The sequence below is a fragment of the Petaurus breviceps genome, unplaced genomic scaffold (assembly GCF_028583685.1).
Source record: "Petaurus breviceps papuanus isolate PSGF00001 unplaced genomic scaffold, PetGlider_PUasm1.0 90633, whole genome shotgun sequence".
NCBI classification, from domain to species: domain Eukaryota; kingdom Metazoa; phylum Chordata; class Mammalia; order Diprotodontia; family Petauridae; genus Petaurus; species Petaurus breviceps.
This window is the reverse complement of record NW_027187293.1, coordinates 9,328,013-9,400,101: the sequence shown is the minus strand read 5'-3', so window position 1 is coordinate 9,400,101 and position 72,089 is coordinate 9,328,013. Positions and strand designations below refer to the sequence as shown.

General features: G+C 38.8%; 1 long non-coding RNA gene across 1 annotated transcript; it reads left to right on the top strand.

Annotated features, from left to right (window-relative positions):
* Window positions 1-31,801: 31,801 nt before the first annotated feature.
* On the top strand, window positions 31,802-60,780 carry LOC138143271 (uncharacterized). The gene is made up of 5 exons (XR_011163652.1): window positions 31,802-31,946; window positions 38,038-38,152; window positions 57,739-57,851; window positions 59,015-59,199; window positions 60,084-60,780. It is a non-coding gene; the product is annotated as an uncharacterized lncRNA (long non-coding RNA).
* Window positions 60,781-72,089: the final 11,309 nt, after the last annotated feature.

Sequence of the window (72,089 nt, the reverse complement as noted above, 5' to 3'; positions counted from 1 at the left end):
GTCCCGAAGTCTCACAATCCAGGTGTGCAGTGGCAACCACACTGTTATTACCAGGATGGCTGCTAGCATAGGTTCTTAGATCTGCTTTACTAGGAAAGACAGTTGTTTAAGGGGTCAATAATCTTTTTAATCACATTCATTAGTTCAGGGGAAAAATCATCACCCTGAACTTCAGAGAAAATACAAGCAGAGAGATAAAGACCACCAGAAAGGGCTCTGACTGCCTGAATCAACTATACACTTTACATACATCCCTGGATGGAGAGAGCCTTTACATTTGAGCAGTCAGGGAGCTCTGAACATACAGCCACTCAGAATCTCCATCAGGGAATCTCAAGATCCTTCTCATAAGCAAGTCCCTAAAGCAAAATACCAACTCAGAATACATATACCCTTCTTAGAGTCAGAGGTATCACAACCTTCCTGACTCAGTGCCTAATTAGAAATTAGCAAAAGGTGTGAAAACCTTCCTATATGCAAGCCTCTCCTAAGCAAACTTCCCTTAATGGGCTCCATGTGAGGCCAATTAATGGGCAGGGAAGATCTTAAATCCCATTAACATTACAAGGTGTCATCTTCAACTCCTCACTATTTCTCACCTCTTCCCCACTCCTCCCCAATATCCAATCTCATGTCAAGTTCTGTGAATTTTATCTTCATAATATTTCATGTAATTCCCCTTCTCTCCTCTGTCATTGCTTCTACCCTATTGTAGGCTCTCATCATCTCACCCCTGGACTAGTTCAATAGCCCACTAGTGAGTCTGCCTGCCTCAACTCTCTCCAATTCCAATCCATCCTCCATTTACCCATCAAAGTCATTTTCTTAAGGCATAGGTCCCTCCCCCACCTCCCCAATCAATAAACTTCAATTGTCTTCCTATTACCTTCAGGATGAAATACAAAATCCTCTGTTGGGTACCCAAAGCCCTTCATAAACTGTACCCCTCCTGCCTTTTCCAGTATTCTTACACCTTACTCCTACCATGTACTATTTTATCCAATGACACTAGTCTCTTTGCTCTTCTACAACACTCCATCTTTTCATCCTGGGCATTTTCTCTAATTATGGCCCATGCCTGCAGTGCTTCCCCTCTCTGTCTCTTGACTTACCTGGCTTCCTTTAAGTCCCAACTAAAATTCCATCTTCTACAGGAAGACTTTTCCTACCCTTCTTAATTCTAAGGGCCTTCCCTCTCCTGTGTACTTCCAATTTGTCATATATATATATATATATATATATATATAGCTTGCTTGTACATATTTGTTTGCTTATTGTCTCCCCAATTAGATCATAAGCTCCTTGAAGATAGGGAATATCTTTTACCTCTTTTTGTATCCTTAAGACTTAGTACCATGCCTGACATATATAAGTGCTTAATATGTTTATTGACTAACTGAAGTCTTTACTTTAATAGGAAGACCCAGGGGATGAAATTAAAATTAAAATCTGCTAAAGCTGTTTCTTGATTTCTTCAGTAAAGGCAGATACTGAAGTCATTATAAATAAGTTTATTAAGTATTCACTGTTTATGGTACCCTTTTGTGTGACCAATGTTTGGTGGGAAGGAGTTGGCAAGTATAACCTAAGGACTGTCTTCCTTAAAAAATGATCAGGGAAGGCTCAGATTCCTTAAGAGTCTGGCCCATTTGTATTAGCAATACAGATGCTCAGATTTTTAAGATCTGGACAATATGGTAGATTTTTAAAATCTCACCCACCCAGTTGGTATTCTAATAAATTTTGTCTTTGGCTGAAAAAAAATGAAGGAAGGAAGGAAAGAAAGAAGGAAAGAACAAAGGAAGGAAGGAGGGAAGGAAGGAAGGTGGGAAAGAAGGAAGGAAGGAAGGAAGGAAGGAAGGAAGGAAGGAAGGAAGGAAGAAAGGAAGGAAGGAAGGAAGGAAGGAAGGAAGGAAGAAAAGCATTTATTAAGTGCCCACTATGTGTCAGACATTATGCTAAGCACTTTAAAATTATTATCTCATTTGATTCTTACAACAACCCTGGAAGGTAGATGCTATTACCTTCCCTTTGTAGATGAGAAAACTGAGACCCAGAAGAAATGACTTGCCCAGGGTCACAAAATCAATAATTGCTAATACAGGGTTTGAAGGCTATTCTTCGAGACTCCCAAGTCCCTCACTCTAGTACCACTTAGCTGCCTCTTTAGGTCTCAGTTTCCTCCACTATAAAATTTGGAGGTGGGACTAGAGTCCTCTAAATCTATGATCTATGAACCTCAGGAACTCATTAAATATTGAATGAATAATAACCACAGTCATACCTTGTGTTTCTGCTTGTGATACTGCCTCTTACTCAGCCAGGTAAATGCTTGAACAGAGTAGGGTAAAAGGTTAATTGCCTCCTCCTCTTATCAGCGATAAGGCAACTTAGTGAAGCTAATACCAAGCAAAGAAAGAAGGGTCAAGAGTCAAGAGTAAAGAGAAAGCATTGTTATCTTTATAACAGGAGAAAACTCTCTTAATGCTGTAGGTGATAAAATCACTATCAGTGTGCTTTAGGGGAAAAGCTCTAACAGTTATTCAGTTTTGAAATGTTCTTCTTCCACATTTTAGGCTCTTATCTAGCAAATTGGCACTAATTGGGGAATTAGTACCATTATATGCACTTTGTGATACTTCGTGCCTTCATTCACTATTTTCCATTTAATCTGTTCAATAGAATGAAAGTCTCCAGAGAGCTGGGATTGTTCTTCCATTTGTCTTTGAACCCCCAGAGTCTAGGACAGTGGCTTGCAAGGAGACAATTAATGATTGTGGCATTGGATGGAGTGTCAAATTGTCATTCAAACACAATTTACCTTACTGATTTTATTATTTTCCTTTTGATAACTTTTTTGGAAAATATAAATTAGTCCTATTACAAATAAGAAATTAATAGCAAATATACCTTGCAATGTATATTAACTGGACTCATAGGTCTATAGTGTTGTGAGGTCTTCAAAGTGCTTTTCCGCATTTGAAATTAAGCAAAGTGACAAAAAATGCCCATACTCTTTGACCCAGATATTCCATTGCTAGGAATATGCCCCAGTGAGATCAATAACAACAACTGATAAAAGGTCCCACAGACACAGAAGTACTTAGAGCAGCATTTATTATAGAAGCAAAGAAGTGGAAACAGTAGATGCCCATCATCTGGGGAATGACTCACAGGGGTAGGGAATCTACAGCCTCAAGGCCCCATGTGGCCCTCTAGGTCCTCAACTGCAGCCTTTTGACTGAATCTAAACTTTACAGAGCAATTTGGATCCAGTCAAAGGGCCACATTTTATTTTTCTATGAAGTTTGGATTCAGTCAAGGGCCACATTTGAGGACCTAAAGGGCCACATGTGGCCTTGAGGCTGCAGGTTCCCCACCACTGGACTAATCATATAGTGGCACATGCATGCAATTTAATATTATTGTGCTGTAAGACAATTATGTCAATCTCAAATGTAAATGGATTCTTACAAGTCATAGATTGACTTCAAAAATCATGAATTAACATTATATATGTTGTATTCCACTTTTATTTTGATAAACATTTTCCTATTACATTTTAATCTGGTTCAGGCAGAGCTGGGGAGTTTTGCAGGAGGGATGGGACCTGAAGGCTATGCTGCAAGAAATGGTTGATATAATGAATATAGGATATCACAGAAAGATATATATGAATAGATGCAATGTGAAAAAGTACCAGGAAAACAATATTCACAATGGCTATAATAATGTAAATGACAAAAACAACAAAAGAACTGAAACTGAATGCTGCAAAATGAAAATATCCAAGATTGAGCTCAAAGAAGAGATATGAACTACCTTGCCACTTCCTTGAAAAGATGGAGAACCATGGGTGTGGAGCCCTACACATGTTAGACTTTTTTCAAATTGTTGTTTGGTTTTATTGAACTTTTTTCTCTTCCTCTTTTTTTATTCTTTGGTTAAGGGATGATTCTTTGGAGGGAATGAGGAAGGGGACATTAAGAAATGTTAAGTGATGTCAAAGCAAAAGGTAGCAATAAAAATTATTTTTATATGTTTTTAAGTTTATTATGTATTTATTCTTAACATTCCTTTTTTTAAAAAAAATTTGAGTTCCAAATTCTCTCCCTCCCTCAAACCCACAAAGGAAGCAAAAAATATGATATCAATTATACATGTGAAATTATGCAAAATGAATTACCATATTATCCATATTTCAAAAAAGAGCAAGAAAAAATAAAATGAGAAAATTGTATTTCAATTTGCACTCAGAGTTCACCAGGCCTCTTTCTGGGGGTGCATAGCATTTTTTCATCATGAGTCTTTTGAAGTTATCTTTGATCATTGCATTGAGCTAGGAAGCCAAGTCTTTCACAGTTGATCATCATTACAACATTGAGGTTACTGTATACCATGATCTTCCAGTTCTTCTCACTTCACTTTACATCAGTGCATATAGGTATCGCTGTGTTTTTCTGAAACCACCTCCCTCAACATATCCCATAGCACAATAATACTCCATCACAAGCATATGCAACAATTTGTTCAGCCATTCCCCAACTGATGAGTATCATCTCGATTTCCAATTCTTTGCCATCACAAAAAGAGTGATATACAAAAATATGTATATATAGGTCTTTTTCTTTTTCTTCTTTGATCTCTTTAGGATATAGACCTAGTAATGGTATTACTGGGTCAAAGGGAATGCACAGTTTTATAGCCCTTTTGGGCCTAGTAACAAATTGCTCTCCAGAATGGCTGGGACGATGTCCACCTAATGTTCATTAGTGTGCCTATTTTTCCCTCATCTCTTCCAGCATTTATAATTTCTGATTTTATAATACCTCAGAATTATTTTAATTTGCCTTTCTCCAATCGATAAGGAATTTAGAATGTTTTTTTCTTATGATTAGAGATAATTTTGATTTCTTCTTCTGGAAACCACCTATTCATATCCTTTAACCATTTATCAATTGGGAAATGGCTCTTATTTTTATAAATTAGACTCAATTCCATACATAGTATATATTTGAGAAATGAGGCCTTTATCAGAGAAACTTGCTATAAAATTTTTTTTGACATTACTTCATTGTCAAATGAAGTCCTTTGAAGTTATCAAGGTATGGTACATTTCAGCAAAATGTAGTTTCCCTGTTTTTCCCTTTTAATTGGGTCTATTTTTGCCTTTTCTTCATCTGAGATCACAGTTGCTACTCCTACTTTTTTTTATTTGTTCAGCTAAAGGAGGAATTTGGGCAAGGATTTATTCAGTGGTAATGCCCCATTTGGAAGTGAACTTAGTGTGATGCATGCTATGTCAAAACTGTATCAAGTTTGAGTCCACTCTTTCCAGGGACTGAGGAAGTTTGGGGTGTTTGTAAAATCTAATTGATATTAATTGGTTAAATGAAACTGGTAGGTAATCCCTGGTAGTAAAGAGGAGAAGGGGGGCAGTTAGGTGACACAGAGCATTGGCCCTGGAGTCAGAAAGACCAGAGTTCAAATGTGACCTCAGACATTTGACACCTACTAGCTGTGTGACCTTGAGCAAGTCACTTAACCCCAATTGCCTTGCATCCCCCTCCCCCCAAAAAAAAGTAAAGGGGGGAAAGGCAAAACACTGGAACTGGGGTTGGAGTTGATAATATTAAGAATTACCCCCTGACCTCTGGGGTGCCCTGGAACCCTAAAGCAGATATGTAACCAGCATTACTAGAGGAGAGTAAATCCAGATTCTTACCAGAAAAGGATCTGCAATTTTTTTTGTTAACTCCATCCTCCCTCCAGCCAGAGACAGTGATTGTTACAAAACATTTCAAAGTTAGATCTATCACTATTTTTTCTCTTCATTCCTCTCAGTTGTCTTCTCCCAGATTGTATTCCCAATAATTATACCAATTAGTAAATGTTTCTGATTAACACTGTATAAAGGCAAAGTAAATATTTCAAACAAATAAAGGTAAACAGACTTTCCTCGTGCCAAGAAGAAAAGGCTCCAGGCTTCCATGAAGATGTTAGATTGGCTCAGAAAACCTTGATCCTAGAATCAAAATAGAAGGCCCAGTTATTTGTAAACATAGTTGCATTTGCTTCTACGTTCCCATATCCATGTGGCTTCATACACCTTTCCTTTCTCCAGCTCCATGAGTCTTCTTTCTATTCATCCTGTGAGTAGCTGGGTTCCTCATTGAGTATGTCTCTTGTTCTCATTGACTTAACTTTTAAAGATCGCCTGGAGCATGGCCTACCATTTTCCATCCTATCATGTACCCAAGGAACAAATTAATAACTCTTAAAGGTATTATCTGGCATGGTCACATTTTTTACAGGTCAGAAATCCAACCCCCCTTTCTGTGATTCAATCTGTGAAAGACCAACTCCCTTAATGCTCCCCCTGAAATTAAATATTTGTTGTACTAGGAAATCAACTGTGTGCATTAAAGCATATTTATTCATAGTTTCATATTCTGTATGGCTTTCTAGTCACTACAGGTCTAAATTCAATAAGACATATTGCACACACATGTCACAACAGTAAATGAATATCCATATAAGTAAAATGTATAAAAATCAATACAGTATAACACCAGTAGGTTTGCATAACAGAACATGATTAAACAGCAGCATATATACAAAAAGCAAAAACATATATAACTAATAGGGTCTGTATCTATGTGGATGTATGTACAAATGTATCTATGGTATACCTCCTACTTATATACACATAGGTAACAATTACCACATACTTCAGTAAGCATATGCAAATTACATATAAGTTACATAGTTAGATATTACTATTATTATCATATAGCACAATGTGTAGCTTCTTTCCCAGTTTCCTCTGTAATATTTTAAGTCAGTCTTGTCACAGGTAGAATAGACCTAGGTATCCTATGACCTGCTGATTTAACTACCTTTACCTGAACTATTTAAGGATAAGGGCCTGTTACAGTTTTCATCAGAACTACAGTCCTGGATCTTGTAACCTGAATTTATGGAGGCTCTGTGATTTGTAAATGTACTTTGTAAGACTCTGTGACTGACATTCTAGGAAGCAAAGATGTTGCCTCTGGATTTAGTCCTTTTCTTCTATTTGGAGTTGTTTTTAAGTTACCCTAAGACTCCCTAACTTTAAATGACAGTTTGTGAGTCATTGCCTGGGAGGTAGTCTCTTTTTCTTAGAATCTTTGCTAAGGTGAGTGCCAATTTCTTTCTTTATTTTTTATTTTGTTTTGGAAGGCAGGGCAATTGGGGTTGTGACTTGCCCAAGGTCACATGGCTAGTAAGTATTAAGTGTCTGAGGCCAGATTTGAACTCAGGTCCTCCTGATTCCAGGGCCAGTACTCTATTTACTGTACCACCTAGCCACCCTGAGTGCCAATATTTTATGGAGCTATAGGCCTCAAGAAAGATTATATTTCTCAGATAGATTACCTGAGCTCTTTGTGTTCAAATTCCTCTGGAAACAAGTACTCATTGGAAGAAGTCCCCCCAGTATTCCATTCCCAATGAGATCATATATCTGTGGCACTGAATGATTGCTGGGAAGAAGAGGAAAAGTAGATGTATAGGGTTTGAGGGGAGGGAATCCAAGACCACAATATCATCCAAAAACTTAGGAGTGCTAACATGTTTCTGAGACCCTACAGAGCAAGAAAAGAATTCTATCAGGATCAGTCAGGTGGTAAAGATATGAAAGTAGGGGGTGGCTAGGTGGTGCAGTTAGTAAAGCGCCGGCCCTGGAGTCAGGAGGACCTGAGTTCGGTTCCAGCCTCAGACACTTAACACCCACACACACACACACACAAAACTAGCTGTGTAACCTTGGGCAAGTTACTTAACCCCAATTGCCCTCCAAAAGTGGGAGTATCAAAGTAGACATATAGATAGTTGCCAGCCCTTTTATCTCCCAAAGAGGAACTCTCACATACACCCCAACTGGTCAACTGGTAACAGTGAGCCAATGGAAATGGTCCATCATCCCAGAAATTCACATCATTCTGGGATCATAGATTTAGGGCTGAAAAGGAACTTAGTCTATCTAGTAATCTGTTAGATAGATTACTATCCACTATCTTCTATCTACTAGAATTTAGTAATCTAGCATATCCTCCCCCCACTTTATAAATGGGGAAAACAAAGCTTAAAGAGGCTAAAGAAAATTTCCAAGGTCACACAAGTAGTAAGTGACAGAACCTAGGTCATCGTACCCTAAATTCAGCAAACTTTCCACAAAATTAGGGATGAAAATGCTTTTCCATTCAATTCAGTTGTACTTACACATGTAAGAGGGCCGCCCTCCTCCCCCTACACATAGCATGGGACTAGTAGTCATGTAGCTACAAGGGAGGCAGAATAGACATCTCTAACTTCTTTGTCCCCATCCTTACTCTTCTCCAAGGGAAACTGTAATTCCTGCCGGAAAGGGATATAGGAGGTCAGAATCAACAGAAGCCTGGATACTCTCCTCAGAGGGAAGGAATAGGGAGCTAGAATTATATCTATATACTTCCTCAAATGTTATTAGTCTAAGAAATACAGTTTTTAGGTTCAATCTAATTTCTGGTCACCATTTCACCTATGGAGGGGGAGGATTCCAAGTTTTTTATATCCAAGCCTTGATCCCATTAAATACTAATTCTACAATGAACATACATAGCCATTATCAAAGAAACTAATTTATCCAAATTGGTAGCAAAATAGAAGTCAAAGAAAGGATGCACAGGAGAATAAGAACCAGACAATTGAGAATGAAGGAGCTCTTTCCCATTGGGAGCAATATTACTCAGCTCAATTAAGAAAGTCTCAGTTTTCACCCATCAGGAAGTTCCCCAAAGTCTGGGGATAACAACATGAAAGAGACTACCAGCTCCTTCCACAAGAGCCACCTGAAGTAAGTTTGGTTTCATTCATCTCCTCACTGGAAGCTACAAACCAGAAGTGTCCAAAGCAATCTCAGAGCCTAAAGCAATTCAATGACCTAAAAGCTGAAAAGGACTTCTAAGATAACCCAGGAGTTCTCCTCTCTCTCATTCTCACCTACACAAGATCATGGGATGTTGATCTCCACCAATAAGGAGAGAGTCCCATACCAATAGGCGTTGGGACAGGAGTAACAACACAGAGAAGAGTTGCCAATCCCCGTCATAGTTACTGCACAAGGCATTTGTATGTTGCATATATAGGTATAGAAACTATGTAAGAAAAGGATTATGTATAGGATTATGGATTTAGAGCTATTTTAGAAGCCATCTTGTCCAATTAACTTTTTTTCATATAAAAGGAATTTGAAGCCCAGAGTGAAGTAATTAATCCAAGGTCACACACATATTAAGTAGTAGTACTGGGATTTGAACTCACATCCTCTAAACTCAGCTAGTTTTCAACTCTTTCACTGCTTCCCTCTCACAGAATTTTTCTAGCTTTTGAATCCCAACCAGAAACTTGGCATCACTTCATATTTACTAAGTCCTTCTCGTGAAAGACTACAATTCTCACTAAGACATCATTTCTGACTCGACCTTTAGTTCTTGATTGGAGAAACAGCAACAGCAGTAGCAGCAGCAACAATAATGAATGTTTCTCTTGCATTGTATAGTTAGGTTTGCAATGTAAACACAAAGCTCAGAAAGAGACTTACTTCAGTGGTTTCCTGTTTTGTTCTCAGAAAAGTTTTTATTCATTTTCCTAAAGCCCCACCTATTTTTCTGATTATAGTAACAGTTATTAGGCACTTATTAATATGTTTGTTTAATTTTTTCTCCCTGTTTTCTGTTTGTGAAGATAAATGTGTGTGTATACAGTTATCCTTTCCACATCATGGGGAATAGAGGCGCCCCCATGATCTGGAAAATCCACATAAAATGTTTTGGGCTTCCCTTCATAGCAGAGATGAAGCATGAATTATTATGGTATTAAAAGATAAAATATGTTGATATTATACAATACTATAAATATATTTTATGCATTTCTGAGTTTCTAAACTTTTTCTGTGTCATCTGCTGGCCTTGGCATGTCATCTGTGGCTTCTGCAAAATTTCCCCCAAATTCTCATTTAATTTCTTATGCTGACCTGTGATATACTGAAACTGCAATGGGGCAAGTTGTGATATGGAAGGGATAACTGTATGTATGTATGTATATATATACACACACATATTTGTATGTATGTGGGCATAGATATGTATATGTTTTCTATATAGGTATATATGTATAAATACATGCATATATACATATATACAAAAGTATATAACCACAGCTGTTTTAAAAGAGGCCTAGGAGGTCACCTTCCTCACTGAGAACAAAAAGGAAACACGTGGGGCAGAGTTTGAAAGAAAGTTGGACCTAGGCTACACAGGAGAGGCTATCTTCTTTTCTCTCTTCCTGTGAATATAGTAAGGAGTGGCACCAACTGGTTGGTCAGGCTAAAGTCTATTGGGGGGAAAAAAAGGCCTATCTTTTGTCCTTTGTTATTGTTCTTTTGTAAGACCAGGCAAAAATAAATAGACCCTCCCAGCTCTGAAGTTCCTGAACAGTAATTGGGGTGAGTAAACCCTGACTTCCCATGGAAATGATCTCTTAAATTCTTCTCATGCAATGCAGCACGTAGGAAATCAATACCAAGAAACCACATGCAAAACAGATTTTCATACTATGGAATTGAGTTGTTAGAAAGAACCTGAAAGGTCATGTTGTCCAAACCTCCCATTTTATAGACAAGGAAACTTGATCCTAAAGAGTCTAAACTTCTTGTCCAGTATCACACAGATCGAATGGACCAGGACTAGAACACAAATACCAATTCCCAAATCCAGCACTCTTTGGTTATTCTTTGAGAGAGGGAGGAAAGATGTCATAAAAAGTGTTATTTTACTATAACCCAGCTGTCCCTTTGGAATAAACAAGATATGGTTGTAAACACAAGGATGATGTTGTATTAGTGTTAAAATAAACATTTAAAATTACTTGGTTTTTTCATTCTACTAAGTGGAGAGGGTGGAGGGCAGACAATGTCTGACAGTTCCTGGGAGAGTTCCTCCCAGATTCTCCATTTACAGACACAGGGCAGAAATCTTTTTATTTCCCATCTGTTGCACTCCCTTGGACTTCATCATGCTCCAGTGCTGGGCCCCTCCCCCATGCCTTATCTTTTTATGTATAGTCATACCCTTATTAGATTATAAGCTCCCTGAGGGTAGGGATTTTTTTTTCTTTCTTAAGAATCTCTAGAGATCACCAGCAGCTGTGGTGGTCCAGAATTATCAACACATAGATGCGAAGGACAAAGTGAGAGGTCAGTGCAGTATGGACTTTGGGACTATAACAGTAATGGAATTTAAAGATCCCCCTGTATTGGCTTGGTTTGGATTGATTGTGTTAAAACCCAGAGCTTATGAATCCCACTTGTGGGATGGACTTGTTGATGTGAAAAGAGAGTGCTGAACTGGGAGGAGCTGGTGACATAAATTTAGAGAGACACAAGCAAAGAGAGAGACAGAAGAACTTTTTGGAAGCAGCATCTTGGAGGCAGAGAAAGATGGAGAGGATTGCGGAGGGCCAGATTGAATTGCCCAGGATTGTTGAGAGCTGACACCCAGAGCTGCCAAGGACTGAGGAGACATGGCTGTTACACTGGTACTTTGTCTGTTTTGATGTTGTTTTGCCAGATTTGTCCACTGGTGAAAGACAGTGCTGTTTTTGCAGAGGTCCTGGAAACTTGCAGTTGGTTCAGAAGCCCTGAAAAAGGATTTTCTTGTTGTATGTTTACAGAAATCCTGGAAGAGGGTTTTGCTGATGTTTTCAGGGGTCCTAGGACTGTTCTGCAGCAGGGAATGGATTAATGAAGACACTGCCAATGTATCTTGTGGCCTTGCTAAGCTTTGTCTCCCCAGGAATAAAGATTGCTGAGAACTTGCCTGGGTCAAGATGAAGAAAAGACCTCTCTTTGGGTATTAAATGCTGTGCTTAAGTTTGTTGTAACTCTGGGGTAGATTCAATTGTGATCCAAGAGTGGGGAACTTTTGACTTTTTTGTGCTCTGTGATTGACCAAATGAATATACTTTACTTATGATTGGAAACTAATCTCCATTTGAGAAGAGGGGCTTTGTGGTTGACTAAATGAATGTACAGCCTAGGGGTGGAGTAGTACTTAGAAGAGGGTCTTTGGGATTGACTAAATGAATTATAGTGTCCAGGGGTGGAGTAGTACTTGGAGATTATTGAATTATACTTAGTGAATTCTGTATTTTGAATTATGCTATATTTTGATTTTCTCTGTTCTTAATTTTTCACTGAATAAAATGGAGAGCACCTATGCTGGTATTTTGAACCTTGGGAAGTTGCCTTTGCTTGGCATTATAGGGACCTAGTAGTTGGGAGTGCCTTGGCTTTTGCCCTTGGGGTGAGAAGCTGCTGAGGGCTGTGGTACAGCCCCCGCTGCCACGTGGCAGCTTCAGCTCCTGGCCTGCAGAGTGTAGGAGGACCAAGCAACCAGTCTGAGTGGTAATCACTCTTGCTTTAACCTGCTTGGATCTGGATTGTGGTCTAGGGTGGAGGTCCTGGGGTGTGTGTCCAGCTTGCCAGAGCATGTGGAGGCTTCAGCAAGGGCTCCCAACTAATACCTCCGGCAGCTGAGAAAACCCCAGTGTTTGAGACAGAAGCTCCCCTGTCTGGTAGCAGAGTCCTACTGTGGCAAAAAGCCCAAAAGTCAAGTGATTGAGTGGTGACATGTCCAGGCAAAAGAAACAAAGTAAACAGAAGAACCCAACATTAGACTCCTATTTTGGGGACAAAAAGGATCAAAGCATGGAACAGGAGGAAGACAGTGAAGTCAGAACTCCTGCACCAAAAACATCAAAGGAAAATACGAGCTGTTTACAGGCCATAGAGGACCTTAAGAAGCAAATAAGAGAAGTGGAGGAAAAATTGGGCAGAGAAATGAGAACAATGCAAGAAAATTATGAAATGAGAGTCAACAGCCTGACTGAGGAAAATAGCACCTTAAAAACAGACTAACTCAAATGGCAAAAGAGGCTCAAAGAGGCAATGAGGAGAAGAATGCCTTAAAAAGCTGAATTTGCCAGATGGAAAAAGAATCTCAAAATCCCAGTGAGGGGAATCATTGCTTCAGAATTAGATTGGAGCAAATGGAAGCTAATGACTTTATGAAAAATCAAGATGCTATTAAACAGATCCAAACAAATGAAAGAATAGAAGGCAATGTGAAATATCTCATGGGAAAAACCACTGACCTGGAAAATAGATCCAGAAGAGGTAATTTAAAAATTATTGGACTACCTGAAAGCCATGATCAAAGAAAGAACCTAGAAATTATCCTCCAAGAAATTCTCAAGGAAAACTGTCCTGTTGTTTTAGAACCAGAGGGCAAAATAGAGCTTGAACGAATCCACTGATCACCTCCAGAAAAAGATCCCCAAAAGAAAACTCCTAGGAATATTACAGCCAGGTTCCAAAATTCCCAGATCAAGGAGAGAATATTACAAGCAGCCAGGAAGAAACAATTTGAATATTGTGGAAACACAATCAGGATAACCCAGGATCTGGCAGCTTCTTGCTTGGAATATGATATTCCGGAGGGCAAAGGATCTGGGATTAATATCAAAAATCACCTACCCAGCAAAACTGAGTATGATGTTTCAGGGGAAAATATGGTCATTCAGTGGAATAGAGGACTTTCAAGCATTCTTGATGAAAAAACCAGAGTTGAATAGAAAATTTGACATTCAGATACAAGAAGCAATAGAAGCATGAGAAGGTAAACAGGGAAAAGAAACCATAAGGAACTTAGCAAATTTGAACTATTAACAGTCCTAAATGGAAAAATGATAATTGTAACTGGTGAAACTTTTCTCAGTATGAAAATAGTTGAAGGGAATATATGTGTGTGTGTGTGTGTGTGTCTATATTGGAGGGTATATAGGCATATGAATACATATGTGAATGTGTGTATATATGTTTACAGGTAGACATAGATAGAGGGCACAGGACCAATTTAATAGGAAGGGATGATACTTAAAAGGTGAAATTAAGAGGTGAGAGAGAAATATAATGAGAGGAGATGGGGAGAGACAGAATGGGGTAACCTATCTCATATAGAAGAGGCAAGGGAAAATGGTTACAATGGAGGGGAAGAATAGGAAGGCAAACGGGAATGGGTCAAACTTATTCTCATTGAATTTGGCTCAGGGAGGGAATGAAATAGGATATCTCACCCTACAGGAGAGTAGGGGGGAAGGGGATGAGAGGGGGGGGATGATGGAATGGAGGGCAGGCTGTGGGGGAGGGAAGTTGGAAGCACCCACTTTTAAAAAGGGACAGGATCAAAGTGGAGAATAGAACTAGTGGGAAGTGGGATAGGAGGGAGGGAAATATAGTCAGTCTTTTACAATATATCAACTATGTTAATGTTTCGCATTAGCTACACATGTACAACCTATACTGAACTGCTTATCTTTCCAGTAAGAGCAGGTGACAAGGGAGGAAGGGAATGAATTTGGAATTCAAAGTTTTAATATCAAATGTTTAAATATATATACATATACATATATATATATATATACTATTAATAATCCCATTTTATATGCAATTGGGAAATAACATACACAGGCAATGGGGCATAGACATCCACCATACCCTACTGGAAAAGTCAAAGGGGGTATGAGAGAAGATATGGGAGAGAGCAGATTGAATGAGGGTATATCCTGTGGGACTGCTATTTTGGGCCAGTGGGTAGGGGAAAAATGGGGTGAAAATGTGTAACTCAAAATCTGGCAGAAATGAATGATGTAAATCAGAAGTTAATAAAGCATTTGAAAAATGGGAAAAAAAGAATCTCTAGCATTTAGCACAGTGCCTGGTACATGAGAAGCACTTAATAAATATTAACTATTTTCTTGGCTGAGCACCAAACTATTCTATATTCATAATATATCTATGAAGCATTTTCTATTACAAAATTTCTTTTTTAACATGACTACAATCTACTTAGCATCTGATTTTTACACACTTCTCCCATCCACTCATTAAATGAAGTGAGTATTGGGGGAGGTGGAGGTCTTTGGGGATGAGAGCAGGGATGCATATATACTATATTAAATGATGGTATACTATGGCTAAGTGCATAGAGAGCTCGTCTTAGCATCAAGGATACCTGAGTTCAAATCCTAACTCTGACATGTAATGGCTGTATAACCTTGGGTAAGTCACTTAACCTCATCTCATATCATTCATATGACTTCTATCACTATCTCCTCCATCTTTGTCTCACTTGAAGAAATGGTCTTATACCTTACCAAGGCTAATCTTTCCTCTACATACACAAGAATTCCATTCCATCATATTTCTTCCAATAGATTGTCCTTTCTGTCATCCCTACTTTTATAATTTATTTTCAATCTCTCCCTGCCTAATAGCTCCTCCCCATTACCTAAAAATATGCCCATGACTCCTCCATCCTCAAAAATCCCTAACTTGATCCTTCCAGTTCCATTATCTTACAATATCTTCTGCCCTTTGTGGCTAAACACTTAAAAAAAGGTGATTTATAATAGGTTCCTCCATTTTTTTTCACTCTCTTCTTACCCCCTTACAATCCAACTTCTGACCTCATCATTTCATTAAAACTACTTTCTCCAAAGTTATTAATGGTCTAATTGCCAAATCCAATAGCCTTTTCTAGATCTTCATTTTCAACTTCTCTGCAGCTTTTAACACTGTTCACCATCTTCTTCTTCTTGATACTTTCTTCCTTTTCTCTTTCCTTTTCAGAACATCACTCTCTTGTAGTTCTTCTTCTACCTGTCATACCACTCCCCAGGTTCCTTTGCGGAACCTTCATCCAGACCATGTTCTTTAAGTGTAGATGTTCTATGGAGTTTTGTCTTGGGGCTCTCTTCTCCCTCTATACTACTTCATTTCATGATCTTCAGATCCTACAGATTTAATTGCCATCTCTATGCTGACCGCTCCCAAATCCATTATCCTAGTCTTACCTCCTTGCTGACATCCAGTCTTCCATCTCCAACTGCCTTTCAGACTTCTAGAATTGGATGTCCAAAAGACATCTTAAAATCAACATGTCTAAAACTGAACTTGATATTTTTCTCCCTGAACTCTTTCCCCCCTCTTAACTTCTGTAATAATGTTAAGGGCAACACCTTCCTCCCAGCACCTCAGCCTCACCACTTGGACATCACCCTCAACCACTCACTATCACCTACCACCTCCTACCCCCATCACATCCAATCTGTTGTCAAATTCTGTCAATTTTACCTTCATAACATCTAATTCCCCTCTCTCCTCTGACAGTGCCATCACTCTAATGCCTTATTTCTGGACTATTGCAAATAGCCTACTGGTGGGTCTGCCTGCCTCAAGTGTCTCCCTACTCCAATCCATCCTCCATTTAGTCACCAAAGTCATTTCCCTAAGTTGCGCATTACATCATATCATTTTCCCCACCCCTTTCCCTACCCCAGCTCTCCTCCAATCAATTAATTCTTATGTCTCCCTATTGCCTTCAGGACCACATGCAAAATTCTATTTGGTGTTCAAAGTTTTTCGTAACCTAGCCCCTGCTCTTACCTTTTCAGTCTTCTCATACCTTACTTCCCACTGTACTCTTTGATCTAGTGACACTGGCCTCCTTGTTGAACCACAAACAAGGCACTCAATCTCTTAGCTCTGGCCATTTTCTCTGGCTATATCCCATGCCTTGAACGCTCTTCCTTCTCATTTCTACCTTTTGGTTTCCCTGGCTTCCTTTAAGTCCCCACTAAAATACATCCCCTAGTTTTCTATTTCATTCTCTATATGCTCCTTCTTTTGCAGTGCCTTCACCTTCATACCCTTCCCCCAACTATAATTCCTTCTAGAGGCCCAGCTAGGCTACTTCATACTTTACAACAGCTTCTAGAAGACAAGTAGTAAAGGAGTTTTATCACCCATGCCTCTTATACTTGCAGTATTCTTTTGCTATTTTTTTTTGCTTACTCAAATCTTTCCCATATTTCAAGGCTGAAGTTAGAAATCACTATGAAATCTTTTCTTATTCCCCCACTTGGAAATGGTTTCCTACAAACTCTCATAGGACATTGATTTACCCAAAGGGGTAGGAGGAAAGGAACAAGTAATTAAATGCCTACTATGTGTCAGGCACTATGCTAAACATTTTATAAATATTATCCCCAAACAAGGTTTTATCTTGTATTAAAGTTGTTTGCATAAAATCTAATTTTTTCTATTAGATTTCACCCTCTTTAAGTTCAGCAATTGTCTCACCTATCTTTGTATTTCTCAGCATACATTTCAGTGTGTTGCACATAGGCATTTAAAGGATTGCATTGAAAAGTTGGATTACGTGTTCTCCAAAGTCCTTTCCAGATCTATCATTCTTTGATTATGTATTTAATCCAACTCCCAGCATCCCAGTTGGGCATTTGTCATTCCAGATAGATGAATTCATATTTTCAGTTTTTAAAACTTTCCAAAAATGAAATTCTATGATGTCCCTCAGTAGTTTATTTCAGTGTATGAAAATGTTTGTGTTGAAATAATAGTTAAGATGTCAGGTTGTATTATTGGGGAAAAGCAACAAAACTCACCAGTCTTTTCAATCTTACCCAACCAGCCCATCCTTTATGATTTTCATAGAACAGAACATGTGACTGGAAGTTGGGGTGGAGGAAAAGGGAGATTGAACACAGTTACCCCACTATGAATTCAGTCTGTTTTTTTCTGTTTGAGGTAATAGAGCCCTGGGAATATTTGACCCAGCTTGAAGATAGATAAGAACAGAAAATTAAAATGGGTTTCTGATGGTAAGTCAGAAACCAGTTGAACTGAGGAAGTCAGAGGAAAACTTCGAGGAGAAAAGAGCTTTAAAAAGCAGACATGAAAGTGAATTTGAAAACTAAAAATAAATAAATTATTTTTTTTTAAAAGTAGAAATGACCTTAGCCTTGGTATGTACTACCCTTGGGTGCAGGCTGGCTCAGGGGAAGAAGTTCATAGCCATTGGCTGAAATAAAATAACCTGCCTCTGTCAGTGTGATGCTTATTAATCACAGCAATCCCAGTGGAAGGCAGCTAGAGTAACAAATGGCCCTAATGATAGCACTTTAGCTGGAAACTATGGCTGAAAACTAGCTGGAATAGAGAGAAAACAGTCAGCAATCAAGCAAAGGCATGACATCTGGAAGAGAGTAATGGAAAATGAAGTCCAATTGAGAGTACAAAAGACAGGATGTTCAGTGGGTAGCAGATTCAGCAAAGAGTAGTGTAATGACATTCATTACCAGAAGACATAAGCAGCTTGTAGCATAAGTGTGAATTACGCCTTCATAGATGTGCTTTGGCCATATGTGTTCCCCAGGTATTTATGCCCTGACATGTGAAACCTAAGCATGTCCATTTTTTCCACTGAAGGTATTTATATTTTGGGGAAAGTGATCTCTAAGCTTAAGGGAAATGTTCTACTGTGGTTTTCATTTTTTTTTTAAACAATCGGGGTTAAGTAACTTGCTCAAGGTTACACGGCCAGTTATTTCTGGGTGTGGTGCTGAGTGTCTGAGCCCAGGATTCGATCTCCGGGTCATCCTGACACTGGAGCCGGTGCTCTTACTCTCTGTGCTACCTGGCCGCCCCTGTGGTTTTTATTACTATGCTATATCTAAATGTCTTTGTTTTGAAGGAAATGTCATCTAACTAATAAAAGTAAATGCATCACTGAGGGGTTAAAGGACTATGGTTTGAAGAGGATTCTTATCCACAAGGTACCTATAATCTTTTGGTAACTTTCTGCGGACAAATGTGAAGGAGGTGCTGTACAATACACTGTAAGAGGCAATACAGGATTTCTATTTTGAATAGCATTGCAGGAAACCATTAGAGAAATATTCCCATTTTGTTGTTATCATTTTTTCAAGCTGTGATTGGATAATAGGGTTTTTGAATGCCTGCGTATCTTATAATATTGGCTAGTTGCTTTAAAATAATTATTTTGCTATTGTAAATTAATGTGCCATTGAATTATTGATGCTTGTTGCTATGACGACTGAGTAATACATTAAAAAGGAAAAAAGAAAGGATGTTAAATCTCCAGAACATTGATGTGCAGTAATGCTTCTAGATTCATGTGTAGTCCTACTATTTAAAGGAGTGTCATAAAATGAATGAAAGGGGACAATGAAAGTATCTTACAAGAGGGAGCAATTATTTTGGAGAGATGTGAAGTAGTTAATAATAAGATGAGGAGACAAACCAGGCCCTGTCTGTTTTCTGTAAATCATCTGAGCCAATAGACTATGCTAAAATCTATGGTAATATAACAACTGGGGAGAATACCTGGAAATCAGTCACAAGGACAGTAGTCCTCAGACCCAGAAAGAAGCAATAGAAACACGTCCCAGAACTACCTGAGGAAGGGGCTATCTGAAGAAGTTGTAAGAAACATTTATGGGGGAAAATCACATCTGAAGATGATAAGGGAGCCGGATCCAATTAAATTGAACAAATATTCAGTGCCTACAATAGGCTATACACTATGCTAAGCCCTAGAGATACAAAGACATGTAAGGCTGGGGAGTGATCAAATTAGTACCATCTTACTATAGTAAGTGATAAAATAAGGAGGTAGGAACACAGATTGATCAGATTTGAATGTGAAATTCTAGATTTGAATCAAATCAATCAAAAACTCTTCATCACAGTCTATGTGTGCTATATTACAAGGCAATTTCTAGATGTCTTTGTTTTGAACTAAGTGTGTCAGCTTTGATTGAGAACAATGCTAGCTTAGTCAAAGTCACAGAACACTGCAGGCAACACGCCTGAATCAGTACCTGATACTCTGGTGACTACTCTTACTTTCTGTGTGAACACTTACAGGAAACTAGAAGCCACTGGTAACAGGAGCTCTGAATCCTCCAAAACAGAAGTGGACCTAGAGAGGTTTGACTGGACTGACTATGTCAGTATGAGAGTACTGGACCTCAGGCATAGTTAAGTGGAAGCTAGGAACACCAATTTTGCCAATGGCCAGCCCCAGCTAAAATGCAAAGTAAATGTGGCATTTTTTTTTTGTTACAGTAGACACCATTTTCAAAATTCTAGTTGACTAAAACTCTTTCTGTAAACTGAGACAGTCATGGAAATGATAGCAAAAAAGATCTACTGAGTCACATTGTAGCAATGCCCATGGTTTTCCTAGTTGTAGCAACATCTTTCTTGGTTCTAGACATTCCACTTTTGTCTATTCGATTTCACAAACAATTACATTTCCATCTCTTCCCTTAAATAGATATTTCACAACCCCATATCAAGGACATCCACCCCCTTTTCTTTAAATACTCTTTTTGGCTCCCCTTCATAGTCCATTCAAAACCTTTTTTAATTTTTTGTATCTATACTTCTCAAGTACATCAAACTGAACTGGAGGACTTAGAAGGGATGACTGATCAAAATAAAACATTTTAGGCCTCACATTTCATGTTAGCTTTTTTTTTAACCTCCTGTTTCCATGATGTGATCATCCTGATTCTTCAGTTTATCATTTTGTCACATCCTTTATGACTTGAACTAATTGGGGCTCTGACTAGAACTTGGCAATCTTTTTTGTTGTTGTTAAAGAGAGATTTTTATCATAAGCGTTTTGTTGCAAAAATATTTGACTGATAGGTTGTTTGATTCTCTTCCTTTTCTCTTTAAAATATAGCAAAACTGACACATTTCTCCCATTTGACAGCATACTATTGTCCCCTTTCTCTCCATGAAAGGAAAGGATGTACATTGAGATGAAAGCATGTGCATTTCTTCATATTTTTTATGGCCAATGTTGGATATGATAATTACACAGCTGTTCAGTTTTGTTTAATTTCTCTTTTTGTTTACATTGTATTGAGTACATTGCTTATATAATAGTGAGTATTGTTTTCCTGTTTCTGCTTACATCACTGGATTTAAGTTAATATGTCTCCCTATGACTCTCTGAACTTCTTCTATTTATTGTTCCTTATGGCAGAATCATAATCTATTACATTCTTATACCACAGTCTGTCAGGACGTTCCCCAGTCAAATACCTATTTTGTTTTTATTTCTTTGTCATTGAAAAAGGGTGCTTGCTATAAATATTTTTGTGAATAGGGAAGTTTAAAAAATTTTTTTTGATCTACTTGGATTGATGGAGGATCTCTGGATCAAAGGATATGAACAATTTGGTCATCTCCTACCCCACTGCCATCACAGAATTCTAAATTGTTTTCTAGAACAAATGGTTGGACCAATTCACAATTCCACTAACAATGTATTAGTACACCTGTTTTCCAGCAGCCCCTCCAGTATTGACTACTTTTTTTAACCAATTCAAAGAGTGTGAGGTGAAATCCCAGAGTTATTTTAATTTGTATTTCTTTTATTAATTATTTGTATCAGTCTTTCATATAGTTGCCAATTTACTTGTAATTTTTTGAGGAATATGTATCTTTTTTCAGTTATTTATTTAGGAATGGCTCTTGGTCTTTTGTATTTAATGCTCGATGCCTCTTTGATATCAGACATTTGTCACAGATATTTGATGCAATTTTTTTTTACCAATTAATATTTCTCTTTTAATCCAATCGATTTTTGTTTGGACAAAAGTTTTTTTTTTCAATTTCATGCAATTTAAACAATCTATTTTATCTTTTGTGAACATTTGTTTTTGTATGGTTAAGAGCTCTCCCCCTAACCATAGTCATAGAAAATATTTCCTCTAATTTTCCTTTAATATTTTTAATGGTGTCTCCTTTTATATAATCAGTCAAGAAGCATTTCTCAAATGATTATTAAGTGCCAGGCACTGTACAAAACAATAGAGATTAAAAGAAAAACAAAGACAGTTTCTGTCTCCAAGGAGCTTAAAACTTCATGGGGAGACAACATGTAAATGACTAGATACAAGACATAGATTGAATAGATGAGAGGGTATCAGAGGAGGGTAGACACTAGCAGCTGGAGAGACCAAGGAGAGATTTGTGTAGAAAGTAGAATATGGCTGGTGGGAAGGTAGGGAAACTAAGAGGGAGGGCATTCTGGGCATAGGGGACAGCCAATGCAAAGGCATGGAGGCAGGAGTTAGAAATGCCAGCGTAGCTGGATTTTAGAGTAGCTAGAGGGAAATGTAGGAACCGTCCATGTGTTAAGTGTCAAAGGACTTTATATTTTATCCTGAAGGTAATAGGGAGCCAGTGGAGCTCCCTAAAAAGGGAGGTGACATTTTTAGATGTAGTCTTTAGAAAAATCATCTTGGCAGCTAAATGGAGGATGTAGAGAATAGAGAGAGTCATAGAATAGAGAACAGAGTAGTGGAGTAGAGACATTGAAATGAAGATTTCCTTATACCAGGGTTGTTGCAAAGATTGAAATAACAAGATATGGCAACAGTTATTGGTCAAAATAAGAAGCTAAGGTTAAAACTGAGCCTAATAGCCCTGAGGGACTGGGAGGAAGGTGGTGATCTTAAAAATAATAGGGAGGCTCAGAAGTGGGCAGATAATGATTTTACATTTTATATTTAGGTTGAGTATACATTTGGAACATTGTGTTCTATGGTGAAAAATGCTGGTAAATCCTTTCATTTTATATATGAGGGAAGTGAAACCCTAAAGAAATCAACTTGGACAGGGCCACATACACAGTAAATGGGATTTCAATCTAGCACCTTTCATTCCAGATCCAGTATTCTTTCCGTTGAATGTCTGAGTTTAGTCTTATTTTTATTCAGATACCCATTTGCCTTTCTACTTATTGGATTTTATTTTGCATGGGCCTTCTGCGATTTATTGGTCTTTATATCATCTCACTATTTAGGGACCCTATTATTATTCTTGTACTCTAAAATGCTTCTTTAAGATCTCTGAAGACATCAAATAATTGGTTTTAACTTTTAGGGGAAAAATACTCTACAAAGCAAAGAATAGATATTTTGATTAATGAGATAACAATATGAAAGCCTTCTTGAAACATGACCTCACTGTAATTTATGGGCATACACTCTATTGAAGAATGGCTTATTGGTATTATACATTTGCATTAATTCCCTATGTATTTTAGATATCAGATCTTTGTTAGAGATAAATGTGATTAGTACATGCAATAATCTAAAAATTAATTCAAAGTGGTTTTGGAAGGCATATTACACCACTCGTGGAATCTTCTGTTACTTTCAGAAAAGAAGATCAATATCTTTCCTTTCCCTTATGCACAAATTTCATAAGCTCTTGAAAATGAGTGGGGGGAAACTCAACAATCCAATAAAATTTGCTCTGTTGGATTGGTTATTTATATCTTTAAAGTGACACTTGTTAGGAATTCACTTGCTTCTAGAGATGTACAGATGTTCAATATTTGATTGTAAATTGAGATAATGTCTCTTGTTCAATGTTCCTCAGATACTCTGGAATCTGATATGCACTTCAGTTGCTATGCAACTTTCTCTCAGTGTTATTCAGAGCTCAGTGGTGGTTGCTAAACAGCCTGTTCTCTATTTCCTTGTTTTTACTAATGAAACTAAAGTAAATCTGTATCTCTTTAAATATTTCCTTCCATTTCTCTTAACTATAAGACCAGTCCCACCTTTCCCCTTTGCAATATGGGCAATGATCCTAGTCGATAATTTCCCATTATTGATATAACAATTAGCTTCTCAGGGAGAATTTCTTGAACTCTCTATGCTATGCTCCCCTTAGGATATTTTTCTTTCTGACTTATTTTCTCTTTTCATCTGAAGAATTATGTTTGCCTATGGTTTTTGCTGTGATGTTTATTTAATTACCCATTATTCAAAGACCCAAGGTCTCTATGACATATGGATAGTAAATCTACTGTAGACCTTTAGTTTAAAAAAAATGAGTGGGAGAGAGTACAGTAATAATGCTAATAATAGCTAGAAAACAAAGATTAACATGAATGCTGTTTAGACAATTTTAGTGGAATCTGCATTTCCTTTTAATTGCAATAGCCCATTGTTATTAAATCATTAAGGGAGCAAGTTAATTGATTTGTAGGGATAGGAAGGCATCAGATGATACCAATGGTGCTTATAAGGGCATCAGAGGATGCCTGTATCTAGTCTGTAAAAGCAAGGAGAGTAAGAGAATCAAGTGAGGCTTCTTTGAGATAGAGCAGGATAGTATGTTTCATAGGATTACTGATAAAGATCTGGAAGGGACCTTAGAGGCCATTGAGTTCATCTCCCACAGTTAACAGATGAAATAAAAACTGAGGTACAGAGAGGCCAGGTGACTTGCCCAGGGTCATACAACTATGAATTGTCTGGGGTAGGATTTTAACTCGACACTGCCTCCTCTGGTGTGTGATTGTGTGTGTGTGTGTCTAGGACAACAAGGTCTTAGGTACATAATATACCAAATGTCTGGGTCATGACTTAGTGTCACAAAGTTGATGATAGTTACATTCTTGCCAACTTCTGACTCTTCTCTTAGGCACACCTATGGAAGAAAACTTGAGATTTTTGTCTTTCTTTTGTAGTTAGAATGAAGATCCCTATCATTAACATAGCAATGAGAATTGAGTTTGGGTTTTACAGTGTTTAGAGATTAGATCATTAGGCAGAGATTTCCTCAGGTCGATTGAAGGAAGTAGAAAGCTGGTTCCAGAGGCAGGAGTCCCTCCCAAACTAGAAGTTATAGAGAAAATAGGTTTTCAATTCTTGTTCTCTTGGATGATTGCTGGCATTGATACTGGTGGGAATTGGGGGTAGTGGTGATGTCTGGTGATAATGATAGCAAAAAATGGGAATAAAAGAAAGAAAAAAGCGTTCATGAACCATTTAAAAATATGCAGAGAGAACAGAATGAGGTTTGGAAGAGAACACAGGCAAGCAGGGAAATGTTACAATGACAATGTTAAATTTGAAGCTAGTTTTTTTTTAAACAAGCTTAATGTAGTAGAGATTTAGTTTCATATGCAGTCTTCTTTTTCTGTTCTTTGGATGGGGAAATATTCCTGCTTGTTGATTTTATTAAGTTCATAATAATGAACCAGAAATTAAAAAAAAATCTTATGGAGTAACATACTTTTTCTCTCAACTTATTAGAATGCATGAAATTAGCCATGTAAGAGGAGTTTAGTTCCATAGAATATGTTTTGGGGTTACCCAGACAAATTTTAGAGGCACATGTGACTCAGTCCTGAAGGACTTGGTACTTTGGTGTGATGCATCACAGAGAATACCATACTCAAGGGGATGGACTCAATCCCTGACTTGGCTTGTCAAAAGACATGGACCTAGAGGGAATTATTTGGACAGCACAAAGCTGAGGTGAAATGTAAAATTCCTATTTAACAACTATATCAGGTCTTAATATTTTAAATATCAACTTCCTATGAAAATATAACAGTAGTTACAAGCTACTGGACCCTGCTTTGAATCTCTGTCAATGAAAACTTGTGAGTCTTTGTGTCTAGTATTTCTTTTGTATTGAGAAAATAAACTGCTGCCCTCTCCCTGATTCATATTTTACCTTGATTATCTTTCTACTCCTCACTTTTGAGGAGACCCCAAATATGAGTAAAATCTAAGTTTTAAGTAATTTTACCCTGGGCTCAAGGGTAGAGATGAAAGGAGCCAAAGAGTATGAGAAAAAGAGCTTAATTTTTTTTTTTTTAGTTGTTCAAGCTTTCCCAGCACTGAACCAGGTCCTTGTGTATGCCTGGACCTGGAGCTGAGAGGATCCCTTTAACAGAGAGAGAGGAAGAGGCACAGTGCCCTTGTCCATTGGGCCTAACAGTATGTCTTTTTTTAATATTTGATTGCTTTCCCTTATGACAGGGCAGTTAGGGTAGCAAGAGTACTTTTGAGAGTAGAGTACGTGTATCCATTTTGAACTTGGTGAATGGTGCAAAATATTGGTCAGAGGGAAGAAAAAATAAATTAACACAATAACTATCATATATTTATTATATATAATATTTCAAAGGAATAACAAGTTGTATGTAACAGACTTTCAGGTTCATGTGCAATAATGAAAGAGAAAGAAAGGAAGGGAAAAAAGAAAGGAAGGAAGAAAGAAAGAAAGGAAGGGAGAAAGAAAGAAAGGAAGGGAGAAAGAAAGAAAGAAAGAAACAAAGTAAGAAAGAAAGAAAGAAAGAAAGAAAGAAAGAAAGAAAGAAAGAAAGAAAGGAAGGAAGGAAGGAAGGAAGGAAGGAAGGAAGGAAGGAAGGAAGGAAGGAAGGAAGAAAGAAAGAAAGAAAGGAAGGAAGGAAGGAAGGAAGAAAAAGAAAGAAAGAAAGAGAGAGAGAGAAAGAGATAAAGAAAGGGAAAAAGAAAGAAAGAGAGAGAGAGAAAGAAAGAGAGAAGGAGGGAAAGGTAGGCCCTGAAGACAAAGTTTCTCAGTTTCACAATTCTGCTATCGGTAATAGCTGAACAATGGTAGAGAAAATAGCTGAGCTTAAGGGTTGGGGGTAAGATTAATCTAAACCTAGTACACAAGGGAAGATGCTGTTATTTCAGTTGACTACTTGACAATGTCTCCAACACATACCAGGAAGCCCATCTGTGATTTAGCTATGTCTCCAACCATTACAGAATAGCATTTCAGAGCTGAAAGACACCTCAGAGATCTTCTAGGCCAAACCCCCTATTTCCAGATGAGGAAATTGAGGCTGAGAGAAGTGAGATATCTTACTCAACATCATACAATTACTTGGATGGAACTAAACTAGGTATCCTGGAATTGAATCCAATATACCATTTTGTCTCACTCTCCTACTGTGATTTCTATCTCTATATAGACTAGCTGTACTTGTATACATTTTCTAGTGTTAGGTCTTTTTTCCCCCAGAGTCACAATCAGGGGAGATTGACAACAGTTTTACCCTAGGATGTCAAAATAGCAGTGTGTATTCCTTTAGCAGATAGAAACAAGTGACCTTAGCACCTAATTAGCAAGAATAACTAGTTAAAATAGGAAGCTATCAGGGGAGGCTGCTTCTTTCCTCTAGTAGGCATACCTTAAGTAAGCTCTTCCCCAATGTGTCCTGTTTCCTCTCCATAAGAAACGTCCTCTTCAGTACTTGTGGTCTCTCCCACCATGGGAGCAAGAGGAACGGATGTCAGGCAATGGAACCTTGTGTCCTATAGGAGGAAAGCAATAAACATCCATATACTGTTGACTATGAGCCAGGACTGTGTTAAGTGCTTTGTACAAATGTTATCTCATTTGATCTTCTTAGCTATTATTATCCCCATTTTAAAGTTAAGGAAAACTGAGGTAAACAGAGGGTAAGTGACTTGCCCAGGGTCACAAAGTTAAATTGTTTCTGATACCATATATGAACCAGGCTGACTACTCTATTCATTGCACTAACAACCGCTTTTACCACAATTCAAAATCTCTCTCCAAGTTCTCTTCAAACTCATTCCCACTCAAATGACTCTGTGTGTGTGTGTGTGTGTGTGTGTGTGTGTGTGTGTGTATTACTCTGGCACCAACATTGCTAGTTACAGGTTTTTCTCCTCTTTATTGCTAATGGGTAAGATGCTTGAGGTCAGAAAGGGTTGTGTCTCCTCTTTCCTTTGTATCTCCTCAAAGCAATGGGTATAAAACTTTCCTTAATAGGCTAATTTTTACTGATTACAAAGATGCAGTTTAATAGACTTATCTTGTCCACAGGGGATCATTTGTTTTGGTATCTGAAAAGTTCTCAAACTCTAGCTTAAATCTTGTGGCAAAGAAGCCCACTTAAATCACCAATCTACCTCCAAATTCTAACAGAGGATTACCTGGCACAGGGTCACCTTAAGTTTTCAAATTAAATGAAAGCTTACTTTATTTTATTATATCAATGCAGAATCTTTCATGTAAAACTTTTAATGACAAAGTCTTTGAGGGTCATGATAACATGAGGTGAGGGGTAACTATTATTATGCCCATTTTATAGATGAAGGAATTGAGAGGAAACGTCATAGGATCAACCAGCAAGCCAAATCAGTGGCAAAATCATGAATCCAAACCAATTCATTGACTCCCTATTTATCATCTCACTCTTCTCTTGCCAAATTAGCAAGGTCCATATATGGAATACAGCAGTCTCTTTCTTCTCTCCAACTAAACAAAGGCCTAGGGAAGCTCAAAACTTTTGAGTTACTTTATGAAAGTATGGTGGCCAAAGGCCCCATTTCCTTCCAGTGTCTGAATATCAACTAGCTACCAATTCTCCAGGGATTGTCCCCTGAACATGAATCTGTACCAGTCTGACTAGAACTTTGACCTATATCCTAGGTCCAAGATCCCAACCCCCTGGCTCCAATACCTGATTTTGCTCAACCCAGAAAAGAACACTATAAAAACCCACTCAGCTTTACTGGTTTTAGAGCCCCATTCCTTCTGGGGACCCAGCAGGATGCCTTATTCCACCCAGGATCCCATCAGATCTGACCTGCTTTCATCTTCCCTCCCTGTCCTTCTTTACTGTAAATATGTCCCCTTAATAAAGCTGCCTTGCTTTACTGTATTGTGGTGTGCTCCATTTTATCTTGTATGAACTAGATCTTGAACCTTGCAATGACTAAACTTGTATTGAGACTGTAAGTAGACCTTCAATTTAAAAATAAATATGACATCACAAAATCATTGGTTTATAATCAATGTCAGGTTCTGACCCTGTTTTTCTAGTGGGGAAGGAGCACAGATGATTTGCCCTCCATTTTTGAGAAGACAAGGGAAGAGAAGAGTGGGCTAATAACTTTCCTGGGTAGGAGGCTTTGGAGCCAGGTAGGGGAATTGTCAGACTCTTGTGTTGTTTGGCTGTTATGCCAATGTTCATACTTTTGTGACAGGAAAAGGCTACAGGGGATATTCTCTTTTGGATTACAGCAGTAATAGCAACTTGTCCAGGAGCCTCTTCAAAATAGACTAAATAACATCTTTGGCATGTGTGAATTTCAGTATAGATCAAAATGTGGATACAAGTGGAGCCTATGAGCAAGCATGACAGTCTGCCTCAGAGGGCAATTGGGTACTTGACTGGAAGAATAACACGTTTTTCACGGTCACCAAGCGGGGGAGGAGGGAGAAATGGAGTAGCATGATAGATATTTTATCTGGTGTGCCTTGTTTACTTAGGCCATCCACCCTGACAAAGGGCTTTTCTTTTTTTCAGGTTTTCAGATACTCAAATGCTAAAATACTTTGACATCAGTTAAATGTATATTTATGTGGGTTGACCAGTTATTGGAATCTCTCTTCAGGATTACCCAATACCTTGCTGTTTCCCTTTCTTTTCATGGGTCCAAACATCCAAACATTTAACTGGATGTCAGTCTCAGCCACTTACTTGCCAACTCATTTATTATTTACCATAAGAAAAGAAACCTCTCCTCTTCAAAACCAGCCAGAGATGCATAAGATAATATTTTAAGGGTAAGCAGACATGATCACCAGTTGTTCACTGTGTTACAATGTTCCCCGAAAAAGTCAATCAGATAAATTATTTGACACCCACGGAATTTTTAAAGAAACATTCTTATCTTGCAATTTCTCTCATTAAGTAGAATTTATTGCTGGTGCTGGACTGATAGCTCAGGAAATGATATTGTTCACTTTCATCCAATGGCTGAGCCTGAAATAATGGCTTGAAATAAGATCTGGTTCATTTGCAAAGGATCTTTCAGCCAAAGAATACTAAGCTCAAGGTTGTCTCAGAATGTGTGTTTAAGCTACATGCCAATTTGCTAAGTGAAAGCAGTCTTGGAGCTTAGCAAGATTAGAATATGCTCTCTGAGTTGAGAGCAGTGCTGCTTAATGAAAACACTTAATCCTCTTTTTTAATTTTTAAAGTACTTCCCACCACCAATAATCTAACAATGCTGCTTCCATACTAATGAGATGTTGTGAGAAAAGAAATTTCAAGACTTGGCAGCTGATTATATATGTGGGATGAGTGAGAGAGCTGAGTCAAATATGACAGCAAGGTCGAAAACTTGGGTGACTGGAGAGATGTGATGCCTTTGCCTGTAATAGGGAAGTTCAGAAGAGATGAGAGTACTTCCAGTATGAAATGCCCAGCAGGCAGTTGGTGATGTAGAGCTGGGGCTCAGGAGAGCCACTTTAGCTGTATAAAAATAGATCTGGAATCTGCAGAGAGATGATAACTAAACTCATAGATGCTGCTGAGATCACCAAGTGAGAGAACAGAGAGAGAAAAGGGAGGAGGGTCCAGGACAGAGATTTAGGGTCACCCATAATTAATGGGAATTACATGGATGAAGATCCAGACAGCAGAACCAAGAGTGAGAATTGATCAAAATCCGCAGAGGAGAGAGTATCTTAGTAGAAGAAGGTGATCAATATTGTCAAATGGTATAGGATAGTCAGGAAGGATAAGGATAGACAGAGCTTATTAGATTGGGCAATTAACATATGATCAATAATTTTAGAAGTATTCGTTTTCATTGGATGGTGATGTTGGAAACCACATTGCCAAGGATTTGGAAAAGAGTCAAGAGGATAGGAAGTTGATGAACTGATTGTGGATGGCTTTTCCAGGAATTTAGCTGAGGAGGGGAGAACTACAATGACAGTTGTTAGGTATAGCAACATCTAGTGAGTTTCTTTAAGGATGGAGGGGACTTGGAGTTAGGAAGACAAGTTCAATCCTGCTTAGCTGTGTGACCCTAGGCAACCCACTTAACCTTTCTTGGCCTCAGTTTCCTCACCTTTAACATGGAGATAAAATAGCACCTAACTCACATGGTTGTTGTACATATCTAATGTAAATCATTTTGCTAACTCACTATATTAATACTAACTGCTATTATTATTTGTAGGCATCTGACAAGGAGCTAGTAGATAGACTAACGATTAGAGAGAGTATAGGGATAATGGTAAGGGCAATCTTCTTGAGAAGGAAAAGATGGAATCAAAGGTGCATGTAGAGGAGTTGGCTTTGGCAAGAAGGGCCACCCCTTCATCAGAGACATCAGTGAAGGAGGAGCTATTGGGGGATGGGGTCAGGAGACCATGTGGTAAGGAAAAGGAGAGCAAAGAGAACTGCCTTCAAATGTCCTTAACTTTCTCAGGGAGGTAGAAGGAGCGTTGAGGGTGGAAGAATAGCATGGGAAGTGTGAGGTTTAGAAAAGCCACTGTGGTGTCTTGGGATAGGGAGAATGAATAGAATTGTCTTGCTGTGGTGAGAGCTCAGTTGAGATCAGCTAGCAAAACTTACAGTTCATCTAGTCAGCATGGTTTTATGATTTCCTCCAGATCCATTCAGTAGAACATAAATAGGAATGAAGGTGGTAGAGAGCAGTTGTAATCTAGGACCGACATTTGCCAAGGCATTATTAATGACCTGTTCTGTTTTTAGATAGTTCTAATTATTAGGAAATCTTACTTGACATCAAGCCCAAATTCACCTCTCTGCAGCTCCAACTCATTGCTGTCAGTTCTGTCCCCAGGACAGGAAATTAAAATAGAAAGATAGTAATATACAGTATAGACTTCATTAATTACAGCTGTGCAAAGCTATAAGTAAAAGGGGATAATTATTTTTAAGATGGGAAGAAAAAAGTAGGAATAAATCTAAAGGGAATGAGAGGATTTATTATTTTCTCTTAGTTCTTCCTGCTCAGTCATCCCAAGCTTGAATTTGTTGACTTTCAAGACAGGAACAAAAGTCCTATTTTGAATCTGATTTATCTGAGTGGGCCAGCTATGACGTATTCTGTGGCTTTTACAAAAGATATTTTTAGATGAAAAGGCATTTAAAAAGAGCTCTCACATGATAAAATAGAGATTACAGACCCACAGACACATACTAGACCCTAATACATAAATTGGATATGGTCCCCAGTACCTACCCTAAGCAAGGAAGCTATTGAAGTGATTTATTTATGTCTCCATCCTTCTTGACTTCTCTGAAGAGACTGACGCTATTTATTAGGTATGCCTAATGAATATTCCTTAATTGTTTAATTCCTCCTGATTAGCATCTTTTACCTGGGTTTTTGTGAAACTATTCTTTCCTGATCCTTTTCCTGCCTGTCTGATGGCTTATCTTTGTAAAGGGCTTAGCACTGTGACAGGTACTTAATAGGTACTTAGTAAATGCTTGTTCCCTTCCTTAACTCTCCTCTCTCTTCCTTCCCAGTCTCCTTTTCAGGATCATTATCTATATCCTACACCTGCTTTGAGGGTGTGCCTATCCCATTCCCTCTCCTCTCTCTCTATTCTCATCAATGTCATCATCTCTCAGAGATTAAAATTTTCATTTCTATGCAGATGACTCCTTCTATCCTATTCAGATGCTACGTATGCTCAAATCTCTGTCCTGAGTTCTAGTTCCATAACTCCGACTATGCCCTGGGTATTTGCACCTGATTGTTTCCTAAGCATCTCAAATTCAAGCTATCCAAAATAGGACTTCTTATCTTTCCTCCTAAACTTACCCTTCTTTGACTTCCCTATTTTTGTCCAGGGCACCACCACCCGTTTAGTCCCTCAAATTCATAACCTCAGAATCATCCTTGCCTTTTCACTCTCCAGCACTGTTTCTTGTGCTGAAGCTGGGGGTGTTGTGAATTACTCACACCAAACTTCACAACTTTTCTTTCCCTTTCTCTACATAGTCCAGCCAAGTTCAAGCCCTCACTACTTCTTACTATTGTAATGACTTCCTAATTAGCTTTCTTGTATTCTATCTTTCCCTTGTATAATCCATCCTCCACATGGCTGGGAAAAAATCCCTACAGCACAGTACTGCCTAAGTCACTCTCATCCTCAAGCAATTTCAATGACTCCCCATTGCCCTTAGGATAAAATAAAAACTCTTCTTTAGTATTTTAAGTCCTTCACAACTGGGCCATCTGCAGTTGTCCTGACTGATATCTGGCTACTGGACCCAGATGACTTCCCAGGATAAAGTGAAGCTGGTGACTTTGCACAGTCCTTCCTCACTTAAATCCAGTTCACTTTGCAAGTCATGGCATCATCTTCCTGATGTCATAGTCCTCTTTGAGAATGAAGGGGAAAGCACAAGTCCTTCACAATCTGCCTGGAACCAATCTTGCCAGGATGATTATAAATTACTATTCTCACAAATTCTATGTTCCAACCAAACCGGAGGAATAGCTGTTCTTTGTCTTCTCTGCATGCCACTCAGGCCTGACAGGCTCTCAATGATCTCTCCTCTACTTCTTGTAACACCTGGTTCCCTTCAAGGTTCAGTTCTAATAATGTCTCCTTCAAGAGACCTTTCTTGTTTTTTCCTGTGTTGATGTAGCACCATGTTCTGGGGCTATCACCCAACTGGGCACTTATACTCATAGGTTGGGTTCTCTTGAGGGTGGAGGTGATAATTACTTCCCTCAGACTTTTGGGATTAATGATGTTGCTGGAGTTTCTAGTACTATTATGGCTGAGCTTCCACTGGGGTGTTGTCAATTATCAATTAATGTAACGCCATTAGAAAAGGGAATTTTCTGAAAAGGTAGTGCAAGAACATTCCTACAAAATGTAGGGGAGAGACATTCTTTCTCCTTTCACGTATAAGGTCTCTAGAAAGAGTGGGCTACAACTCAAAATACCATGGAAGCAAGGCACACAAGTAGATAACATTTGTGGTGTCTATCTTGGGGGATTGTGGAGGAGGCAGCATTTCAACTGGGGCCTCACAGGATGGGCATGATTTCAATAGTGGAACTGATGGCCATGGGACCAACAGCATCCTAAGTGTAGAAAGACTAGAGAAAGCAAAAACATGGATATAGGAAATTGCTTAGGTGGTGGAGGGTATGTTGTTCAGTGAGAAACACTAAGGAATCCAGTTGGCTCAGAGTATAGCTGAGATACACAAAGTTTGAGAGAAAACCAGAAATTCAGTTTGAAATCAAGTGTTGGGCAATGTTGAAAAGGTATTTATTTAGTAAGTATCTAGGGTGGGGGGAATGCAAGAAAAATTGAAGGAGAACAAAGTAACTTCTACATCGTAAAGGAAGATAACTGAAAGATTTAAAAATTCTGACTAGTCACAACTCCAGGAGCTTGATAATGAAGCATCTTAGCAGAGGTGCAAAATGAGATATGCAATTTTCATATACAATTAATGTACTAATTTTCAAATATGCAATAACATATTTTCATGTATAATTAATGTATTAATGCACTTGGTTGCCTAGACTGTTTTATTACAAGCAAGAGTTTTTTATTGTTTGTAGGCAGAGATGGTGGGAGGAATGAAAGCGGAAATGACAGATTTTGGGATGGAGGGAGCAAGAAAAGAACATAAGAAACCTTTGTAAAAATGTGCAGAAGAAAACTCAGATAAGTAGGACAAAGATACTGAAGTAGTTTGCCACTTCCTTCCTCAGCGTGATTCCATTTTAGAGATGAGCAACTGACACAAATGGGATTTAAGCAACTTGCCCATGGTCCCATAGCAAGTAAGTGTCTGAGGTAGAATTTGAATTCAGATCTTCCTGACTCCAAGCCCAGTGCTTGTTTAACAATAGCACCACCTAGCTGCCCCGAACCCTATACAAATACTAGCTATTATTATCATCCCAAGGGTCAGGACTGAAGGAGAGATATTTTAAATAAGGAGAAACTATGAGCTGCCAGAAGCACTTTAGGACTCTAAATGAGATGAAGAGATGTGTGAAATAATTAACACCAGCCTTCTAAATAGTAGCTGGAGATAAGTGGAAACAAAATGGCAAGGAAGCTGTGAAAATGACCTGCAACAGCCCATTGGTAGAAGGATAAAGGAGCCAATATTTACAGTTTTACTGTCCAGTTAGTATTAAGACCAGAGGATACAGCCCCAGACTATATATAGCCCCACTTTACAATTGGCCAATGCCATACAGATAATTGTATTCATTTGCAATCCAATCTGTTTCATTGCATCTTCAAAAGTAAAATGTAAAAAGTAAAAAAAAAAAAAACTAATCCTGGTTTAATAGCTCCACCTTTGCCTCCACGTGCATTTTAATTTTTTCTTTATTTATTCTTGCCACTGATTGGTTGTTGTGCTTTGTGCTTGAAGAGGACCGAAAAGACATCATTATGTTGGAGTCGAGGTATAATGTGTCCAACTGTGGCTGATCAGACCAATATGAGCTCAGAAGGCTCTTCCACAGGCAAGTCAGGAGCAAATAGTCCACATGAACTTTTGGAGTGGAGATGTCTGTCTCTAAATTTGTGCATCTCACATTCTTTTGAGCTGTTGCAATTCTGCTTGACTTGTAAAGCACAGCACCTTCTTTGATGTGGGCAGGCCATGCTGGGTGGTTCTGTGCCAGTGTCTCCCTTATCTCACAATTGATTCCAAAGTTCTTCAGAGAGACCTTGAGAGTGTCTTTGTATTACTTCTTCTGACCTTCACCTAAGCACTTGCCTTAAAGACCAAAAAATAGTCTTATAAGCAAATGTATGTTTGGCATTCAAACAATGTGTCAGCCCATTGGAGTTGTACTCTCTGCAGCAGAGTTTCAATGCTTGGCAGTTCAGCTCAAGAAAGGACCTCAATGTCCAGGTGACCCTCAGAATCTTCCTAAGACAATTAAGATGGAAGCTGTTCAGTTTCCTGTCGTGGTGCTGGCACATTGTACAGATTTCCCAGGTGTACAACAGTGAGGTCAGCACAAGGGCTCAGTAGCCCTTCAGTTTGTACTTGTCTCTCATGCCATCCTTCAAAGCCTCCCAAGTGCTGAGCTAGCCTTGGCAATGCCTGTGTCAACCTTGTCATCTGTGTGTACATCCTTGGAAAGTATACTGCCAAGGTAAGTGAACTTTTCCACAGCATTCAAAATTTCTCCATTTGCTATAACTGATGGTTCTATATGTGTGTGGTGATGTGGTGGCTGGTAGAGAGCCTCTGTGTTTTTGGTGTTAGGTGTCAAGCCAAAATTAACACAAGCAGCAGAGAATTGATTCATATCACCGCATCTCACCCTCAGAGGCTGCATTAAATGTACAATCATCTGCAAACAAAAAGTCACACACCAATTTTCCCTCCACTTGGCTACCAACAGTGTGGTAGCTGACTTTGATACTATTTTCATCCTCCTTGAAGGCATGCGACAACGTTGCTGAAAATATCATGCTAAAAAGCATGAGAACAAACACAGAGCCCTGCTTCATTCCATTGGTGACTGGCAAAATGTGAGAACATTATCCATTATCCCAAACTCATGCAAGCATACTGTCATGAAACTGGCATATGATACTGATGAACTTCTCTGAGCAACCAAATTTTGCCATGACGTTCCACAATCCCCCATATTACAGGCCTTGGTCAGGCTGATGAACATTATGTATAGATGTCTGGTCTGCTTCTGGCATTTCTCTTGGAGTTGTTGTGTAAGAAACACCATATTGACCCTTCTCTGCCCTTTCTGAAGCCAAGCTCGCTCTTGGGTAGATGACCATCTTCCAAATGAAGGATCAACCTATTAAGGAGGACTCTGGCAAGAATTTTGCCAGCAATGGCTAAGAGAGAAACCCCCCCTGAGATTGTACAGGATAACCTATTTCCTTTTCCTTTATAGAAATGGGCAGTGGAGGCTTCCTTGAACTTCTAGGGGATAACCTCCCCTTGCCATACAATCCAGAAGAGTTCAGTCATACAATGAGCAGTGGACCCCCCCCCCTTCCATCCTACTCCCCCCGCTCTCCCCCCCCCCCCCCCCCCGACCTTGTAAATCTCAGCTGGAAAAGAATCAGATTTGTCACAGGAGAGGAGCCTAATGGCATTCAGTTGGAGGTTCAATTAGAGAGGAACTGACTTCCACCTGAGGTAAACAGTCATTTGGCATTGGTTGATGACAGTCTGTTGAGAATGCTATGGAAGTGTCCAGCTCATCTCTCCAGGATCATGTACTTATTATCACTAATCAATGGGGCTCCATTAGCACTGAGTAGTTGAGATGCACCATAGGGATCATAAAAGTGCATTGGATTATTATTATCAGCATAAAACTGAATTTCATCTGCCATCTTACTGAGTCAAGAATCCTGCATCTCCCTAAGCTGTGCTTGCACTTTACTTTTGTAGCAGTTAAATGCTGCCTTCTTAAAGACAGATGAACTATCCTGATGGTAAACCCTATGGAGTTCTCATTTTTCATCTAGCAACTTTTGAATTTCCTCATCATTTTCATCAAACTAATCTTGATGTTTCCAAGTGTTCTAGCCTAGATAAGTAAATGCAGTGCTGTATATCAGATCACTGAAAGCTGCCCACACCTTTTCTGCTCCACTGTTGCCAACTGTGCCTTGGCTCAGCTTTCCCTCTAAGTTAGCAAGAAACTGTTTACTCACAGAGAATCACTGGACCCTGTTGACATTAAGTCTTCTATTAGTTCTCTTGCCTTGGAGCCACAACTTTTGTTGAATATGAATGCTTAATTTGGAGAGGAAAAGTCTATTACTGGTCCATCATTCTATACCATACATTGCTTTGTCACTTTCACATACTGTTTGCTTCTCCTTACAATGACATTATGCCAGTATTTGCTACAAGGGTGCATCCATCAAGTTTTAATGCGTTTAGGTAAATGGAAGACAGTGCTGGTGATAGGAAGGTCATGAGACACACAAGTCGTCAGCAGTAATTGACTATTGCTGTTGCTGTTTCCAACTCCATTCCTTCCAAGACTCTCTGCCCTGTCTGATAGTGTGTGCCGACTCTGGCATTGTCACCCAGAATTATAATCTTGTCCTCTTTTGGTACATTGGTGATGAGGGTCTCCAGGTTTTCATAAACTTTTTCTTTGACCTCATCAAGGTATTATGGTGGGAGCATAAGCATTGATGATGGCATGGCACTTTCCTTCAAGTGGCAATTGCATTGTTATGAGCCTGTCATTTACTTCTTTGGGGAGGCATATAAGCTTGTTGACTAGATTAGTTTTGATTGTGAAACCTACATCAATCTCATGGTATTCCCCATTGCTGTGGCCACTCCAGAAAAATGTATATCCAGCTCTGACTTTAATAAGGTAGCTTTCATTTGCCAACCTTGTTCCACTCAGGACTGCTATTTGGATGTGATGCCTGCTGAGTTCCTTTGCAACAAGAGCTATTCATCTTTCAGGTCTACTGGATTTTATATTGTCTATAAGCCTGCAAACATCACATGTACCAATGGTGAGTGGAATCATCTTCACAAAAGCTTTTTGTACATTTTGTACGTTTTTTTGTGTTTTGACTGCAGGGTGGGTTTACTGCCAGCCACAGTAAGCAAGCCAGAGTTGGGTGAAGCAGACAATTTTTGTTGTACCTTTTTTAGCCACTTCCTAATGTCAGGAAGTGAGAAGTGTGGTCCTTAAAGATGGTTGCTCAGACACTGAGGGGGCTGCTGAATCCCACTGCTGCTTCAGCCCAGTGAGAAGGCAACCATATGGCCTAGGTTGCCTTTGTGCAGGGTTGTGACTACAGCTCCTGGTGTAGCCACACCTGCTTCTTCATAACTTGCCTGTCACTACAGGGCTTTGAGGTAGGTAAAAATACTAAAATGATATGGGTGCTATCTTTTAATTTGCACATAAATTGGATTTGTGAGGCAGAGTTGCACAAAGTCTCCTCAACTTCTCTTCCACAATCATCAGAGCCAAGTGGCAAAATAAAAGTCGAGATGACTGGTGATGGCCTGGATGCATTGGATGACCTTGATGTCTTTGACGTCTAATCAAGCTTTAAGCACTCCACGGAGCTTGCTTCAGCCTCCTTCATGGCTGTTGGAACAGGTTGATCTCATCTACCCATTTTACCCAGGGAAGTCTTCACATGGTTGGAGTAGACACTCCCCTAACACTGACTGGTTTGGGGTCACATAGATTACCCTCAATCTGGTTTAAGCCTATTGTCAAACTGGTTTACTGGGGTGTGGCTGCTATACATGCTAGAGTTTCTTGGAGCCACAGATGAGAATTGGGTGGCAGGTAGACACCAAAGGTATTAAAAAGCCCTAAAAAAGGATTGGTAAGCCCTCATACCGGAGGTGCTAGTCTTTCCTGAACACCAGCATGCCACATTCTTGCCACTAGTGACTGCCTGATGCATACAGTCCCTCTATCCCATTTAAGATTAAGGCCAATTTAATGTTTAAGCGGGGGTATCTCCATGGTTTTGCTCACTAATGCCTAGAATGAACTCACTCCTTTCTGTCTGCTGAAGTTCCTTCATTTCTTCAAGGGCCAGTTCAAATGTCAGCTCCTCCATGACATTTTCCCCCTTTTCCCTAAACTGAGAGTGAGGTCTTCCTCCTTAAACTCTCAGTGCACATTGTTTGTTCTCTCCTTTCTCTCATTGTTATTTGTCAATGTTTCTCTCCTCCCCCCTACTCCCCACCCTTGGGGGAAGCTGACACCCTTTGGGTCTTCAGGGAGATAAGAACCTTGCATTGCTTCTGCCTGATGTTTCTCTGATTTGGAGGTCAGCTACTTGAGTGGGTTGAGTTACAACCTCTGAGTCGTCTGTATGGTTGTTGTACCTCCTTGGTGATCAAGTGCTAAACTCACCTGGTTGACTAGCAATTCTGAGCTCCAAAGAATGACCCTTGTTGCGATGGGGTGCTTGGGATCTATGTTTGTAAAATCAATTTGTAAACTCAGTTTGTAATACCAATTTGTAACATCAGGAATGATGGGGTGCTTGGGATCTATATTTGTAACATCAGTCTGTAAAACTTTGTAACATCAATTTGTAAAAGCAGTTTGTAAAATCACACTCCATTCCACCCCCCCCCCTTTTTCCCCAGTCTCAGAGCATTAACTCTGTCCCTTCTCTCCCCTCCCCTAGCGTCAAAGCATTAATTGTGCCCAGCAACAACTCATGGATTGTTTATCTCAGCCTTGAAACACTAACAAGCTATATCTATCAATCCTTTACAAAAGTATCTATAAACATTCCAGCTTAGGCAACTATTATCTCCCCCTTGCATAGTGTCTCATTGCCCCCATGAATTCTTCAGTACCCTATCTCTAGGTTGACTCCTTGGCTACCTCAATGAATCCTTCAGGACCCTATCTCTGGGTTAACTCCTTTGCATATTATCCACTGAATCTCCAGTTAACCTTGGTTCCCAGACATCAATCGTTCCCAGACATCAATCCTGTCAAGTATGACACTGATGGGTGGCGGACTGGGCACTTCTCCATCAGCCCTTGATGGCTCACTGACTTAGTGACATTTCAAGCCTAAAACCACACCTCTAGGTAGCCCCACCCCTTGGGCTTTTTCCCAGTGAATACACCTTTTCCCAGGCAATACACCTTCACAGTTACATTACATTGTCCCCACCTTAACTCCTCCCTAATTCCACCCTTAATCACCTAGTTAGCATAATTGGCACTGGTTCTACTAGGAATGATTCTATATAAATCCTAATTCTACCCCTTTAAGGTTGCAGGTCCCAAGGATCCTTGCCCGCTGTAAATCGTATAAAAAACTTTTTCAACTCTGATTCCAAGTAAGGCTGAGCTGAATTCTTTCCAGACTGAATCGAAGGTTCTGGTCTTAAGATAAGATCAGAGTCCCTGCTGAACCTATTGGGAGCCATCCCTCATCAGTTGCACTTGTGAAAAATAAACATTGCCAAGCAAAAGAAACCCACACATTGACCTTGTCCAAAAATATGTCCCATTCTGCATAAATGAATAGTTTTAAAGATAGAAAGCTTATATCTACAGCACCGGCCCTGGAGTCAGGAGGACCTGAGTTCAAATCCGGCCTCAGACACTTGACACACTTACTAGCCATGTGACCTTGGGCAAGTCGCTTAACCCCAATTGCCCTTCAAAAAGCAAAAAAATATATATATATATATATATAAAAAGAAAACTTATATGTAAATTGAGTGCCTTAAATCCTTTCTTCTCCCAGTTATTCATGTAAGCCTGACTGTTGTAGTTATGTAGTGTTATAAGAAAATAATTAGACAACAATCCTACTGTATGCCACAAAGTTCAGGCACCACCGACTGTCTGGTGGCAACTGTTCAAGTCTAATACTGCCTTAGAAGAACTAAAAAGAACTTGTCCAGCACCTCAAACTCTCTTTAGAGATAGAAATGTCACTTTATGGTACAGATAATAAGCATGAAAGGACTTCAGAGAAATAAGAGATAAATGTGGCCTGGCATCATCAGAAAAGACTTACTTTCTTGAGGAAGTGGAACTGGAACTGTGCCTGACAAGAGACTTTTTTATGCTTATGGCAGCTACTGCTTTTAGCTTGACTTTGTACAAAGAGTGATAAAACTATGTGCCCCCCGGACAGAAAATCAAAGAATTATCTCCCAGGAAACCTATATCATTTTGAAAATTCTTTTGATGGTCCAGTCATTTGACATGGTTATTGCAGCTGCATGTGATTAGTTAAATAAAAGCATCTGTTGAATTTTGACAGTAGGAAGATGACAGGGAATTTGAGCATTTTATATGGTAATAACTGGACTACAAATTTTCACTGAAGGGGAAAGAAAGAAAGAAAGAAAGAAAGAAAGAAAGAAAGAAAGAAAGAAAGAAAGAAAGAAAGAAAGAAAGAAAGAAAGAAAGAAAGAAAGAAAGAAAGAAAGAAAGAGAGAAAGAAAGAAAGAAAGAAAGAGAGAGAGAAAGAGAGAAAGGAAGAGAGAGAGAAAGGGAAAGAAAGAGGGAGAGAAAGAGAGAGAAAGGGAAGGAAAAGAAAAGAAGGAAAGGAAGGAAAAGAAAAGAAGGAAAGGAAAGGAAGAAGGAAGGAAAATAAAAGGACAAGAAGGAAGAAAAAAGAGAAAGGAAGAGAAAGAAAAAAGAAAGAATTTTTAAAATTCTTATTACATGTCAGATTGTACTAAATGATGGGGAATAAAATTAAAGCAATCTAGACAGTCTGCCCTCAAGGAATTAATATTCTAATAAGGGATTATAGCACTGATTAGGGACTGGGAGGTAAAGGAAGAATGTTTTGGAAAGGGAAGTCAGAGAATGGTGACTGGAGTAATTAGGCAATTTACTGGGAATGGTAGTTTTGATTTGATTATTGTTCTCAGGAGACAGAGTTGGAAAGTGGAATGGGGGAGAGGAGCATGACATAGAGAAGATTGGGAAGTAGTGGTGGACAAGGACTAAATCTTGATGGTCTTAGTTTCTATGCCCTGTTTTAATACTTTATATATAGAATGGGTTTAAATGAATGAATATGAACTCCCCTCCATGTACTTTATAGTACTGGCCTCCTTGCTGTTCCCCAATCAAAATACTCCATTTCCTAACTCTGTACCTTTTCACTGGCTATCCCCCATGCCTGAAATTCTCTTCCTCCGTATTTTTGCCTTCTTGCTTCCCTAGCTTTCTTTCTTCAAAGCCTCATCTAAAATCCCAAATCTAGAGGAAGTCTTCCTTGCTCTCCCATAATGCTAGTTTCTTCCCCCTGCTATCATCTCCAATTTATCTTGTATGTATCTTGTTTGTACACAGTTGTTTGCATATTATCTCCCCCATAAAACGGCTAGCTCCTTGAGGGTAGACACTGTCTTTGCCTTTCTTTGTATCTCCAGTGTTTAGCACAGTACCTAGCACATAGTAGGCACTTAATAAATGACATAACTTGATTTAACTTGGATGGATGGAGAGATGCATCTAATTGCTGGAGGACATTAGCAATACTACAGTATAACATTTAAATAACTAGTGTAATCTGCAAGGTCCATTGTGGTTTTTCTGAGAAATTTATAGCCAAAATGTAGTTAGAGGAAAAAAATGTTAGGTATTTGCAGAGAACGGTAGGTGGGAAAGGAGAGAAGAGAAGGAAGTGGTATCTAGTGGTCTTGTGAAAGAACTGAAGTCCTGACTGTGAAGCTTACAGGAAGAATCTTAGGACATAAAAGCAGAAAAGAGACCCTTAGAACCTTGTTAGATGTCGAAGGCATACACGGCCAAGCAGTCTCATTTTGTTCACTTAATCTAAGATCCTTGTTTGCAAGCTATATGTATAGGTTTATGTGTATAGAGAATTCAGTTGGTGCTATCATGGCCAGCCAAAGACAAAACTGTGAAAAGGACAAGGAATGTCAAAGGGGATGCTTTCTATCCCCTCTTTCAGTGTCCTATTTCCCTCTTTTGGTAGTCTTTCCCCACTTATCCAGAATATCCAGCATTCTCATGTTGCTCACTGTGAATCTCCTTGGGCAATTTCGCATGTTTCAAAATTACATCACCTTCCTTTTCCATTATGGATGCCATTCCCTGCTCCAATCTGGCTGTTGAAGAAGAAACTGAACTGGCAAGCTAGTGTACCCTAAAGTTTGAATGACCAATACTAGCTTAATATGTTGTCCCTTCCCAGAGGTAAATTTATGTTGTAAAAAAGGATGCATGTTAACTCAGAGGAATTATTCTGGACTAGATGCCCTCCAAGGTTCACTTCAGGTCTTAAAACCTCTGATTCTAATGGCAACATTTCACGTGATGTTGCAACCAAGCAAACAGGTATTTAATAAGTATCTACTTAAGTGTGCCAGGCATTATGCTAGAACCTGGGAATACAAATACAAAGAATGAAACAATACCTTCTCACAATGAGTTTATGAAAGGAACACATTGGTAGTCAGGGCAATCTTCCCCCAGTCCACTCAAATAATCCTATCCTATGGCAATCACCCACTTTAAACCTTAATTTCAGGTCTACAAAACAAAGTGAAAGATTGAAAAAATCAATTCTTCTTTTAATACTTCAAAAATCTTCCCTTCACCAAAAGAGATCAGAAGCACACTTTAGCAGGTGGTCTTTATGAATGTCTGTGGTAGGGGGAAGAGAAATCAACACCTGGTCGTCAAGAATCTAGTGATGAAATAAATTAGTAAAGTTGCTAAATGAAAACCTCACCTCCTCTCCTAGTCCATAAATCTAAATACTAATATGGCTCCAGGGACAGGTGGAGAGAGTGGAAGCTGTTTTTTGGTCTTCCTTTCCCAGTGTTGACAGATACTAGAGTTTTCTGACACCTGAAAATTTGGGGATATGATTAGGTGAATATTTTCTTGGAAGAAAAGTTTAAGGAACATTGACTCAGATGACAAAGAAAGATTTACTTAGAGGACAGACAGAGAAAGAGAACACCAGAAGGAAAAGAACTAAAGCTAACTGGAATAACGGGAAAACTCCAATAGAGAAAAATTAGGAGTTGAAGGTCCTGGAAATGTTAAGAGCCTCCAAAATGAATTCTATAATTACTCAAAAGAGTTTGGAACTAATGAGCCACACAGAAAAGAAAAAACAAAACAAAACAAATGGATAATGAATGATTGTTGTCCAGCCTATCATAAGTTGTTGGCATAGCATATGTGCCTTTGGTATATATGTCTTGTACAGATACTGCAGCTGGACAGCGAACTGGGCCCAGAATAAGAGACCAAATTGGATTGCCTTTGGGAAATTACTCATTGCTTTAAATATCTTCCAGCCTTCCTAGTGAAATAAAGGTAAATCCTTTCTGGTATTTTTCTATGGTTTATGTCCATGAGTCAGGTAATCATAGTTTCCAAAAATTTAATCAACCAACAAACATTTATTAAGCACTTACTATGTGTCATACACTGGGCTAGATGCTGGGGATATAAAAACAAAAAAGAAGAAATAGTTCCTGCTCGTCTCCCAGCCTGCTTCAGTTATGCTGGCTGTACTTGGAACATTGACTCATAACCTGCAATCTGGACTGCCAACAGTGTCCCTTGATTCTGATAGGTCAACTTTTGATTTATCTTGACGGAGTCCAGGATGCCATGCTACTTGGGACCCGCTCCATATTATGCTGTTCCATGTATATTCTGCCCCCTCACCTCCCCTTTTTTTGTTGTTTTTCTCTATTAGAATGGAAGTTCCATGAGGACAGGGACTGTCTTGCTTGCTTTTGTTTGTATCCCTAGTGCTTAGCACAATGCCTGGCATATAATAAACACCTATTAAATGGTCTTCCTGTCCGACTGTCTGTCTATGGAACTTATGTTCTATCAGAAGAGATAATATATTTTATACAAATAACTATTGTTGACCTATTAAAAAGTTTGGCTAAAGAAGACAAACAAATAGTAATATACAATTACATCATTTATTCCTATTTCCTTAAGTTAGAGAACTGGTACAAGGAGTTAGGAGAGCTAGTTCCTAACTGATGAACAAGAAAATGAAAAGGTTTAAATATGTTTTAGAGCCAGCCTAATTCAGGGTAAAAATTTATGATTACAAGGAATTGACAAGGTGTCAACCTGGAACATCTGTGTTTTCTTTGTCATCAACATGCCATAACCTAATACATGCCCCACAAAATAGAAAGATGAGAAAAGGTCCCATTATTCAAGATAATATCTTAGGTTTGAAGTCGTATTCTTAGAAGAAAGAATGCTCTTAAGTTAGCCCTCTCTGGGGGAAGAGATATTCTCTGAGTAAACTCAGAGAACAAAGAAGCTGTTGGGTCCATTAGGCTCCTCCCACAAGGAGTATGTCCCAAGATAAGGGGAAATCCCACTTTTAGCCTTATCTGGTCTCTGGAGTCCCTGACACAGAAAGAAGCATTTTAAAGTAAGGCCAAGCAGTCTATTTGACTAATTCAGACTTTGATAAAAAAATATATATTTAATGATTATCACTATAAACATGCATATAATACAAAATAAATACAGGGCAGTTTAGAGATGTGGGTTATCCAAAGGGCAATGAAGAGATATCAGGTATTTGTGAGTTGACTGCAGCATTATTTGCAACAAAGCATTGTTCTGGAAAAGAGGCATAAAGGACATTATTAGAGAGATGCATTGCTACAAAAAAAGAAGTAAGTCGATCATGATAATGATCATAGAAATCCTACATGCTCTCTCTCTTCCTATCCATCAAATGTCACGAGAACTAGAGGAGAGCCCCTCTCATATCGAGTTGACTCTGTGGAGGATTACTGAAAGGACAAGGGCAAGAGTTGTAATAGATGAGAAGGTGTGAATGAGTTGGAATCTGTATCACTGGAGGGGGAATCTGCATCCATCAATTAATCAACAAGCATTCATTAAAGTATCTTTTATGTCTAAGTGCTGAGTATGCACAGTCAAAAGGGATACAGTCCTACCCTTGAGGAGATTATATTCTAATGGATACCATTAATGAGATCATACATCTATTTAAGTTTAGAAGAAGGAAAACAAGAAAAAAGGAATTTATGTATATATAAAACAATGATCAGAATCATATTCCACACACACACATACACACACAGAGACACCCTTAAATAGGATTTTTGTTCTTCCATGTGCCTCTTATGTTTTCCATTGTTGTTCTCCAGCATTAGCATGGCAGGGTAGAACAAAATGTGTTTTTCTGTCTCTGCAGACTTTGCAACTGAATGTGGGGGAGTTGTTCTCACAGTTCCTGTGGCCTTTTTGTGCTCATTAGTACCCTGGGTAATATTCACTGTGAATTGAGGGCTTCTTAGCCAGTTTCTATAGACATTCTGCTAGGCAAAGGAGAAAAGGTAGAGCAGGGCATAAAGAGACAGGGAGAACAGAAAAGTACAGGGAACTTTTAAGTCAGTTTGACATATGTGGAATTGCTTTTACAATTCCAACTTCCAACTTCATAACCTTTAAATTTTATTGTACCAAAATTACAGGCATCCTAGTAAAGAAATCCTAGAAATTATTGAGACCAGAGGTTCTTAACCTTGTTTTTGTGCTATGGTTCCCCTTTGCAGGCTGGTGAAGACTTTGGACCCCTTCTCCAAATAAGATTTTTAAATGCATCAAATAAAATATATAAAATCACAAAGAAATCAAATTAAAACAACAGTACCAGTTCACTGGCTCAGGTTAAGAATCTCTTATCTAGACCCACCCCCTTATTTTTTTACAGATAAAGAAATCAAGGCATAGAGAGGTGAAATTATACATCCAAGTTCATACAGGTGGAATAAGAGGATGGACAGAACCAGAGCTAGAATCCAGGTCTGTTGATTCTAAATCTAACATCCCCCATTTCCCAAACCATTCTCAAAATTGTAGAAGAAATAACATATCAAATTGTTTATCATCTCAGGGAATGGGGAGGAGAGAGAGGGAGGTATGGAATTTGGAACTCAAAACTTTAAAAACCAAACAAATAACAAATGTTAAAATTTGTTTTTACATGTAATTAGGGAAAAATAAAATATTATTTAAATAAAACAATAAATTACTGAAAAGTAAAAAAAAAGTATTAAAGAAAAAAGTATTGTCTGTCCCACAGATAATATATATTGGAAGCCCTTTATAGATCTAGAGTTGTGAAATACTGCTTAGACTTTTCCTATAAGCCAACCATTTTATCAGACTTTTATAGTACAGGCTGTTCCCCGATTATGAACACTTCACTTACAAATGACCTGTAGTACATGCAGGAAAGGCTTTTGTCAACACCACTACACCCTTCTTCCTGAGCCTTGGCTATTGCTGCTGCCAGGATGAAATGTGACCACTTCTGCCCTCAAGGAGTCATAAGTGCCTAGAGGTTCCCAGCAGTTTTCTCTTGAAGGAGCCCCCACCTAGCACAAGCCTACCAAAGAAACCTAGGTCACTATCAGACCAGGACGCAGCACATGTATGTAGGAGGGTGTTCTTCTAGCATTTTTCAATAGACTGGATAAATCTATCTTTATTAATATGTTTTACTATTATTCTTCTGGGAGCTCACCATATTGGTGTCAGACAGTGTGGACACCCAATAACCTCAGTTCACTTTAGCTTAGAACTCTAAAGCTCAAGCAATCCACTGGCCCCAGCCTCCTGGGTAGTAAGGATTGTAGATGTGTGGCACTATACCCAAAGGCTTACTACTTTCTAAATGTGTGCATTTGTTTGCACAGTTATCCCTTCCGCATTGCAGAAGTTTCGAAGATAGCACCCCAGTTTTTGGCCCTCCTTTCATATCAGAGAAGAAGTTTGAATTATTATGGTATTAAAAGATAAAATATTGACATAACACAAGACTATACATATATTTTATGCATCTCTGAGTTTCTAAACTTTTTCTGTGCCATCTGCTGGCCTTCGAGTGTTGTTGGCGGCTTCCACAAAACTCCCCCAAATTCCCATTTAATTTCTTATGCTGATCCATGATATATTGAATATCAGGATCATGATATATCACATGAATATTGTGATAGGGAAGTTACAATGTGGAAGAGATAACTGTATATGCTTTCCCCCCCAAAATGTATGTTTGGGGTTTGTAAAATTATCACTGAGTTCCCAGAAAATTTTTTTGTCACCTTGTATTTTCTTAATCAATAAATTCAAACACAATATTATAACTATGATTACAAGGAAGGCTAGGAAAATTTGTGACATTAAAAAGAGGTCCTTACTCTTTAAAAAGTTGGGACTCATTGTCCTAGAGCATGCACATCTCTGTGTCCTGGCAGATAAAAACAATGACAAATAATAACTGGCACTTGTATGTAATTTTTAGTTTTGCACAATGCTTTATACACATTATCTTATTTGAGCCTCACAGCTACACTGTGCTATAGGTACCTGTATTACTATTCACATTTGGTTGTTGTTTAGTTATTTTAGTCATTTCCAGCTCTTCGTGACCCCATTTAGATGGGTTTTTTTGGGGGGGAGGCAAAGATACTGGAATGATTTTCCATTTCCTTCTCTGGATCATTTTACAGATAAGGAGACGGAGACAAATAAGATTAAGTGACTTGACCAGGGTCACACAGCTAGTAAGTATCTGAGGTTAGACTTGAACTCAGGAAGATGAGTCTTCCTGACCCCAGGCCTGATGCTCTATCCACTGCACCACCTAGCCACTCACATTTTACAGATGAGGAAACTGAGGATTAGAGAGGTTAAGTGACTTACCAAAGGTCAAATGGCTAATAAGTATCAGAGTCAGTATTCCACTTCAGCTTTCTCCTGACTCCAGGTCTGGTGTTCTTTCTCCTTACTGTGCTCTACTAAAGGAGCTATTTAGGAAGAAGCACATAGCTAGCGTGGTAAATACTATGCTCAGCTGGGAGTTGGGAAGTCCTGAGTTCAAATTCTGTCACAGACCCTTACTAGCTGAGCAAATGGATTAACCTTGCTCTGCCTCTCATCTATAAAATGGGGGCAATAATGGCCTCTCCCTTGCTGGGCTGTTGTAAGGATCAAATGAGATAATGTAGGTAAAGTGCTTTGTAGACATATAAATGTTAGCTATTATTATAGAATAAATTTGTTTTTGAGGTCTGGGTAATGTTTTCAATTCAGTTCATTTATTAAGCATGTATAACTCCAGTCCCAAAGCCCATGGGTATGGGTCTTGTTGGACACTGATCTCCACCAATAAGGAGAGAGTCTCATACCCTTGGGCTTTGGGACTGGGATTATACATGTACTATATACCAGATGCTGTATTACATACTGACTAGGGATACAGAAACAAAAACAAAATGCTCCCTGCCAACAAGGAACTTACATTCCAAAGGGAAGATTATATGTGTGTGTATGTATGTATGAATTAATGAATTTGTAGACTAATTTTGCCCTCTGTGTCCCTTCCCCTCACCCCTCACCCCCAAAAGCAATGCAACAGGAATAAGCAGTTAAGATACGTAGCCTATGCACCGGCATGCCATGTACCTCTCTGACAAAGTGAACAGGAAAGGAGTCTTTGTTTGGCAGCACCCTGTAATTCCCATCTTCACTACCATAGGACCCTTGGTAAGGTTCACTAACCTTAATAATCGAGTGTCACTAACACTCCGAGCAAGAAATCAAGCTTCTAGAACAACCTCCCTCCCCCCCCAAAACCAGCAGATAGGCCATGCTCCAGAAGAGGCCAAGACCAAGCCCAGCTGCCTCAGTCCCCTGGGAACCTTGGAAAGGAGTGGTAGAGAGTAAGAAATTAAAAAAAAAAATCCAAACCACATGCCATTGAGTAAATCATTTGATGTTGTGATTCAGAGGCATGAGGCACCCAATCATGTGAGTATTAAAACTAAGCCCTGAAGATATGATTTGGCATGGCAGCTTTGAATGGACAGATGGTATTCATGGGCAGGATTACCATTTGTAGTGAAAACCAGGTCAGGTCTCCAGTCATACAAACCACTGTTTGTTCATTTTGTGTGTTTTTTTCCTCCCTTTGGAGTGGGGAGATATACAATTTTATTTTATATATGTTTTAGATTAAAAAGCAAGAACTGTGTATCCTTAGGGCCATGGGGAGTGAGAAGAATGGGGTCTCTGATTAAAATAGTAAAGATTAAAGTAGTAATAATAAAGAGAAAAGTGAACCATTAGCTTATAATAACAGCCCCGGAAATTACCTTGGACAAGCTGATTTATTTTTCCTGTGTGGCTTCCTTCTGATTTTTTCCCTTTTTAAAGTTAATTTATTTTGTCAATTAAGTTTTTATTTTTCTTCCTTCTCTTTTCCTCCTCCCCACACCTGAAAAGAAAAATAAACCCTTATAACAAATATGTATAGAGAAGCAAAACAAATTCTCTTATTAACCATGTCCAAAAATATGTCTCATTCTGCATATTGAGGCCATGGTCTCGCTGTTGGGAGGTAGGGAGCATTTTTCACTGGACCCCTGGAATCATAGTGTATCATTGTGTTGATCAGAATTCTTATGTCTTTCAAATTTGTTTGTCTTTCACAATGTAATTGTTATGATATAAATTGTTCTCTTTATTATGGTCTGGCCAATTTTAAAACTTTAGTATTTGGCTCCAAAAGGTAGCAGGTCAGGGTTAATAGCAATTAGGAAGCTATACTGTCCAGACATGAAGCATTCCCAGATATGCCCCACCTTTTCTACAGACTCCAACAACATTAGCAGGGGCCAGGTCCTTGGGTCTGTCTAACAGCTATGCAAATACCTTTATCTCTAAGTTGACCTGGTCTTGTTCTGGTTAGCATCATCTGAAAGTCAATGGTATGGCATGCAGATGTCATCATGAGAAGCCAATGTGGATTTCAGAGTCTTGCTGAGATAGTCTGCTGAAAATGCTGCTTCAATTTATTACTGGTAGTAGTTACAGTAGGAGTGGTAGTAATAGTAGTAGTAGTAATAGCAGTGGTAGTAATGATAATAATAATAGCTAACATTCATATAGTGTTTACTATATGCCAGGCACTGTGTTAAGTGTTTTACAATTATTATCTCATTTGATCTTGGCAACAACCTTGCAAAGTAGGTGCTGTTATTATCCACATTTTACAGATGAGGAAACTGAGGCAAACAGAGGTTAAGGAACTCGCCTAAGGTCATACAGCTAATGTCTGAGGCTGGATTTGAATTCAGGTTTTCCTGATTCCAGGCGCTGCGCTCTATCCATTGCCATCTAACTGCCAGACTTAGTACCCTGTACCAGCTGAAGCTTCCACATGTCTGACTTCCCCCATGCCTGGAGTGCTGTCCTTCAGCACCTCTGCCTCCTGGCTTCCTTTAAGTTCCAGTTAAAATCCCACTTTCTACAGGAAGCTTTTCTCTTCTCGCCACTCCCACCCCGACCTCATAATTCAATTGCCTTCCTCCTCTTGATTATTTGTTATTTATCTTGTATATGCTTATTTATACATAGTTCTTTGCATGTTGTCTCTTCCTTTAGACAGTGAGCTCCTAGAGAGTAGGGGCTTTTTGTTTTTTCTTTGTGTTCCTGGTACTTAGAAAAGCGCTTGGTAAGTTGTAAGCGCTGAACAAATATTTATTTTCTGATTGACTGACTCTAGGGCTGGTTCCTCCTGATGTTCTCTTGAAACAACTGAGGCCTTAGATTGTGGAGGCAGTGGCTTGCTGTGACAATGGTTGTGACCAGAGTCCTAACTCCAGCCAGCTATCTTCTAGGACTACACCCAGGCTGTGTTTATAGTGAGCATTTAATCAATGGATATGACCACTGAGGAGACTCTAGAAACAATTCAGGATCTCAAAGAACCCAGGGTCTGTAAACCTCAATGAAAAAGGACAAGTTCCTCAGAATCCAAACACAGGGTTCTCCAAGCACTTTCTTCCTGCTACCCTAGCCAGCCAACCCCTCCCCCCCATCCCTTTACCAGCTACCTCTCTCTTCCATGAATTTCAGATGAGTCTATTTTACCTAAGTCTCCAACTTGCTGAGCATTGAGGAAACCTGAAGGATCCTCTCTTTCAATGTTGGAATGACCCTTAGAACTCACCTTCCATTTTACAGATAAAAAATGAATGGTAGAAAGAGAAATTAACTTGCCAAGGTCACACAGGATCTACATGATAAGGTTAGTTTTCAAACACAGCTCCTCTGACTCCACATCCAGTTCTTTTACCGTTGTACTAGGACACAGGATGTGTGAGTGTGTGTGTGTGTGTGTGTGTGTGTGTGTGTGTGTGGTGTGTGTGTATTCACTTGCAGATCAAAGTTTCTCCAATTTCTTTGTGTGCCCCCCCCCCCTGCACCTCTGCTCCCACCCTCAAGATCTGATTAGGAGGAAGCAGTTTGAGAAAAGCCTGGGTCAATCAGCAAAGAGCCCTGAAGCTCTAAGAGCGATTGCAATGTAAGTCCAATCTTTTCTGCCTTAGTAACTCCATTTTTTCACGCTTTAGAGGTGATAAGAACATCTGATAGGCTTAAAAGAAATAGTTAAAAGCTCTGGCTCAGAGAATGTCAGTGCACAGCAATCTGTATTATATTCCTGGGCAAAGGTTATGTCTTTTTTTAATAGTTGTAATTGCCATTACTTGACACAGCATCTTGAATATAATAGACATTTAATAAATACTTGTGTAGATAATAGTAACTTCTCTTCTCTCACCCTCTTCCCTCCCCTTTTCCTTCTTCATCTCCTGTCTTCTCATCAGTTCCTTTGAAAAAAAATAGGTTATCCCCAGCAGAAAGTGGTACCCAATGGGGAAGAAAACTGTATTCTTTCCTTTCAACCCAAATTACCATAATCCATGGCATAGGGAGCAATCATGAGGCTCCCAAATCCATCTCTTTTCTTTTCCTCCATTTCCCTTCCCTCCACCTCAGGAGGACCACAGGGTATAATTCAGAAAAGCTCTAGGGTCTGAGAGGAAGAAGGTAGAGGGTTACACAGGGGGACCTTTGGCTTAGATCACAGTGTTTTTCACCATGTGTCCAGAAACAGTAGCTGATTGGGCCCCTTGAAATTAATCTATATATTTTAGGACAGATGAAGGGTATGCTAGGCTACCTGTGCAGCAGAATTTGCTTCTGGAATGCCAACCACCTCTTCCCCTGTAGGCAGGCTGAGCATTAGAGGTGCTGGGGGGGAACTCTTATTACAAGCCTCAGCTCTTTAAGCTCCAGTGAGAAAACAGTTAGGGCATCAAGCATGACACCCATGATCTGTTTCTTCTTTTGTTAGCTATTGAATTACGGTCATTCATTTTTCAATGTATTTCCTTGAGGACAATTTTTGTTGCAGGAATCTTCAGAGTAAGTCACCGGTAGGAGTAAGACATCAGTAAAATGATTTGTCCTCCCACAGACTCACTGAACCAAAGACTGTTATGGCTGAAAAGAACCTCAGGGGACAAAAAGTACAATCACTTATTTTTATAGATGAGAAACTGAGGCCAATGGAAAGGAAGTGACTTGTCCAAGGCCATACAACCAGTCAATAGCAGAGGGGAAACATAAACCTAGCTCTGATTCCTTCTCTAGAGCTCTCTCCACTACTTTGTACCTGGGGGCTTATTCTAAAATATTGCTTTGTTAAAGTTGCAAATTTTCATTTGACAGTGCCAGAACTGGAGAAATCCCAGACTGAGTGTTTCAAATGATGTTTGTGCCTACTGCTGGCAGAGATCCTTTGGCAAGAATTATGGCCAGTGTTTTATGTTCTAAATTTAGCAGAAGGCAGCAGTAGCATTGGATTTTCATCTGATAACAATAATAAGAGAATGCAGAATTTTACCAGACACTGGGGGTAGAGTAAATTCTTATAGTTTCAACTGTGGAAGTGACTAGCAAAATGGTTCTACCCATTGATATGTGAGGAAATGGGGTAGATGAGATGGCTTAAGGCCCTTGGAGGGGTTGGGGGAGTGACTTTGTGTCAACCTATCAAGGAAATTTATTCTTCTGGGCATCTTTAGTGGAGGGGAAAAGCAAGCAGAATACTTCAGAACTTCAGAAGATGTAGTGACTCAGAATTCAGTGTCAATATAAAAATAAGACCTGTCATTTCTTCTGATTTTGGTGATGTCCCTAATTCAAAAGAATGTTGCCTGCTAATTCCAGGCTCCAGCTTCTAGTTTTTATTTTTCTTATGCAGCCGAAGGGTTTTCCTAGGAACTTCCTGGATGATTTATAGGAAAGTTATCTCTAGCTTTGCTGAGCAACATTTTTATCTCATGTGTGCATTTGCAAGATGCCTTTAATGTGTACAGTTTTTCCCTAAGGGAAGTTACTGTGGTCTTCTACTTCTTACTTATGGAAAAAGCCAGAGTTCTGATCTGTGGATATCCCTGAGTCACAGAGAGGAAGTCTGTACTGGGTGGAGTTAAAGAAGTAAGAATGAGAGGGTATCTTTCTATCTTGGCTTCAAGGCTTTCCTAGTTTTTTTTTTTCCTAAACCCACCCAAGTCTAAGTACCATTCTCCCTCCATACTTCTCCTTGTTTTTGTGTTTGTTTTCAAGTTGCTGAATCATTCCAAGGCAATTATTTATTTGTTAAATTTTATTTTTAAAAAATTAACAAAAATTTATCTTCCTAATACCTCCCCCAATAAAAAAGAAAGGAAAGCAAAACCTTTGTGACAAATATGTATGGTCAAGCAAAACAACTTTCTTCATTGGCTTTAGCCAAAAAATATATGTTTCAACCTTCACTCTGAGTCGATCACCTCTCTGCCAGGAGATGGGTAGTATATTTCATCATGAATCCTTTGGAATTATGGTTGGCAATACCAATGATCATAGTTCTAAAATCTTTCAAAGCTGTTTGTCTTTACAATATTGTTATTGTATAAATTGTTTTCTGGTTCTGTTAATTTCAATTTGTATCATTTCTTACATGTCTTCCCAGGTTTCTGTAAAACTATCTCTTTCAACATTTCTCACAGCACAATGGTATTCCATTATGTTTACATAGTGTTATTTATTCAATCATTCCCTGATTGACACCCCTTAGTTTCCAGTTCTTTGCCATCACAAAAAGAGCTGCCATAAATATTTTTGTACATAGGGGTTTTTTTCCCTCTTTCTTTAACTTCTTTGGGTTACAAAACGAGTAGTGATGTCCTGGGTCAAAAAGTGAATTTAATAACTTTGGGGGCATAATCCAAATTGCTTTCCAGAATGGCTAGATCAGTTTATAGTTCTACTAAAGTGACTTAACATACCTGTTTCTCCATAGCCCCTCCACCATTTGTCATTTTCCTTTTGTGACTATTATGTCAATCTGATGGGTGTCAAATGAAACCTCGGAGTTACTTTAATTTGCATTTCTCTTATTATTAGTGATTTGGAGTATTTTTTTATACAGCTAATGATAGCTTAGTCAATAAATATTTATTAAGTGCTTAGCACTGTGCTAAGTGCTGTGGATACAAGCACAAATAAAAAAGAAAGATAGTCCCTTTCCTCACCCAGCTTACAATCTAATTGAGGAAGAAAACAGGAAAAGGGAAGCTGAAATGGGTGAGGGGTAGGAAAAGTATAGATGCATTCAGCTGAATGGGAAATGAGGAGATGACTGGCTTGAGTGCCCTCCTTAAGTAGAGGGTCTGGAGTTCCACTATGCCCTCCAATTAGAGGGAGCCAGGGCAGAAGGTAATGAGTTGTGTGTACCAAGGCTGATGTGATCTCTCAGAATGATGAGATTTCCCTATGATGACTTTACTGCGGAAGGAAGGCATGATGGAGGAATCTGAAGAAGTTCAAAAGTAGTATACCTGGTGGGAAATGGTGAAAAGACTGTTTTGGGCCTCCTCCTTAAATGTCTCTGCTCTCCAGAGGGACAAAATATACTGATGAGATGTGAATGCTAAAGCTGATTGAATCTTGCAGGATAAGATTTCCCAATGATGAGAATTTCCTGAAGAAGGAAGGTGTGATGGAGAAGTTCAAAGAAGTCCAAAAGCAGTATAACATTTGAGAAATTAGAGATTAAATTTCTCCCTTTGAAAACTATCCATGTGCTTTGGCCATTTATCATTTGGCAAGTGGTTCTTTTTCTTACAAATTTGAATCAGTTTCCTACCTAAGAAATGAGACCTTTATCAGGGCAACTTGCAGCAAAGATTTTCCCTCCCAGTTGACTGTTTCTCTTCTAATTTTAGCTGCATTGATTTTTGTGCAAACATCTTTAAAACTCTGTGTCATCAAAATTATCCATTTTACTTTCTGTGATCCTCTCTATCCTCTTTACTTTTTAAGTGAAACTAGACTCTTGTCTAAAGTTCCTCATCACTGATTCAGTTTGGTCCATTCAGGCCTACTAGAAGTCATTTGAAGGTAGCCTTGTTCCTTCAAGTACATGTTGACAAGCTACAGTTCTTTTCTGACTGATGGACTGAAGGGCTTGTTTGAAGTTGGAATGACACCAAAGTGTTGACACTCCTTTCCTGGTTAAACTCTTTATAGCATTTTTTTAAAACCCAGGCTAAATTCCCCATGCTCATTGATAATGCCTTTGGACATAGTTTCAGAGTCACTCAAATCTATATTTTCTTTTTCTCTGAATAAACTGGATCTGTCAGGAAATGTTTGCCTTGATAGCTTTTGTCTTAATGGTTTTCCCTACTATTCAGTTGTTTCAGTTGAGTCTGATTCTTTGTGACCCCCATTTGGGGTTTTCTTAGCAAAGATAACTGGAGTGGCCTGCCATTTCCTTCTCCAGCTCATTTTGCAAACTAAAGCAAACAGGATTAAGTGACTTACTTAAGTGACACACAACTAATAAATGTCTGAGGCAAGATTTGATTTCAGGAAGATGAACCTTCTTGACTTCTATCTGCTGTGCCACTTCACTTTCCCTTACATCCTACACGTGCTACTGAATGAAGATGGAGAAAAACACACACAAGTCACAATTGTGGATGATAAGGTTAATGTGTTAGCAAGTTATTAATGCCATATTATCCCTTGAAGAAGTGTAAACACCTCTCTAAAATCTTCTATTCTCATTGCTCAATGTTCAGCAGGTGAGACAAGAAATTGTAATTGTGTTTCAAAGCTGTGGGCTAATATTAAGCATTTATGATAAACTTTATAATCAGGTTATAGGGCACAGTCCAGGGTAAATCATACTGAATGGTCTCTCCACTAATATGGTTATGTAGGTGAAATCTAGCTAAATAAATGCTTAATTATAACAACAGTAAATTAATAACATTTACATTGCACTTTAAAGTTTGAAAAATACCATTGCATGGAAATTTGACTACTGCTAACAAATGTTAAAGAGAGAGAGAGAGCATTTATGAAATGTTTCCTATGTGCTAATGTTTCCTATGCCCCTTTCCCCTTATGCTTTTTCCCACTCAGGATATGTATCATCTTTTCATGACATCTTCTCTTGGTTTCCTCTTTAAGATTGCTTTAGGTATTAATTTTAATAATAATAACAGCTAGCATTTATATGGGCAGCTAGGTAGCATAGTGGATAAAGTGCAGGGCCTGGAGTCAGTCTTATATTTTTAAATCAATTTTTTTTCAAATCTAACATTATAAACAACTTAATAAAAATGAGTGAATGAAAGTATTTATTAAATTCTTACTATGTTTCAGGGACCATGTTGAGCTCTGGAGATAAAACTACAAAAGAGAAACAGAGGCTTACATTCTAATGCAGAAGACATATATGGAAGTTGTGCACAGGAAAGGGCATACTGGCATGAATCGTAAGTGGAACCATGAGGCAACTGGATGATGTGCCTTTTCCAGAAGCAATGGTAGCATTGATTGCATTACTCTTCCCAGGATAAGAAACAAAAGGGACAGAGAGGGTATTTGGCATGGCAGGAAGATTGAATGATTGGGTGGCTGATGTCAATTCAGTGTTCTGAGCTCTCACCAATCAGCACAGTCCCAGAATGGGAGTTGAAAATGGGAGAAGTCAAGAGGGCAGAAGTTGCATGGCAGAAAAATGGCAGTAAGATGTCATTGTTTGATATATATATATATATATATATATATATATATATATATAAAGTTTTATAATTAGCAATAATATTGGATTGACAATTCCTTTGATAAAATGGTTCTCAACAATTTTCCTTTCCTCTTTGACAAACCAAATTGTTTCAGTTCATCACTTTAGTTTTTGCTTTAAAAAACTGTTTTATTTTTAAGTTTGCTGTACCATTTCTTGTCTGTAAATGCCGTGATAATTTTCAGGAACCAGGAACCATTAGTTTCAATAGTTGGTGACACATGACACACTGTAGATTAGGATCACTAGAAATAAATCCAAATCCAAACATTTCTGACTACAGATAAATACCTATTGTCATGTTTATATTTCTTCTGTATTTGAAATTATTACTTTAAATACTTGTGTCTTTACTTATCTCATCATCAAAGTCTGAACGATTAACATCGATCCACCCAAATAGCCATAATTGGCCACGGCACAGACATTTGTAATTTTATTTTATTTTAGCCCAGAAATTTACATCTTAACACGGGGAGATAACTTGTACCACATAAACATACACATAAAACTATTATAAGGTTTGTTTTGGGAAGGAGGGTTTTCTTTTTTTTTTTCTTTATTAATCTGTTTGTTTACTTTTAGTTTACAAGATTCAGTTCCACAATCCCTTGAGTTTCAAATTTTCTCCCCCTCCCTCTCTTCCCTGCCCCCACTCCCCTCCCCACCCCATGGCAGCATGCAATCAAATATAGGATCTGCAAATACTTTCACATTAGACATTAATCAGGTTATAAAGAAGGATTGTTTTGGATGGAATGAACGATGGGAAAGAGGAAACAAAACCAAACAAGAGAAAGAAAGAGAGCAGGTAGTTTGCTTCAGTCTGCATTCAAACTTTGTTCTTTCCAGTTCTTTCTCTGAATGTAAACATCTTCCATCATGAGTCTTTTGGAGTTGTCTTATAATCCTGCATTGCTGAGAAGAGTCCAGTCTATCAAAGTTGGTCATCACACAAACGTTGTGTCTGTAATTGTGTACAAATTTCTCCTGGTTCTACTCTTCTCACTCCACATCATCTGTATAAGTCTCTCCAGGTAAATATGAAGTCTGTCTGCTCCTCATTTCTTATAGCACAATAGTATTGCATTACATTCATATACCACAACTTATTTAGCCATTCCCCAATTCATGGGCATCCCCTTGATTTCCAGTTCTTTGCCACCACAACCCCCTCCCCCCAGCAATTAAGGATATAATCAAACATTCATGGAGCCATAGAGATCCAATTCTTGGTTTTCACTCTGAAATTTTAGAGCTTTGGAGAAGTATGACATCAAAAACTCTTGCAGTTGCAGTTAACTTTTATCTGAACTTTCATGAGATTATTATAACTTTCTTACCACTTATCAAAGTGAAAGTGTTTATCTGTTTTTTAATCACTCTCAATAAGCATTCTTGCTATTTGATGATCTTATATCTATTTCTTTGCACATGAGAGAACCTGGCTTTATGTACCATAATGCTTGGTAAAAAAAAAAAAAGAATGAAAAACTCTAACTCTCTGTGTAGGTACATGGTCAGTGTAAATCTTCAGTAATGGTTCTTTTCCAATAAGAAAAGAATAATTTTTGCTGTCAGATTCTGATTCACTCAAAACCCCTTTCTAAGAGACCACTTGAAATTAACAAATGGGTTCTTAGGATTTAGATCTGGACAGGACCTCCTTCATCAAGTAGTTTAGAACTGTCATTTTACAGAAGAATGAACAGAGTCCTAGAGAAGTTAAAGGCCTTGATAATCAATAATAAGTAGAACTAGAATTTGAATAAAACTCTTCAAGCTATAAATCCATGACTCTTTCCATTATACTCTACTGGGTCCTACAATTGTTTTCTTTACTAACTTATGAAACTTCCAGAAAGTTTTAAAAGCTGGACTCTTGCACAAATAACATCTGTAACCTGTTTTTAATTCTTAGGAGGATCTGTACATAAGAGAATATGAAACCTGAGGAGAGAGAGACAGAGAGAGAGAGAGACAGAGAGACAGAAACGGAGACAGAGAGACAGAGAGAGAGGTCAAGTTGTACATAGGACCTAGATGGAGACCTGAATATTCATGAGGCCTCTTCAAGAAACCACCACAAGGAATAAGGAACTGGTGCCAGATGGAAAGGTTGAAATGGTGACATATATATATGGTAGGATGGAGCAAACACTGAGGACCTGGACTTGGCTGGCACTCGAAATCAGCATATCGAGGAACCACCTATGCCAGTAAGCCAAGTAAGAAAGAGTAACAAAGAACCACAGTGTGGACACTGGACTTGTCTCTTTGCTGGGACTGTGAATTGTAGAGGTGGATTGCAGAGCTCCCTAAAGAAGGTGAGGCCCAAGAGAAGAACATTCCTTGACACCCTCCAGAAAGGGGAGGAGAGCTCTCCTGATGGCTGGGACACTCAGACATAAATCTATTCTACATTTTTGGGGGGTACAAATTAAATAAAATTTATCCTATAGCCCATGTTTTAGTAGTCTGTGGACCTTTTTGAGAAACTGAAATGAAGCATTTTTAGGAGGCTTAATATCCTATGATGGTATAAATGAAAGAAATTTTGTGAGACTCCACCCCTGCCCCGAACTACACCTAGGTCCATCATGTCAGCACACAGGGCTTAATTAAAACATGGGTGATAGGTATGTTTGTTAGCATGTATGTCTATAGACACCTGTTTATAATTAAGGAAAAAACCTTTGAGGAACAAGTAACAATGATGGAGTGGGGAGACTCTTAGTCTTCCTTTTTCTCCCCATATATTTTAATATATTATTGTATTTTCCCCCAATTACATGTTAAAACAATTTTTAAACTTTTTTAAAAAAATTTTGTTTCAAATTCTATCCCTCCTGTTCTCCCTCTCCTCCCCTCTCCCTGAGACTGTAAGCACTCTGATACTCATGATGAAGCCTGCTATCCACCTTCAGAGAATAAACTGATAATGTCCTCCCCATATATTTTAAAAGAACATATATAGATAAACAGAGATGTAGGGTGGCTCTTCTACAAAGTTTATATTGCCATTTGCAGTACTGGGTTCATAGTTGATATTCAGTGCATACTTTGAATTGAACTGAACTGAGTTCAATTTAATGAAATTCAACAAGAGTTTATTAGGGACTTACTCTAATGTGCTTACTAGGGGCAGCTAGGTGGCACAGTGGATAGAACACTGGCCTTGAAATCAGGAGGACCCAAGTTCAAATCCAAGTTCAGACACTTGACACGTAACTAGCTGTGTGACTTTGGGCAAGTCACTTAACCTCAATTTCCTTGCCTTCCCCCCTCCAAAAAAAATACCAAAACAAAAAAAAATCCCACCTTCTAATGTGCTTACTATGTGTGAAACCTGGTCAGTGAGAAGAAACATGAATTAGGAACAAAGCAAAGCTCTCATAAGGGTCATGTCTGGCAACGGAGGTCCAGAGGTGCCTCTTGTATCAAATGCTGCCATTGGTCTCAGGAAACTATCTTTCTTGTAATTTGAACAGGAGATCAAGTGCAGTATCAATGTTATGTTATGTACTGGGGATACAAAGGGAAAGAAGGAAAGGGGGGAGGGGGAATATAGAGACAGAGATGGAGAGACAGAGAGACACACAAATATACTATAAATATATACATGTATACATATATATGTGTATAGAGAGAGATGGAGACAAAGAGACACAGAGATGTATATGTAAAGACAGACAGACACAGAGACAGAGAGACATAGAGTTCCTACTTCCAAAGTACTTATATTCTCTTGGGAAGGGGTAGGAAGGAATTGATTTGAATGAAATTCATATCCACAATGATTACATCCTTGTCTCCTAAAGAAATATGTGTGAATGTTATTGAATAGACTAACGTATGGGAACTATGCTCTTCCTTTCAGCATAAGTCTTTTATTTCAGATTTTTTTTTGTCAGGTGAGATACTAAAACCTATTTTCCTAGACTCGAATTTAACTGGCTAGTAATTTTTCCCACTGTGAGAGAAATCTCAGGAGATTTTTTTTTTAGCCCAAGGGGAGTTGCTTGGTTGCCCCTCTCCTTTGTGAGCTCCATCATTCTGGCCATATTTGATGGGAGCAGGTTGGAGGGGAGAGAAAATAGATACCTCAGACCTAGTAGTGGCCTGTGACCTTTGATGTCAAGTAACTATTGGAAACTTTAGAAAATTAATGAAGGTAATTGAGCCTTACCTTGTTTGACTAGAACAGTTTGTAGTACTGATACTATACTTGATCTCCTGTTCACATTACAACAAGAAGATAGTCTTCTCCTGGGACTGATGGCAGCGTTTGATACAAGTGAAGCCTCTGTCCTTGTTTTGCCAGATATGAGCCTCTTGGGAGCTTTGCTTTCTCAGGCTTCATCTCACTGGGCATGCTCCACTCCATGGAGCACATCGGGTTCCCAAGAACCAGCAATTTCCCTAGTTTAAATTTTTTTTTTTTGCTTTTTGGAGGGGGGAGGGTAGGGCAATTGGGGTTAAGCAACTTGACCAAGGTCACACGGCTGGTTTTTGTGTTAAGTTTCTGAGGTTGGATTTGAACTCAGGTCCTCCTGACTCCAGGGCCAGTGCTCTATTCACTGCACCACCTAGCCACCCCTCCCTAGTTTAATTTTAGATGCATCCCCTTGAAATATCTATCATTTCTACTGGGACTTAGCTTATCCCTAGGTTTAATGTTCAACTATAACATTATGTCCACATGGATTATTTCTCAATTCAACAAACATGTATTAAAGGCCTGCTGTGCTTAAAGATCTGTGTTAGGGATTGAGAATAAAAAGACAAAATAATAATAGTTAAAATTGATATAGCACTTTCTACGTGCCAGGCCCTTTACATTTATTATCTCATTTGATCCTCACAACAATTTTGGGAAACAGGAGATATTATTATCCCCATTTTACAGATGAGAAAGCTGAGGCAAACAGACATTAAGTGACCTGCCCAGAGTCACATAGCTAGTAATTATCTGAGGCCAGATTTGAATTTAGGCTTTCCTACTTCCAGATCTGGCACTCTTATGCACTGGGCCACCTCACTGCCTTGTCCTCAAAGAACTTACATTTTCCTGAGGTTGCTATTGTTAATGGTGGTTATAACATGTACAAAAACAAATGCACAGTAATTTTAGGAAGGGTAGAGTATGAGCATCTATGGAGTAGGTGGGTGGGGTGGGGATTAGGGAATGAAGGAAAGGGCTACCTTAGTTGAGCTTTGAAGGAAGATAACAATTCCTAATAATTAGAGCAATCTTAAAATAAAATGGGCTATTTGGAAAGGTGTTGGGTTCCCTGTACTACTTTGTTATCATTATCATCATTATTAATTTTTTGTTTTATTGAGTCTGGGTCTCCCTATTTCCCCCAGGCTGGTAGTATAGCAATCATTCATAGTTCCAATCCCAATACTGATTGGTATGGAAGCTTTGACTTTGTTTCTGACCTGGGTCAATTGGGCCATCTTTTAAATAACCTGCAGGTTCACCATATTGGTGCCAGACATATTATGGACATTCTATTGGCTTTAGCCATATTGCACGCAGTTCAAAACTCCTAAGCTTAAGCACACTACTAGATTAACCTCTGGGTAGCAGGGATTACAGGTTTGAGCCACCATACCTGGCATTCTCTTTCGTTGGCGGTTTCAAGGAAAAGTCTGAGTGACCGTCTTTTGGATATGATGTAGAAGGGATTCTTTATATGATAGGCTGACCTGGATGGCCCATGAAGTTCCTTTCATCTCTCAAATTCTGTGATTCGGTGGGGGGGAAAATAGATTTAGAATGAGGCGGACCCGAGAACCTAGTAAGGACCTTAATTTAAACCTTTTGGGACCAAAGTAACTAACAATTTCTGAATATTGGGGGAAAACACAAGAATCAATAGGTGAGCTATTATCACTTGACTCTCAACAGTTTTCATCATCCTTGTGTGTAAACTGCTTAAGAGCAAGGTTCTTGTTCTCTTCCTCTAGAAGCTCTATTTGTAGGTTTAGGAAAGAAAAACCTCAAGATGGAGGTGGAGGAGACCTCAGAGAAAGGAGAATGGGGGAGAGGACAGGGATATGGGACAAGGAAGCTGCCTTGGTAGGTACTAAAGAGGGCAAGCCCCTGGGCGAGTGAGGATAAGAAAATTCTAAGGGGCTGCTTATATTTGAGCAGGTTGAGAATTCTCAAATAAAATACCTGAGCCCCAAAGAAGTTCAGTGACCTGCCCAAGATAGAATAGCTACTAAGTGGTTGAGGAAAGACTAGAAGAATTCGAGTCTTTTGCATCTTTCATGTTCTTTATAAACAAAGATTATGCAACCAACCCACCACTGAGCTACATTTTCCCCCAGCAATGGAGATGCATTTGTACTGTTTCATGCATGTAACTTTCCTTGTAATCGGTAGCATGCATTTTCTCAAGTGGCCTTTTATGATTGGTGAAGGAGTACTGACTCTGGCATCGGGGGACCAGGGATCAAATCCCACTTCTACTGATAACTACCATGAGCAGGTCACCCTCCCTAGACTTCAATTTCCTTGGCTTTGAAATTAGAAGGTTGGTGTTAAGATCAAGTGTCAAACTCCATTAGAAACAGATCCCTGAAGTTACTCATTCACTTAGATAACCACAAATTAACATTATCTATGCTGTGATGTATTTTTATTTGTTTTGTTAATCATTTCCGAGTTATATTTTAATCTCTTTCCCCTTGAGACCAAAGCCTCAAGTTTGATACTTCTGGACTAGATGAACTCTGAAATTCTTTTAAATTCTAGATCTAGGATCCTATGAACTTATGACCTTAGTGGAGTTTTCCAATGTCATCAAATAAGAACCCCTCAACTCTGACATGATCACCTCTACTCACATCCACCCCTACCACACACATTCATATGAACCCACAGAATCACAGATCTTAGACTTGGAACATACCTTCAAGTATCATCTGTTCCAGCCACCTGCCTTAAAACAAGTCAAGTAGCCTCATGGGATCATAGATTTACAGTGGAAAAGACCTTTAGAAGTCATCTAGACTAACACCATCATTTTACATATGAGACCAAGAGACACAAAGTGACATAAGGTCATACAAGGAGAAAGTAGAACAGAATGGGGTTTTGAGTCCACTTCCTCTGACTCCATATCCAGTATACTTTCCACTATTTTATTCTCCCCATCTTACAGAAATATCAACTGAGGCCCAGGTGATTAAATGATTTAAGATAACCCAAGGTAGTAAGTGGTACAGGGCGGATCTGAAAGTATAGCTCAGTCCTTCTGCCTTCTTTCTAGTGCTTTCTTTCTTTTTTGTTTAGTTTAAGAAATTTTTTTAAATGTCTTTATTCAATGAGTAAGCATTTATTGTCTCTCCTTCCCTACTCTCCCATCAGGAAAAAAGAAAAAAGAAAAACAGAACTCTTGTAATGAATATGTATAGTCAAGAAAAACAAATCCCCCTATTGGTCAGGTCCAAAAATGTATATCTCATTCTGTATTGTGAGTTGATCATGTCTCTGCCTGGAGGTGAGTGGCATGTTCTAGAGTACACTTTTCTTGATTTCCTGTTGCTTATCCAGGCAAATATGGAATTCATGTATGTGTTAATATAATCTATTTTATATTGTAAACTTGTAGAGCTCGTGGCCTGTTTAATGAGTGTTTTGATAGATGGGTTCTTTATGAATACAGAGTTCAAAATTGTGCCACCCTATAAACAAACACAATAGGTGGAATCCTAGCTTTGGTATCAAAGGTAGAGACATAAGAATGTGACTGAGGCACACCTGAACGGAGTGAGCACAGCTACTCAGTGTTCCTCTGTAACTCACTTGCCCCCTGTTGCCAGTTACCCTTTGTTCTTTTTTTTTGCTTTTTTTTTTATGAAGGGCAATTGGGGTTAAGTGACTTGCCCAAAGTCACATGGCTAGTAAGTGTGTCAAGGGTCTGAGGTTAAATTTGAACTCGGGTCCTCCTGACTCCAGGGCCGGTGCTCAATGCACTGCAACCTAGCTGCCCCTACCCTTTGTTTTTAGTGTTTTCTATCTTCCCCTTACCCTCCAGCCACTTGCTGATTTGAGTAGTTACTTGGTCAGTCCTTTGATCCAGCACAATCCTCTTCCTCTCCAAAATCATGGCAATTAGGATACCACCAGGTCATCTTTTTTCAAGGTCCTAAGACAGACCAAGCTACTTCCATGCTGTGGATTGTGATGGCCTGAGTCACCTTTGCTTAAGGCAAAGGCATATTACTAATAAATACAGGATTGCTAGTGATGCAGTAGGTAGTGTTGGGCTTGGAGTTAGGAAAACCTCAGTTCAAATTTGGTTCCAGACATTAGCTGTGTGTGGTCAAGCCCCTTAATCTCTATTTGCCCCAGTTCTCTTAACTATATAATGGTGATGATTATAGCACCTACCTTGCAGGGTTGTTGTATCAAATAAGATAATATTTGTAAGATGTGCTTATTAGTATGCCTGGTACATAATAGGCACTAGATAAATGCTTATTTCCTCCTCTTCTCCTTCCCCCTTCCTTCTCTCCTCCTCCTCCTTCTCTTCCCATCCCTCTCTTCCCTTCCTCATCTCTCCCTTCCTCCATCTCTCTCTCTCTCTCTCTCTCTCTCTCTCTCTCTCTCTCTCTCTCTCTCTCTCTCTCTCTTTCCCTAAACTATGCCATACTATGCCATAAATTATTGCTGAGCTTGCTGCCACTACAGCCTATAAAAATAAATTACAATGGACAAGTATTTGCTCCTAAAGGTGAGTCATAAAGCTACTATGGCAGCAATCTACCTTTGAGTACGGAGAGTTACCTGTTCCTGCTATAGAGAAAAAAGACCAATACTAAGGTTACATAGCCTTTCAGGAAGCTCCTAGAATATTTCCCTTGGGCAGGTTATGTTTTTCATGTTTTTATTTAATCAGTCAGTGAGTAAATATTTCCTGAGTATTCATTGTGAAATGAGCAGTGAACCACACACCTTGCGGATAGACAACATGGAAATCGAAAATGGCCCCTTTCCAGAAGTGACCTGCAAACAAACCAGTGGGGTACCTTTTAAACTAAGATAATAGATTTAGAGCTGAAAAGAACCTTAGACTTCCTACAGTAACCTCCTCCCCCCTCATTTTACACTGGGGAACTAGACCTAGAGAAGTTGGGTGAGTTGGCAAAAGGCAGAACTGAGATTCAAACCCAAGACCTTTGATTCCAAATCCAGTGTCATCTCCACCAACCCGTAACTTTTTTTTTCTTAAAAATATCATGTAGAAGCATAGGAATTTAGAACTGGAAGGAACCTTGAAGATAATCTAATCCAATCTCTTGATTTTACAAGTGAGGAAACTGAGGCACAGAGGTTAATACAAAGTAACACAGCAGTAAGTACCAGAGTCAAGTATCTAGATCTCCTACTTCCAGTCAAATCATCTTTTCGCTATAGTGAGAAATAAATCAGATTTGTTTAACTGCCATAAGAACAATTGTGTTCCAGTGTTTGGTCACAGTGCTGACTCCCAGTAAAAACTGGGAGACAACGCAAAAGAGGGAAAGGTAAGGATAGGAGAAAGGAGAAAGAAGAAAGGAGGAAAGAGAAAGGAGAAAGGAGAGAGGGAAAGGAAGGGAAGGGAAGGGGGAAGGAGGAAGAAGGAAGGAAGGAGGAGGGAGGGAGGAGGAGGGTGGAGTGAGGGAGGAGGAAGGAGGAGAAAGTAAAAGGAAGGCAAGAGAATAAGGATAATAAAACTTTCATTGGTCCATAAAGGATAAAATCTTATCTTATGCCTAAATTTGTTTGACTAGGTTTTAAAATCTTTTATTCTGCTTTCTCTATGGTTATTTTAGAGATGACCAAACAGAAGAGACTCCTTTTATTCTAAATATCTCATGTTTTTTCTCTGAAATCTGATTATCCTTCCCTCTGACACAAGAAACTCTCTTTTACACAGGGAATCTTCCTGTTGTCTTCGCCTAATTCAGAAACAGAAACATGTTTCTCTAATAGGTAGAGGTTTTGAGATAGTATTAAGTAGGAAAGTAATTTTCCCTTAATGATTTTGCTAAAGGGGTTAAAATATATTTAGTTTTAAAAGAAAGAAAATTCATCAACAGAGGTTAAATGAAAGGGGAGGCTTTCCTTACTGTCTTTTGATATTTACTAAAAACTTGTTGCCCAACTCTCATCCCCCCAGCCCACCCAACTTCTCTTTCCAGGGGGTTTGTTGTAGCACTTGATACCCAACTGAGGCCAGAGCAGCGGAAGGGGCAATCAGTGAGAGAGGGAAAGGGCAAGCACCCCTAGAGACAGTGGTTCAGTGTTACTACACTGATACCAAGTCAAATGGGTTTGTTTTCTCAGTGAGAGAAACAGTCAACCCCAGGTCGGTGAACCTTGTGGGGAGAGGCCCACATGTTCTAGGAAACTCAAAGGGGTGTAAGTTTCCTTTTCAGAAGAGCAGTTTAATTTTTTATTTTGGTCCTTTTTCCTTTCTTTATTGTTTTTGGGTTGGTGATGACCTTTTGTAAGCATCAAGACAGTTGAGAACCTTGTAAAATGATATCTGTTTGTTAAATTGTATGGCCATCTATTTGAAAGAACGGAAGAGTGTTAAGTAGTGGATTTGACTATGAAATATGCCACCACATAAACTCTTCCTGAGATACTTTAGTACAAGACACTGGGGAAAGCATCAAAAAAGGACAATAATGAACCTCTTCAAGTCACTCCAGAAACATCCAAGATTTGGGACCATGGACTTTGCCAAAATTACTGCAGTGTTGCCAAGGATAACAAATGTCAAGCTGCTCAGAAAAAGAGTTTAAGAAAGTAATTACAGAGCACCCACACTTCTCAACTGAACCAATCAAGCAGAGGTATGAATTGGTGTGAACAGGTTTAGACACCTCTACTGAATCAAATAAACAAGCAAAGTATAAACTCTGTACTAAAAAAAATCAAAGGAGTCAAATATTTTTGAGCCAAGGATAAAAACAAATGGTGTCACACAGGAAATTACTTGTGGTTAGTTGAGAAGAGTCAGTCACACCCTGTGGAGCTCTGATAAAAACAGCTAGCCTGTTTGGGATCCAGGGTCTCCAACAGTGGATCAGCCTAGACGTGGACCAAACTTCTGGAAGGAATTTTCTTGGGGGGAGACATGAGAGTCTCTAGCACTCCCCTTTGATCAGTGAACTTAGAAAGGTCAGAATATTTTTACTTTCCATCGTCATCCTGGCAGGGTTCACAAAACAGCATGGCTGATTGCAGCATGTATACCTGAAGCTAGGGGCAGACTAGAGAGACTGAGGAAAAGATTCTATAAAGGGGCCTAGCAGAAAGCTATACTTAAAGGAAACTACATGAAGACCCCATAAAATGAGAAAAGAAATCCTAATAATTTGGAACCATTGGTTTACTCATCTGGTTTTCTTATTGGTGGAAATTAGGGTTAAGTGACTTGCCCAGGGTCAAATAGGTTGTCTGAGGGAGAATTTGAACTCAGGTCCTTCTGACTCCAGGGCTGGTACTCTAGTCACTGCACCACCTAACTGCCCCTTATTGGTTCACTGATGCAACATATGGTCTCTAAACTTGAATCTACTTTCCCTTGAATTCTGTATATATTTATGGGAGAATGGGTCAAAGACTTTAGGAGAAGGTACATTTTGCACTAAATGTTATTATACATCTTGGCAAATGTTCTTAATTAGAAGCTAATTCATTTGGCCTGGTTAATTGATATCAAGTGGATAATCAAGGGGGACTTCAGCAGTGAGGAATTCTGAGTCATAGAGAACACTTTCCCCCACAACTCCTCTGAGTTACCCCTAGAATTGCTGATCTTTGGGAATCTGGTCAGTCAGTGTTCATGGCACTTGAAATAGTGAGCCCAGATCCTGTGCTACATGATGATACCGCCCAACAAACTAAATGAGGAAAAAGATTAAAGTGAGATATTTTCTGAATGAACCTTGAAAATGAGGATCTTTTTCATCTCTGTGAATCCTACATTAGTAACTATAATTATAACCTTTCCAAAATTTATTGTAGATGAGATTTTATTCACAAAGTGTCAAAGATGACTTTGAAAATATTTAGCACCTGCATGCCCCATGGGTTTTTGAGTATGTACCCACAAAGTCACAAAGACCAATCAGAAACTAATTACTTCAGTTGAGATAGCAAGAAGGTAGCTGTGAATGAAACAGTGTGACAAGATGTTAGAGATGAGTTTTCTTGTCTCTAGAAGATTCAAAAGAACAAAAGAAAAAGGGAAGGAAGGGAAAAAGGGGAAAGTAATTAAGAGACAGAAAGGAGAAATTGGGCAGCATATCCTTCCCTAAGTGAAGCATTTTAGAACATCCACAAGTCCCCTATACCTTCTCTGACTTTTCTGGTAAATTTCAGTTAGAAAGGATGTTGTTAGTCATTTAGGATAGTTGGATTCAGAATTGGAAGAGAATTTTATTAAGTGATTTCATATTCCATTTTACAGATGAGGAAACTGAGGTGAAGATTACATAGGTTGTAACAAAATTGGAGTTCAAAACCAGTGACCAGCACTATAAATTCAATGTTCTTTCTACCATACACACTGCTGGAACAGGGACAAGATTTGCTTTTAAAGATTCCTTCACAAGTAGGCATACAGCTTCTACAAGAAGTTTTACCTTGTACTTTGGGATGGTTTTAATTGTTAGGAAATTTTCCCTCATATTGTGGCAAATTTTGCCTCACTATTTTCCCATGATTGGTTTATTTATCATTATTTTGTAATTTTCTTAATGTGTGCTTCTGTTCTTGATGAACAAAAAAATCTACTTTCTCTTCTACCTTTCCTGTCCCAATGAGTGAAAAACTCCAAACCTTAATAACAAATATGCAAAATCAAACAAAACAAATTTCCATATTGTCCACATCTAAAACTGTGCTTCATTCTGCATATTTAGTCTATCACCTCTCTGTCAGGTGTTGGTAGCATTCTTTATCTGGAATCATGGTTGGTCATTATTAATCAGAGTTCTTTGGTCTTTCAAAATTATTTGTCTTTATAATGCTGTTCTCTTTGTATAAATTGTTCTTCTGATTCTGCTCAGTTCATTCTGAATCAATTCATACAAGTCTTCCCAGATTCTCTGAAAACATTCCTTTCATTTCTTTACAGCACAACAGTATTCCATCTCTTTCAGATACCATAATTTGCTCTGGCACTTCCCAGTTGAACACCACAAAAAATAGCTGCTATAAATATTATCTATGTATACTTATATACATATACATACACACATATGTCTGTCTCTGCCTCTGTCTCTCTGTTTCTATCTCTCTGGTTCATAGACCACTATAGTAGTGGTATCCTTTAGTCAAAGGGTATGAATAGTTAAGTAGCTTTTGAGGTAGAGTTCTTTGTTTTCCAGCATGGTTGGACCAATTCACAGTTCTACCAGCAGTGTATTAATGTATCTGTTTTCCTGGAGCCCCTCCAGCTTTGACATTCTCCTTTTTTGATCAATTTTTCTGATTGGTTCTTTTTTTTAACCTTCCATGCCAAACCAAACAAATGATCCTTTAAGTATTTGGAAATAACTATTATGTTCCCTCTAAGGCTTAGTTTCTTTAGGCTAAAGAGCCATATCTCCTTCAATTGATCATATAGTTTCTAATCCCTTTTATCCTCACATTTGCCTCTTGAAGGATACAGTGAACCAATTCAATTCAATTCAATTAGCATCTATTAAACACCTCCCAAGTACAGAGCTCTATGGTAGCTGCTAGGTGAAACTGCAAATTTAAATAAGACACAGTCCCTGCCTCATGTAACATGTAGTTTGGGGTGGGGCAGGGGACAAAATAGAATAAATAAATAGATCATAAACTCTATAAGATGTAGAGCTGGAAGAGACATTAGATGCTATGTAGTCTGAGCTCCCTCCTTTA